Source organism: Pholis gunnellus (assembly GCF_910591455.1).
Source record: "Pholis gunnellus genome assembly, chromosome: 23".
Classification (NCBI taxonomy): Eukaryota; Metazoa; Chordata; class Actinopteri; order Perciformes; family Pholidae; genus Pholis; species Pholis gunnellus.
The window spans coordinates 11,830,333-11,892,561 of NC_136550.1; the positions used below are offsets into that span (position 1 = coordinate 11,830,333).

At 46.5% G+C, this 62,229-nt stretch overlaps 2 protein-coding genes across 4 annotated transcripts; both read left to right on the forward strand.

Annotated features, from left to right (window-relative positions):
• Nucleotides 1-25,253: 25,253 nt before the first annotated feature.
• Nucleotides 25,254-27,832, forward strand: tmem256 (transmembrane protein 256). Its single transcript, XM_079184346.1, has 4 exons — nucleotides 25,254-25,383; nucleotides 26,158-26,195; nucleotides 26,707-26,787; nucleotides 27,273-27,832. Exons 1-4 carry the CDS (start codon nucleotides 25,302-25,304, stop codon nucleotides 27,414-27,416), a joined length of 345 nt encoding a protein of 114 aa, XP_079040472.1. The 5' UTR covers nucleotides 25,254-25,301; the 3' UTR covers nucleotides 27,417-27,832.
• A 7,089-nt stretch (nucleotides 27,833-34,921) lies between these two features.
• On the forward strand, nucleotides 34,922-50,961 carry tmem102 (transmembrane protein 102). Of its 3 annotated transcripts, none has more exons than XM_079184870.1 (6): nucleotides 34,922-35,173; nucleotides 36,396-36,607; nucleotides 44,952-45,290; nucleotides 46,073-46,266; nucleotides 46,390-46,602; nucleotides 46,777-50,961. In XM_079184870.1, the coding sequence occupies exons 2-6, from the start codon at nucleotides 36,406-36,408 to the stop codon at nucleotides 47,374-47,376; spliced, it is 1,548 nt and encodes a 515-aa protein (XP_079040996.1). In that variant the 5' UTR covers nucleotides 34,922-35,173; nucleotides 36,396-36,405; the 3' UTR covers nucleotides 47,377-50,961. The 3 variants fall into 3 exon arrangements, with proteins under 3 accessions (XP_079040996.1, XP_079040997.1, XP_079040995.1); XM_079184871.1 differs by having other exon boundaries at nucleotides 35,171-35,294; XM_079184869.1 differs by having other exon boundaries at nucleotides 35,171-36,607.
• The last annotated feature ends 11,268 nt before the right edge of the window (nucleotides 50,962-62,229 follow it).

A 62,229-nucleotide genomic window follows, 5' to 3' on the forward strand; every position in this document is an offset into this window, starting at 1 on the left:
AGCTGAACGGAGCTTTATGATGATGACTGACTGCGAGTCATAATTTACCACCACTTCACTGCTTCCAGGTTGAGGATAATGGAGGGGATTAAGGTGCAGCAGGTGGAAGGGGAGGGTTTTTTAAGGAATCGTGTGTCAGGAAATGTTCACACACGGTACTCCATAGCTCACATCTGAAATGAGGTCATATCTGTGATAAGCGCTTTATTATGCATCTTCCAGCAGTGTAACAGAACAAAGACTCAACATGTACGGTGTCTTGGAGGACATTTCTTTCTTTACAGAGAACATTTCTTTCTATCTATGTGGATTTTCCAGGGATGCATAAACAACATTGTTGCCGGCATTAAAATGGTTGTAATGTGCTCTCAAACTATATTACTCATATTACAATTTTTAAATGATGAGGCAGGTACTATAAGCAGCAGGGATCAGGACTCCAGACTAATGGCGTCCCGTCTTCCCCGGGGCGATAACAAATGATTATTATCCCTGATAATGCTTCATTGTGAACAACAAATCTGTGTTGAAATCGGGAGTTGGGGAGCTAGTTAACGTTAGCTGTTAGCACAGTCCTGCTTGGCTAAATAACACAGCGAACATACAGGGGTTTATATATATATATATATGCTTTGGTGTAGAGTATTGTACTAAAAGGCCGGATGTAAAGACGATGATGATTAGTGCCAACGTCCTAGCAAATAATAATTGTAAATAGGATTCTTTACACAGTATAAGATGATGCACATAGACATGCTGAGTGAAGGGCTGACAGGTATGCTAAGCTCTGTAGATAAAGTTAGGATGGTGTTTAATTCCCCCACACAGCCCCGTATCATAGCGTTATCACTGACCTTGACATGTGGAACCCTTGGGAATCATTTGACTGTACTGTGTAAAAACCACAATGTTTAACTTGTTCTCTGCTCAGCTCTGACTCTAAATCCCTGTCGGTCATGACTGACCTTGAAGTCTGGCTTTGACGAGAGTAAATGTAATAGCATTATAACTGTTGTACAGAAAAGACTAGTGATAGAGAGGGCACTTGGCGGATCAGATTACTCCCTGAAACATATTTACCCTCGTGCTGCAGTGACAGCTACAGTGAAATGTGCCCGAGACGAGTACACCTGCATGTGCGTGACCATGGGAGCCACTTAGGCATCCAGCAGTCGGCAGTCCAACACAATGTGGTCAAACAACAATGGGGACTCTCCTCCACGAAGCCACAGTCTCTCAATCTAATGTCAAATGTCAAAACATTAGCAGCAGGTGAGAAAAGCCACTGCTGTGCGTCATTATCATAATATTCTCAAAGAACACACACATTTTGACGTTTTTTCTCCTGCCTCCGTGGTAACATCCTCATTACACATCCAAAAAGATGGATAGTGAAGCCCACGGCAGACCCCGTGAGTTGTATCTCTCAGGTCACACATGGCAATACCATCTTCTGCAGAATCCTTTCCCTCCAGCCTTAGCAACAGTGGTCCACCACATGAGCAGAAAGGAATCCATTCACCACCCCCTGGGCATGCTCAGCTCCTCTTAGCCCTGCAGGCGTTCTGTCCCTTTGAATCTTCACTGTCTTTTGCCTCTTTTCTTATTTGCAGAAGGCCACGAGGGACGGCACTATCTCTGTGTGCTTTTATTACTTTTGTAAGAGCTGTCCTTACAGAAAGAACAGAAGTACCGCTTGTCAAGGTTACAAGGAATATCAAGCACTACAAACATGCAAAAATGGTGAAGCCACAAAAACACCATCTATACGGGCCTTTCTCACGTCTTACACCCTCTGTTGGCCTAAGGTGGAAGCCTGGGGTGTGTCATTCCATACACATTTCATCTGCAAATGAGGAGCAAATGAGGAGCTTCCACTCATCCCGCCCCACACAGGCACTTGTGGAGCCACTAGCGTAGTGCAGCAGCGATATCGCTGACTGGCCTTCCTCCCAATTGGTACCTGCCAAAGGTGGTGATGAAGCACCAGGAGCGAACCCAGCTCACTACGGTGGTGGGTATTTCCCCCATGCCACACAGGCGCGTGAGCTTTATTGTGAGCTTTATTGTGACAAATCTCTCATCGCTACACTCTTAACAGAACATATTTCTCCTCTATATGCATTCCCCTCTGCAGTTATATTTAAAGAGACTTCCAGACACATAGCTTCTGGCTCAGCTAAAGTCCACTACGGCCCTAGCAGGAGACCTCAAGGTACGAATGGATCACCACCCACCTACCCTGAGCCTTCATCAGACCACAGGTTACACAAGTTCCTGGTTCGGTTCCGTTTAGCACACCTAAAATCTACGTTGGGCAAGGATGACCACTCGACGGGCTGCCAAGGGTGTGGCGCACCACGGAGCGTGGATAAAACGTTACAGACGTAAGGGTGAAGACTTCAGTGTAGAGGGAGCGTAGCACGGAAAGGAAGCCAGTCAGGAGATTCAGGGAGACACCTGGAAGAAGGAAGGTGTGGTAATAATAGGAGGAATGGGGGGGGGAGGGGCTAAATAGAACAAAGGAAGTTGGGGTAAAGCATGACAATAGGGCGGAACTTGTGAAGGGGTTCCAAGCAATGTAAACAGGAAAAAGAGTAAAGAGGCAGGAAAGGTTGTTATAATGGCCCCCGTCCATAATGATCTCTGAGAGCCTCCTAATTGGGCAAATCTCTGAGCAGGCACCCAGCACCCTGCTCTGGAGGACAGGTCAGACCGAGAGCAAGAGAGAGAGAGAGACGGAAGGAAGGGGGGAAACATTTACAGACACAAGGGGGGTGCCATGAAAAGGTTGAGCTATGTGAGTCTAATGAATTGAGGGGTTTGTACAAGAGCAGCATTGACCTCCAACTCCCTGCTTGCCTTTTAGTCCTCTGTTGACGCTCTCCAGCGTTCGCTGCCCCCCGTCGCAGATCTATGAGCAGCTGAATCGACTGAAAATTTTGTAAAATAAATCCATTTGGCCTCTGATGAGGACACGACCGAGGCTTTGGGTGGCCCAGGGACCGGGTAGGATCAGTGTGGCCAATGAGAGAACGGCCCCGGGAGAAGAGTGCTCTATGAGGACGTCTTCTTCAGAGGACTAATTTATGAGCGCCCTGATCAATGGGTTAATTAAGTGGAGAGTGGAGAAAATGGAGAGGGCAGGGGGCTGGCTAGAGTGGGCAGTGGCAAAGAAGAAAAGGGCAAATGGGCGGAGGTTAGGAGGGGGATCACAAGAGAGGGAGACAGATTTTGGCAGGATGCAGATCCAACTGTGGGGGTCCATTCCCTTGCATGCTTAACTAAATTGACAATAATTCTCTGATTAACTACATGATTTGTAGTTACTGATGATCGTGAGATATCGGCTCACCTACTTGAATTAATACCACTCCCCCCACCCCCCCCCTCATCAGATTTGTCAAAGTGGTGCAACATAAGAAAGCGTCTTTCAGAGAGACCTTTGGAAAAATCAATTCAGATATTCACAAACAAATCTCGAAAGGAAGAAAATACGTCCACCGTACTTACATAATACGCTTGCAGCTGTTCTGGCTCCCAGAATGTAAAGCACATTCTCCAGTGAGAGGGCTAGGGCTCATCCTTTGAAATGTGTTTATTCCCCACAAAAGCAGAGGGAGAGGGAGAGAGAGAGAGGGAGAGAAGCAGTGGAAGAAAGACGGCCAGAGAATCCTGCTGACTTGCAGCCTTCTCAATCGCCGCCCCCTTCCCCTTCTTATTTCCAAGTCTCTGGAGTTTAAACCCAAATGGAAAGAGATTGTTTCATGTAGGCACCGGGGGAGCGCTGGTTGCTTTCTTCCCAGGTCTTCATCTTTGCAGAAAGAAAACCCCACCCGACCACATTCCGCCATCCAAAAGCGATACATGTTAGCATATATCCCGGCAAAGCGATCTCGCCACTCATTAGCAGTTAGCACTAGCACGTGATCAAGGTTCCTGGCGATTTTAAAAGGCGTTCTTCCTCTAATGGTACACTGTTCTTTACATTCCACCTATACATTACTCTCTCTTTCACATTTAGAGTCCACGATTCCTATACTTGTATTTCTCATCTTCTATATTCCTAGTGGGATCACTCTTGCCTCCTAAAATCCTAAATGTGTTCCCACAAAATCCCCTTCCCCTCTTTCTTACACCTTCGGTAAATTCCAGAGAGAAGGGACATATGAAGGGCACTGCACAGGCAAGATGAGTCATTTCCACCAGGATACTGTAGCCTGAGGGTAGCAGATAAGTGCACTCAATAAAGCCTGGTACGAGTCAGACCACTGACATTTATGTCCCTGGTGCTGTGAGCCGCTACCTGTGCCAGTAGAGTCCACAAAAAGCTGCTCATACAGGGTGTTTGTTGCAGGAGTGATCCACACAGATTGGAATTTAGCCCCACTTTCCTGCTACTATTTGTCAGCAGAAGAATGGCTTCAGCCTTGAGAGACAGTGTGAAGAGCCCCAGATGAATGATTCAACCGACGCGCATTGTTTTCTATGAAGGATGGAGGATGCACATGCTGCATCCTTAAATATTAAGAGAGAACAAAAAAAGAAAGCGCCCTAAGTTAAAAACAAATCAAGGGAGAAAGGCGTGCCCCGGGTTTTTTTCAGACGTTTGCTCTTTAGTGTGTGCACAAAGGCAAGACCGTTGTGTGTGCGTGTGTGTGTGTGCACACGTGTGTGAGTCCCTGATCATCCTGAGGGTTCGTGTTTTCTTTGCTGATTGTGACAATAACAGCGATGATCATCGCCTCCTCGGCATCAGCGAGCGCGAAAGTGTAACGCTGCTATTCTGGTGCTCATTCATCACTGTCGCGCCTCTGCTTTTGTACCTAACCGACACACACACACACACACACACATACACACATACACACAACTAAAACCAGGAACTCGGAAAGGGCTGTCAAGGAAGAGACATCCTAATTCACTACGTGGGCCTATTCTTTTCATTAGCGCCCGCCGTCACGACAGCCAAACCCCCGGCAGCCTAACAATGCATCAACTGCAGCTAGACGGCATACAGATGTACTCGAAACGCTCCATTTGTTTAGAGGTGATGGGGTCGGGGCTCAATTCTCGCTAGTGAGGTCGAAAGAGGTGGCGTACAAGCGTGCACGCTTGCCTGCACCCCAACGCATCCACTCCTTAACAATAAATGTCACGGCAGTGGAGGAGGTAGTGGATATGTTTGCTGGAAACAGCTCACCCAGAGCTCCCGCGGGGCAGCGCTCGTAACAGCGGCAGTGAACCCCTGGGACATCGCCACATACATCTCCACAGCCTCAAGAGTCGCCATTAGCCGGCCCGCTCTGGTCACGCCTCGGAAAACCCAACTACCCACCGTCACTTATGCAAACAGACCGACATCAAATGGATAAAGGCCGGGGCCCTGTGCTACGGGACGGCCACCGACTAAGCCTCCGCGGAGGCTCGTTATGTTCCACTGAAGCACCGACACACGCCAGCACTACAGGGGGAATATGTGTGTTTCATAACAACCCTCATCATTATACTGTGCAGCCGCGGCGATAACACTTCGGCATGTTGGACCAACAACCGCCGCTACTGCCGCTGCCTGCCTTGCCAGCATTGCCATTCAACTGGTCTTTCTCTAGCTAGTTGTTAGGGCTCCGGCTGACAGCTCATACTAATATGTGCGGTGGTGTGTCAGCCAATACTAATGTGTGTGCAACAGCAGGGGGAAGAAGTAGCATATAGCAGATGTTAAAGAGTGCAAAATAGAGATGGTGGTGTTGTAATGTTGTGGCATCCCTCTCCCTCCCTCCCTCCCTCCCTCCCTCCCTCCCGTACAGCATGCTCCTTCACAGCTTGCTTCTCTGGAACACCCTCCTGTTTGCTCTCCAGGTTGCTACCTCCGCTTGTGACATCCGCGCTCACTTGACTTTCAGAGCACATTCTCCCCTCCTCCTCCTCCCTCTGTGTGTGTGTGTGTGTGTGTGTGGGGGGGGGGGGGCAGAGGGCAGCTATAGAGCGGCCGGCCCGGCTGCCTGTCTCACGGACCCATTGACCCGCAGCTTGTTTGCGATGCTGAGGGTTTACTGTGGCTACTCCTGACCTTGAGATGCTGTCAATACCATAACTCACTCAATTTCTCCGCGTCCCCATCGATGGCCCCCATGTAACAAAGATGTGCTGTGTGTGTGTGTGTGTGTGTGTGTGTGTGTGAGAGAGACAGCACGAGACTGTAATGAATAACACGGTGGGAGGGGAGGAGGAGGAGGGACCAAAAAAAGGATATTTCATAAACACTAATCGCCAAATGTTGCAGTAAGATGTGTGTATTAAATCCCTGGACTATAAAAAGGATTGCAAAGGGGTATTATGTTAAGGACAGAAACAAAGCACACAGGTACAATTCCCGTTGGTTGCACCAGAGAAACACAGGGAGGGATCAGCTGCACTGCTCAGGGCAACATGGATTCCCAACGTCAGTCAATCTGATTGGCCAGAAAGCAGGATGTATTTAATCCCGTCTGTTGCTGACTGTTGCCGTTGATTCCATCAAATCTGTATCATACCTCCTATTCAGGACCCGAAGCCGCAACACGCAGGCATGAAATCCCATTGCAGCCTCGCACCTCAATTGTGAAGGGAATTATTCTGTTCAAGAAATCACTCAACAGTGATTTACATTTTTCTTTGCAGGTTTTTCTATTGTGTGTGTGTGTGTGTGGGAGGGTGTTGGGGGGATGGAGCTGTATCCAACCGACTGGAGAGGGGAGCTAGCAGTTGGGAGCAGCTCTGGGTGGTTCCTCACTGTCTCTGTCTTCCTTTTGGCTTTTATCTCTTTAAAGAAAAGAGGAGTAAATGTTCATTGATCTAGGCCGGTGGTCAGCCTGGTTCTATAGCGGGACGTGGGAGGAGTGCCGATGTGAAGGGGTGCTGTTAGCAGGAGACTCAAGATGCAAACACCCAGCGTTTCTTTTTTCTTTCTCTTTTTGATAAAAAATGTATCAGAGAGCGTTCAACCTTGATCTAACCTTAATGAGCCCACAGGGGACAGCGCGGCGCCGCTCGCTTCAGGTTGACGGACGACATGTGGGTCTGAAGACGAACGGGGGAGACGGAGGAAGGAACGTTTGGAGGGAGCGTGTGAGGGGAAGACACGAGAGCCAGAAGCAAACTAAATAGCAGAAAATGCTGCAATACGAAGAAAAAAAAGAAGATAAGTGAAAGCAGGGAGAAAGAGCGAGGGAGGGACGGCGCTGAGACGAGCAATGACTTCAACCCCTCGTCCCCAGAGAGCAGGGATCTCATTCAACGGGCTCAGACAAAGGAGAGACGGGCCACTGTGGGGGGACTGTGGGAGACCGACACACTGAGCAGGAAGATGGAGGTCCTTTCCACAGAGAGCCACCTTCAACAATATCATCTTTTACTTTTACTCTTTCAACAAGCTGCCAGGATTCACGACCACGCACACACGGACTGCATCGTATTAGCTTATTAAGATGCTATGATACGATATCTGTCTGCTTAGGTTTGCTCATTTTACAATGGAATAAAATATTTGGGCATAACGATTTCATGTCAAGACACAGTTTACTGGGCTTTATCGTTTCGGGGAGGGGGGGGGGGGGGGGCTGCATCCAGCAATTTGGACATTGCAGCAGTCGATATGGTGATGTCAGTTGTTTTTTATTAACTTTGTAGCTTTAATACCCACTGACAAATGCAGGAGCACACACACACACACACACATACAAGCCGGTGGAAGCAAAACAAAAGCTTCAGGTTTAAAATCTTTGCGGGGTTCATCCTTTCCAAAAAAAAGGCTGCCATAGCAACCACACAAACTCCTTTCTCAAAGAGAAAAAAACAAAAAAACACTGCCAGGCTCCCTTTGAACCGAATGAATGAGTCGGCCGCAAATGGAGGAAGAAGAGAAACAAATGAATACACGAACGAGGAATGAAGGCAATAAAGGAGTCGTGCAGAGCGTCTATATGGTCTCACAGAAGCATGCGGTCTTTGGCCGAGGGGGGGTCAAGTCAAATTCAAGTCAATGGAGTAGAGAGCGGTAGCACACGCATGATAACAAACACATGGGGGGGTTACATGGGGAGGCTGGTGCTCCTATTGAGAGCAGCTTGTCGTCAATTACCGGGGCTTTGCTTTATTCAAAAGAAGAGCATCCATCGTAGAGCTACTTCATTTAATCAGCTTCGTTTTGTACTTTTATTCGTAACACAGATGTGGTCACAGCAACAAGTACGTGTCACAGATTCTGCCAAAACATCTGATAGGCTCGTGCTCGCCGTTGGGGAAATAAAGCCGCCCTGAAAACACGTCTCTCCACCTTCAAAGCAGTGACTGGCACACATAGCTTCCCCTCTTCAGCTCCTCATAACAGAAGCGAGATGTGAACCAGGGCGCCAATTTCCTGACTAATTCATTTGGAGTTTGCTAAAACAAACATTTCATTTCACCGGCATTTATCGGACGAGTCTCCAGCTCTCCAGTCGGTTTATTTATTTTACAAAGATGACATCTCTCATCTAACATTAGCAGCAACCGCCGTCATCTCCGCAGTCAGAAAACATCCTAACGCGCCGGGGGAACCTGCAGTAAAAACAAATAGTGAGGGATGAAATTAGCAGTAAACAGACAGGGCTTTTAAAAAGTGTGATTGTGATGGCTATTTCCACCCACCCCTGTCACAACACTAGCCTGCATCTGTTGACTGCTTAGCGACCCGCGCTAGGAGCCATCAATCTACCCGGCGACGCGCTCTAAACGCTTCGGCCCCGTCTGCCTCCGGCTTTGCTGCACCTTGCCCAGGATGGATGGCACCGAGCAGTGTTCTCAGGGGGGTCTTGAGACGAGCAAACGCGGGATGCTCACACGCGTGAAGTAGTGTGTGCAGGCCTCCCTGACCAGGCCACCTAGTCTTTGTCTTTTGTGCGACGCGTGTTGTAAATCAGCCACCGAACCCAAAACGAATTAGAACACACCACATTGCACTGCTGCAGAAATGCATTACGATGCCCACCCACCATTCAGTCTGTGTGGTTCATATTTCTCTCTCTCACACACACAAATGCCTGCAATCACTCCTCACAATGCATTAGCGTGTCACCTTTATCCCCCTTAAATATCCACCACGGGTCTTCAAAGTTTCCAGCCAGCCGCCATCGAGATAAATAACAACACCTCTGCTGTGACAACATCTATTTAACACAAGGACTGTCCCCCCCCCCCCCCCCCCCCCCCCCCTTGCCTCCATTAAAAAGCGTTCTCCCCGCAGAGGAGACGTCCGTATCTGCTATATAGGGCAGACTAGCTGCCTAAAGCCGAGGAGAGGAGCCTGGGCTGAGCCGAGCGGAGCTGCCTTCTTCTTCTCATCGCCGCAGATAAGAACAGAGGTCTTCTTGTCCCCGCTGAATTCTATCATCTCACAGGCCCTGCCGAGCCGAGCGCCCCACAACACCCGCCACAGCATATAAATGCACCCCATTCTTTGTGCTATGTGTGTGTGTGTGTGTGTGTGCATCTATATATGTGTGTGTGTGTGTGTGGAGGGGAGCATTTAGGGGGATATGTTCTCATCGCCTTGGTGTTTCCTGGGTCTTCTGAGTATAAAGACCCCATGAAGATATGCTATGAAGGATGGTTTAACTTTTGAAGAGGAACCTTTGTGTGTGTGTGTGTGTGTGTGTGTGTGTGTGTGTGTGTGTGTGTGTGTGTGTGTGTGTGTGTTAGCAACACAGGCCGGTTGGCTTGCAGAATTCCCCTTCCACTTCCAATTCATTCCCACGACCATTCCAGACAATGCACAGTCCCAGAAGTGCACAATGACCGGGCCATATGTGCTGCGACTGATCCGGGCATTGCTGCAATTATAAAATAAGCTTCACATTGTGCACGTTACGAGGACAGAGGAAGGAGCTCGGCCCGACTGAATGGCAGCCTCTGTTTCTCTCATTCCACCCAGAGGAAGCTCCGAGTCCAAGTCCTCGGTAATGGGGGAGATGGGATACGTCTTCACCGTCGTGAAGGAGCAGCTCGTCTGCACGGAGCACGACTCTCAGTCACAAACAGGTTCGACGTGGACAGACGAGCAGATCGCAGACACATCCGTACAACATGCAAATACAAGAAGAGCTGCAGAATCCAACCAAATTGACCCAAAAACACGCTCAAGTGCAAGATGAAGTCATTCACTGCTGATGTGTTTTGGACAACTCGTTGTTTTTTTTTCCAGTGGCCTGTTGACAACATGTATCTCCATTCATTTTTCAAAAATCTGCTTCTTTTTTTAATCCTATGTTGGGTTAGGCAACAGATAGTTAAAGATAGCAAATGTTTGTTTTGAAAAATCCTCCTTTTAGCCCCGTTTTTCTCATTCTGATCCCTCATTTCTTCATTTTTTTTCCATTTTTCTTCCATTATGTGTCAAAAACACCTTTCGAGCACACACACACACACACACACACACACACACACACACACACACAAATGCTCTCGTATAATGCACATTAGGACAGATTTAATCAACGTGTTTTGGTGTGTAACCGGGATTTTTCAGTCAGAATAACCTACCTGTTAATTTGTGATCCACGGTGCTGGTGTTGTGGTGCCAGATTCCCACTGACGATTCCTCCTTCTTCTTCTCCTCCTCCTCTTCACTAAACCTTCCTCCAGCAGTGGTAAATGTCAAGCGAGCAGAAAATACTTGTTCCTTGCAAAAAAAAAACAAAAAAATAAAAAATAAAAAAAACACCACCTTTAAAAACACCACCCCCACCCGCCCCCCGACGGCACTCTCTCGTTCAATCCAAGCGGGCCAGCAGGTGTGACTGCATGGCGGGAGACACCGACAGAGGAGACTGGACGTGAAGGATGGAGCTGTCCTCCCGTATTAAACACCACACACAGCGGGAGAGCGTCACAGCACTACTCCCCATCCGAGCAGGCGGGCTCGGCTCGGTCCCCGTCTTCTCCAGCACGGAAAGGTATTAATGCATTTCTCGGCAAAACAGTCCGGTTTGCCTTGAGGGAGAATGTCTTTTATTTTAGTCGAGGCCTTAATACGACAAAAAAAACTAAAATAAGACCCAAAATAACTTGTGTCCGCGGGGTCTCTGCAGCTTTGACAGCCGGGAAGCGTCACCTGTGCAGACCGAATGGTCGCGGCTTCTCGGTTTTTTTTCTAGGACGTCGTCGATAAATCCTCAATAAATCCCCTCAACGAGACCTCCGGTAACGCGGAGCGCCGGCTCGAGTCACGGTGCAAGTCTCCGTAAACGGCGGACATTGACTGCGCGGTCCTCCGGTAGCCTCGCGTGGAAAAGATGCTACTGCCTCTGCTGCCGCTGCTGCCGTGTGGATGCCCCGTGACCGCCTTGGCTAGCCGTCGCACGCGCGCGCGCTCACGTGCGCACGCTCGTTCCCTTGCGTGTGACGCGCGCCGCAGTGTCCTCCCCAGCAAGCCGGTCGCCCTGGCAACGCTTTCCTCTGACCTCAATATGTTCGCTTCTCTGCTAAAATGATACGCGTCGCGTTTTCACCTCCGTCCTCGTCGCGATGACAGCGCGCGCTCCAGCTCGCTCAGCGGTGAAAACAGGTATTCGGGGTGTCGTAGGGTCGCTCTCCATCTTCTAATGCGTAGCGATGTGAAGAGTTAGTGCTGAGGAGGAGTTTCATTTCGGCATCCCTTCTCTCTGCTCCTCTCCTCCGCTGGCCGGACAGATCTGCATCAGCATGACGTCAGAAGACGTTAAAGGGATACTAGCCCTATCCCCCCCCCCCCCCCCCCCCCCCCCCCACACACACACACACATCCTCCTCTCATCCTTTCCTCCATCCCGCATCTCTCCTTCACCTCTATCCCTTCACTGTTCACCCTTAAGCATCCCTCCATCGGTGTTTAGCTCGGTCGCTCTCCTCCATCTCTCCGTCCAACATGGTTTACCCCTTTAAAGCAGAGAACATGTAATTCTCCATTTCTGCCGGCTAATCCCTATAGGAGGCTAAACATGTTGGATAAATATCACAGCAGTATTTTGAGGGCCAAATGAGGTATTAAATGAGCTTTATAGTGATACCACAGGAGATAAAACATGATATAATATACAATAATATCAGGATATGCACTCACTAATCAGCACTACAGGTCCCCTTTGGAATACTACTAATACTACTGTAATTACTGATTTTTTTGGGGCGTGAGTTGTTGACTTCACTACTTTGTAGGTTTATTTATTTTATGTTTTACTTTAAGGGATAATAACCATCTAACATGCAGCATAGCTGAGTCCCTGATCTCATCAATGCAGATGGTAATGGCTGTGTGGTGGCAGCACCTGCTCCTCTGGAGGCAGCACAGCCACATGTCTGTCTTATTACCAGGGTCGCAGCCAAACGTCTGCCTCAGTCACTCTCCCTCTGCAGAATCATGTATTCCTTAGTTGGTGGGCTGCTGCCTGCCAGGAATTCAAAGCTCACAGGATAAAAGCCTACCACCCCCCCCCCCCCCCCCCCCCCCCAAAAAAAAAAAACACACTTTGAATTATGCTCCATCTTTGTTTGTTTTCATCCAGCTATCTGCAGTCAGTATAACGAGTGCCACCCCCAGTCGCATCCAGATTATGCCCACGTGCTCTCAGGCATGCATCCAGATCTCATTGTAGAGAAGATTTACCGCTTTACATCCATGTGCCAGTGTTCATTCGCTTCCTCGTATGAACCCCAGGCAGGGAAACTGCTGCTCCTCCACTCGTGTGGGGAGCCGGCCCGTCGTCAATCAGCCAAAACATCGTGTCAGCCCCGTCGTGCTCTTTACCTCCGGACACATCCAGCTACCTGAGGGACACCGACCGAGGCGGAGAGCGAGAGAGGAGAGAGATCGCTTTGGGGGCCTGCGATCTCGGCTAGCAAGACAAGTTGTCTACCGTAGAGGATGTACACCCCCCCCGGTGATATCATCAGGCCAAGGTGAGCAGGTAAGGGGCCTGTGTGTGTCTTCATGTACCGGGGAGACGTTGATGTCCTACACTTGATAGACCCTTGCCAAGCACCAGAGGTAATGGCCCACCAGGGAGACCTGACAGCTGAGCCCAAACCGAGACGTGCACACACACACACACACACACACCTCAGTGCCTGTTTCACACAGCTCCTTGTGGGTTGTCACTGATGGACTACAATGATACACGGCAGCAAACACGTGTAAGGCAACGCAAGCAGTCCCTTTTTGCTCTCCCTCAACACAGAGGAAACACACACGTCCACTCCCAGTCGTGATGTTGTGTTAGTCAGTTTGCCACTGTGGAGCCCCAGGGAGGAGCTGCAGGTCTGTAGAGCATCCCTCTGCAGAGTTTATGTATGTTCTTATGTGCCTCCAGAAGCCCATTATGGGCTGTACTTGATTGGTGCAGCTCTACTCATAAGTGGCCAGTCAAAAGGCCCTTTGATGTGGCCCCAGGGTCCTAGGCCCCCCGCAGACTCAGCCTCTCTTTTTCCTATCTTGAAGCTTTCAAACAGCTACGGGATTGTTTTCCTTTGGAAAGGGAAAGTGCTAAGACTTACAGGTGCATACTCAAATGAGCATAAATGCGTACATTGTACACATTAATGGTAACATATACAAGCATGTACATACACATGTCCGTCCAGCTGTAAGCCGTTATCACACATATCCACATGGATTTAATATTCCATTAACAACAGGCTGCCACAACCGCTGCATCCTGCGATATTACAATGAAATATTTTTTCGCGCTCGGGGGTGTTTGCAATAATATGTCATCGCAATCCCATAAAGCCATTAACCTTTCTGTCTAAAGCACCCAGAGTGCGCAGAAGGCTCATTTTCTCTCCGCCTAATTTACTTTTCCTGCAAGCTGACCTATCGAGCATGCCCACAAAAAACCCGACTGTTTGCAGACCGCGAGAGCCCGCGCTGTCACCGAGATCGAAACAGAATATCAGAGAGAAACGATTGCATTGATTGTCTATTGATTGCTAATTTTAGGTTTCGTTGACACTCACCTGTGCACATGGGCACTTTATACGTTGCTATTCCTCAGTGGGGGGGAGGCTCGCAAGAGATGTGATTCCAAATATAGCTAAGAACGAAGTGCAGCTCGTGGGTACCGGGAGCTTTTAATTCACAAAGCTGTTTTGGGGAGAAAGAGACTGGGCTTTAGCACAGTTGGATGCTTGCTTGCCAGGAGAGGCAGAGGAACTCCACAAATGCTCTTTTAATGAAATGTGCTCAGTCTCTTCCTGTTCCTGCAGCAGTGACTGTCGTTCAGCTGCTTCACACTCACCCTGTACGACACTGGGAGTTCAGAATCTCACCCCGTACTCCCCTCATGCGCCCCTTATCTGGTCCTCCGGGTTCTCACCCTTGCACCTTTAAACCTCTCCCGCATCCCACCCCGTCTGAGTTCCTTGCACCGATTTACCCTTCTTCACTTTCAACTTCATCACTGGTAATCTTTCTTGACTTCCCTGTAGCTTCACATTTATTCTCCTTTCTCTTTCTCTCGCCCCTCTCTCTCTCCCGTCCTGCCCACCACGAGGCATCTGCCTCCGGGTCTGTATCCGGCGCACTTCCAACATCACTTTTTCCCCTGTTTTTCCCCGCTCTTTACCTCCAGGCGTCCTGTTCTGTCTCTCTCATACTCACTTATCCACTGTGGGGTTGGATTTGATGTTTGAGCCTTATGTTTTTTTCATGTGAATAACTTATTGGAACATTGTTCCATGCGGGGCGGAGAAGCAGCTACTGAGCGTGTGGCCTTCGAGTCAGGCATGAGACGGAATGATGCCTTAAGCGTTATGTAGTTCAATGGAGCGTTAATGGCACTTAGCAGTAAACATAGCAGTTGTCAGTCACCCTGAGGTGTGACCCTTGCTGTAATGTGATAATGAAACCCTGGTTTATTACCAAACGACAGAATAACACATTAGTGCTCTCCAGATGATCACATATCCCACTTGGTCCCAGCGCGGGAAAGTCTCGCATCAGCGCTGCTGATGTCGTTCTGTTTCTGCAGTCAGATGAACATGTGCAGGCACATTGACTGATTTCGTCGAGGGCCATCAATGCCGCTATCAATACTAGCGGAGAGACAAAGTTAGCGCCTATAGCTGGTGAACATAGAGGAGCGATGAAGCGAGCAGGAGTCAATGGAAACCAAAACAGAGCAGGACATTCATCAAGTGGAGAGAGACACGGCTCCAAATGAACCCAGCTGCTAAACTCATTAATAAATTCAAGGTTAAATGAGGTAAATTTATCTCTAAGAGACGCACATACTGTAGTAGACCCACGTTGTCTTTACAGGGGAGGATGAGAGATCTTCAGGGGGAGATAGCACGTCAACAGTATGTGCCACATAGAAGTGGTAAACATCATCTCAATGCTGCGAACATGAGGATTCATTTGAGTGTTGTGTTATTCCAATCACAAATCTGTCACAAACATAGTGTTTTGTTTGGATTTATTTTTTGTATCGCACATAACTTGTTGCAGCAATTTTTGGGTTGATATAATCATTAAACGCAGATTTGGGGCTGAATTCAATATTTTTTTTATTACTCGAAAATTGGTCAAAAAAACGACCGTGAGCATAAAGTGGGCAGGTGAAAGGTCAAGGGACTAATACGGCCATGCCAGTTTTTCCTTCGCCCAAAAATGTTGCCGAACTTTGGAGCGTCATTTAGCCTCTTTCCCAACAAGCTAGCATGAGTTGGTTGACACAGACGAATGCTTTCGTTCTAGGTCGTCTAGTCTAGCTTTAAAACTGCTGCACGCTACGACCTCTCGAGAACAGGAACGCCGGTGATCAAGCAGGTCTCAGTACAGCACGCACTAATCACAGGTCGAACCAAATACGCCGTACTCCTCGCCCGTCTCCAGCTCATCTCTATGCAACATCACCCACTGTACTCCCAGTGGTTTACACCCCCCCCCCCCTCCACCTTCTCGCCTTTCTCTATTTTGACATCCACACGCCATGTCACAGTAATCCCGTTCTTTCACCTCCAGCCGGCATGTGAACCAGTTTTCCTTACCGCGCTCCCGACCTGTCTTCCGTTTCCCATGCTCACTCAGAGCTCCTCCACCTCGCATGGTTACCACTGCTCTCCTCCCTCCCTGCTTTCTCATATCTCCGCTCCCCAGCAAGCCTCCAGCCCCTTGGGGTCGGGGATCGTTTCCTTCTCCTCTGATCTGCAGCAGCGGGAAGCCTGTCAGATTAATGCTAAACTTGCATTGGTTCCCACCGTAAGACGCTAGCCCACCCCCCCCCCTATTTGTCTATATAACTCAACATCCCCCTACCACATACAAGTACACGTTCACGCTCCATTGTCTAGAGTGGCATCTGCTTTTAATGGCGCCCATCTGAGCGCTGGCGTGGTCCCTGCGTCGAGACACCGGCCAGTGCTAATCGCAGAGACACATGTCCCGTTGATGCTGGCTGCCACAGCGAGCTGCAAAGAAAGACACCAGCACAGTGTGACTTTGCATTTTTCATTACTTCCTCTGCCCCAGAAACTTTTGGTTCATGGCCTTGTGATCATATATGCACACATAGTCATTATCAACAGTAATAGGTTCATAAGCCCTGACTGTACTTGGGCCTGTGTGTGTGTGTGTGTGTGTGTGTGTGTGTGTGTGAGAGTGTGTACAGTGGGGGAACCATGCTGAGAGAGGAGCTCAGGACTGATGTGTTATTCATGTGCAGGGGAAACTCACATCAAGGGAAAATGTGCTTATTTTAATTAAGGATGGAGGAGGCCTCCTCTTCTTGTGACGGCCGACAGCAAATGTTATGCTCACACATTCACACACACGTCCTGTGGATTCCATTTGTGCCGTATAAAGTTGGACTCATCGCTCCTATCATAGGCTTAATCTGACATTGTTCTCACTTTAGGCCTTTAGATGGAAACAAAAATGATTTCCCTCTATTCTTACGAGGACATTTGAGCATTGCTCACACACTTAAAAAGGGAATGCTGATGAGCTGCCAGGCCATCTTTTTAATATAGCCCCGTCTCAAATAACAATAACAATCGATAGCAAAATCCAATCATAATCTGAAGCCCTTTATGTGATTTATGATTTTTGTTACAATCCAGAAAAAAAGAACAACTACGGCGAGTACAGCAGATCACATTTAAACCAGGAAGTAAAACAGGAAGGATAACCCAAAACAACACAAATAAAACTTGCAATAAAGCGACATCATCCGTAAAAAGCTTCCACTTTGCATCACGCTCTGTCACTGTATAACACACACAGAAGCACCAGCACCAACACGAGTGCGTGCCGGTTCATTTCTCCAGCCTACTTGAGTGTCTGTGTGTGTTTCTGTGCGCATTGCACATTATGAATAATAAGCTGAACGAGACATCATTTTCCAGGCTATTGGGCAGACTAATCCCAGCCTCACATTTTGCTGACTGTAATTGTTTTGGATACATTTGATTCACCCACTGCTCACATTCCTTTTGTTTCTGTTGCAGCTTGCTGCCTTGTGAGCAAAGCGTTCGGAAACGGAGAGACGGAACGCGGCGCAGAGGTAAATCAACATAATGAAAGCAGGAAGTGGCTCCCCTGGGAAGAGTATCCGAATGACAGACATCTCAACGACTCCATCACGAGCAACGCCGTTGTTCCAGATGGACGACGTTCGGCTTAAAGCAACAATTTGCTCGCGATGTGTAGAACACTTGAACTTTTCAGCATTATTAGATTAGATGATTAGATGGAACCTAAGTAGTCCCCATGGGGGAACTGGGCTTTGTTGCAGCATCAGAGAGGAGGATCTACATAACAATTAAACAAATACAAAGTGGTGCAGATAATACTACATGCAATTTGTACAACAGAGCATAGTGGCTCAAAGATTCCTTTGTGGATTTGCAATGGACATAGAGGGATGGAGCAGTAGCTATTAAAAGGATGTCGATGTAAGGAAAAGGAAAAGTAGAGGCATAGCAGGAGAGGCACGCCTGACCGGAGTGAAACATGTATAGTGGAAGTGGGTAAAGCCGCACAAATTCATATATTGTTATATAACAATTGCTCAAATGAGTATGTGAAAGAAAATGGTCACCTGACAGCACCGTTTCTCTCAGTTTAATGGAGTGTTTTCGTCTCTTTCAGCTCATTATTTAGTTTTTAAGGCCAATTAAGGCCATGTATTGTATTAATATAATAACTTTATTTGGTGATAATATGTCTGAGTTGTGTTTTCAGCCGGTTCTGATGCCCCCAAGTGGCCATGCAGCTTCATTGTTCATGGGACCAAAGTGACTTGGATGCTGGATAATCATCAGACCTCTCTGCCAACAGTTTCCATGTGGACTCTCGGTCGGTGAGGGATGTGCATAGTCAGAGTAACGCCGTGAAGAATCCCTACACTTGAACTTGTTTTCATGGTGTGCTGAAAATAGTAGAGTACTTTTGTAATTCAGAACAGTAACAAGCACGAATCCTTCATCTGACACAGTGAGTTTGTCTTGAGTTGACAGTGCGGATTATCCGGAGTAGCCAGGTGCAGCGGAAGAAACTCATTTTGTCCAATGCCATATTTCAATGCTGAGAGCATCACAAATTCCATTCACCTCCATTGCATTGGGGCGGAGGCAAATTAAACCAAACGCATCTGCATGGAGAGATACCACTGCAGCTAAGAAGCAAAGAAATAAAAGTCTGTTTAAATTGGTTTACAAGAGGAAAGGGGAGCCTTGAAAGGTTCTTTTGCTTTTATATTTGCTGGAGGCAAACAAAATATCAACAAAATAGTAAATGGAGGAGAAACACTCAACATAATGTTTGCAGGATCTGTAGCAACATTCTTCAACAGATACAAATCTGACAATTGCTCAACAATTGTATCTTGAAATTGTCAATATCTGCCTCCGCAGGTACACAGAATAATAACATTTTCTTCTGTTTTAATGAGATATTCTTCAAGCTAGCACTTGTATGTCCTCAATAATAAGTGCAGCTCTGTCAAAGTGTTTGTCTGTCTTTCCTGCCAAACTTGGCAAAAAGGTAATTATGTCTTCTTTGCAATTATAGATAACAGCTATAAGAGAAATACCCTTACTGTGAAAGCTGCATACAGATTAACTGTATAGTTAAGGCAGACAGTGGATGCTCCCATTTTAAGGAAAGTATTTAGAAAATGAAGAAAGAAACAGAAATTATTCCTCCAATGTGAAACAGTGGATGGATGGAGGCGTAGCAGAGCGACATTTGTTTTCTTGCCAATACGCTGGTTTAGCAGACCCGCCACTCACCAATGGAGCTGATTCACTCATGAATGGAGATATTCCATTGTGAACATGTTCAATACTTACCTTTGAGATAGTACCAATAAAAAAAACGTCTCCTCTTTGGCTCAATTTACTGCTTCCAATCTCCAACTTCTCTGCAGGTACTTGACTAATGAGTCCAGGATTATAACGAAAGCTGCGAAGCTTTTCTTTTCTTTTCCTCTTCGCTTCTCCAAAGAAAGAAAATTCCGCTTTTACCTGTAGAAGCTCTGATAGTGCCATCTACATTTTTCACCGCTAATGCCGGTTGTCCACTGGGTCGCTGGACTATGGAAGCCCATTTCCACCCCTCCCACCCACACTTAACTTAACCCACCTTCTCGCTTCTTGTATTAGTTATTATATCACGTAACTTTCAGTGACATTATTATACCAATCAATTATCAATAACGGTCACTTGATTTACTACGTCACTTGGTGTCCTACGTCACTTGCTCTGAACAAAAGCAAAAACATCGACCTTCAAACTATCCGTGGTTTGCAGAAACATGCAGTGCCAATATGTCTTCCTGCTGACTGCACTGTTAAAGCCTTATAATGTTAAACATACTCACAAATACATCCATCCCTCCCCCTCCTACTCCCAGCCTTGAATTTAGCTCCAGGCGTCTGCGTGTCAATCAATGCGAAATTCAGGTTTTGTTGTAGAAAAGGAAGCATTCAGAAGGGGACTCATTAGAGGTGTGAAAACAGACTGGAAGACGGGAGGAATAAGAAAGGTATAGTGAATGAGATGGATGACCTAGGATGAAGCCCCGATGTGACTGGAAAACATGTTGTGTGACAGCTTTGATTAAGATGCTTGCGGGCTAATCCGCTGCCTCTACGTATCTTACTCTCTGACTCTCACACGAGCATAAACTAGCAGGTGGACCAATGGTGGAATGCATCGAGGACAATGTGAAAGGAAGCAATCAAAAACAGGATGTGATGTTTGTTCATGACCCGAGCCAAGGACGGACAATCTCAGCCACCAAATCAAAATCAACACTAATCTGTGGCAGCCCCACAGTTACATTTTGGTGGATATTTTATTTACTGAAAGTAATATTCTTTTTTTCTATTTAAAGCTACTGTGAGGAACTTTCATTGTGTGTTGCTTTGGCGGTCCCTGTGGACAAAAGCGGTAGTGATTCCAAGCACCAGATTCCCTTTAGAAAAAGTCTTATTTTACTGCAGCGGGCTCTGACAGTCTGCCCCGTAAAGTCCTGGTTCTGGTTCTCCCGTGCCTCCCTCTCCTCCAACAGGCCTAGCAATACGGCCTGGACCTCCAGCAGCGTGGTGTCGGTGTTGGCACCCAGCGGAGACCGGCAGAGCAGGAGGAGGAGCTGCTGAGCCCTCCACCTTCTGCCGGACCTTCCAAATGCAGGTTGAAGGCGGGCTGGTCGCCGGAGGCTCGTCCGAGCTGAAGACGTTTCTACAAGACCTGCATTTTTTTGTCATATTTTGTCAGAATTGGACCGAGTGGCACAGATGCCAAGCCTTAAGTATAACTGGAAAGAAATCGGCAATCTTCTCGCTGACGGTCTTGTTTGCTTATGTAGGTCATAAAGAGGCATCAGGATTACATTGAGACTGTTTCATGAACAGTTAAAGGTTCATTGTAGTACTTTTAAATACATGTCTGGAAGAACCAGAGCGGGAAAACAAAAAGTGAAGCTGCCAGCGCTGAGATTAGCAAACTGCTGACGAACTCTTCTGCTCCGTTTCTAAAACTCTTCTGCTCAGTGTCTGCCCCATAGGAGCTGGATCCAGGGTCAAAGCCATCTATAAGAGGTTTGACAAGCGCCCCAAGTCCTTGCAACAGATGGACTATGAGCGGGAAGAGGGACTTCTAAAAAACAAGGAATCTTCTCCACAAGTTGCGTCCTTGAGTTAAAATAGACTACAGTGTGTGCGTTCAGGGTCATAAAAGAACCCGTGTGGCTCACTGATGTGTTTTTCAACACTGACGGAGCTCAACTGCACAGAGGAATAAGATACATCAGGATTTCGGCTACACAGCCAATACTTGTACCTCAAAGCCCGGGATTGTGTGATAACCAGGAGGGCTGGTACCAAACGTGATTAAACAGAACTAGATTTGACAGGAGAATAAATGAAAGCATTCATTTTGGATTCCATTATGCGCTCAGTGCAGAGGCAGAAAACGCATTCATTCCCAGCGATGGAGCCAACTTTGCCTCGCCGTAACCGACTTTCTCCAGCTCGAATTTCTTTTGGCCTAATTGCCGCCAGTGGCTAAATCCTACACATTTGCATCGATCTCCTTTGAAGAGAGATGCAGATGAGCTTAACGAGTGTGCTAATTATGCTCGCTCAGCGTGGGGAGCCGGCTGAAACCGCAACTTTGTGTGTGTGTGTGTGTGTGTGTGTGTGTGTGTATGCATATTTGAGATTAAATGCTCGTGCATGCTCGAGTTTGTTTTTGTACGCATGCAAAAATGCTGGGTACAAACAACCTGACATCCAGCAGAGAGAGAGAGAGACTTAGTTTCAATATCATTCAGTGGATTAATGAGTCCAATGTGCTTTCATTGTGTTGTGCGGAGCTGCACGTGCAGAAACAACCTGCCACGCTAGCAACAAAAGAAGAAGAAAATGGAACTGCTTTGCTGAAAACATCCACAAAACAATATTTTTCATTGCAGACATGAGAATGGAGACAAATACTATTGTGTGTGTGTGTGTATGTGTGTGTGTGTGTGTGTGTGTATGAGTGTGTGTGCACCTGGGGCTGTCTTAGTCCAGTGTATGTGCCGCTCTGCCAGTCAGTGTAATGGCAATGACTGGTGTTGTCTCCCCTAGCACACAATAGCCTGGACGCCCAGACAAAATGTCACTCGACAGGCCCGTCTCCTCCATCGCTCTCTCTCTCTCGCTCTCTCTCTCTCTCTCAACCTCCCTCCCTCTCCCCCTCATTCTTCCCTTCTTCGCTGAAAGGGAGAGCCGGAGCATGAAAAGCCGTGACACAGGGGCACAATACGTACGTTTGCGACTAAACATCTCGGGAGACATGAAAGTGCCCTAACGGATAGATAATTGGCTCCTCAAAGCAAGCCGGAGACAGTGAGGGGCTGCAACCCGTCAAAACACATCAAGGTAAATTGAGAATTTCAGAAATGTTGGGTTCTTTTTTTAAAAATCCGACGGAGGACGGGAGCAAGCCGGCCAGCGGGCAAAGCTTTCGGCACACGAGGATATTTCATAACTGGCAGGACGGAGCCGGCCTGTTTTTTATTTTGGCTGTTCCCCCCCCGTCGCATTTGCACTCCGAGACATTAGAGCATGTGACAGTGGGGGAGACGGATGACACTTCTGACATTCCCAACAGTATGACCATGCATGGTTCCCATTGCAGAACACATCACTCAGAGTCTATCACGGTCCTTTAAATAAGGACAACTGTGAGGCCTCGCCGAGGTGTTCCCATCGGTCTTGTTACCTGCTAACGACAAACAAAGCACAATGTTTGTTTTTATGCCGACTAGACCGGCTGCTTCCACTTTACCTGCCATGCATTAAAATTCCCTTATAGAACAAAGACGCACTGCCACCAGATATACCTTAACAACATAGTTAACAAGAATTGGAAATTGGATTTTGAAAACAACCCTGGGCGGTAGGCCTACATTAAGCTGAAAGAAAAGTGAGATACACTTGTTTTAAAATGTGGACATGGATTCCTCGGAAGGTATCTTTCTCTGTCATCCTCACACCCCTCCATTGTCATCCTCACCACAAAGAAAAGGTGGCACCAGGATGAAATACAGCAGCTGTCATGTAAACGTGCAGGTTGCTAGACAAGCCACCGGTTCCAATTTGGAAGGAGGCGCTCGCTCGATACCCTCGTTTTAAAGCGAGTAATGTTCTGCTTGTCGGCCGCTTGACTGTTTTTCGCCAGAGCCGAATGTTTTCCTCGGACGGCAGCTCGATCGCAACAAGACAAGCCCGGGAGGGGGGGGGGGGGGTCAAACAATCTCAGGGGATCGCACACATACATGCACAGGCCTCTATTCAAACACACCAAGGTTTGTGGACGGGTGAAGGAGTCGCCGGAGAGGAGAGGCGAGGCGGGTGGGCTGGCTGGCTGAAGTGAGATGGATGTTGACTCTTGGAAGGAACCTCGCGGCACACGGCTGCTGGGACTTGGGAGATAATTTGCTGCTTGTTCGTGACAACAAGCTGTAAAGCCATACTTCATTGTTGCCCTTGCTGTCCCATCTGCCATCGGCCAGAATGAAAATGACCTGTGTGTGTGTGTGTGTGTGTGTGCAAGTGGATTTCGATTGGAGTGTGTGCACAGTAAGCAAGCGTCCTTTTGCACACAACCCAACATGCGGAAAGGGCTCCCCAGACATCATGCCAAGGGAAAGTCCACGCGCACGCAAACACAAGCACCCACTGGCCACAGGTTTGGTTCGGGAGTTGATGATGAGGGCCTGCGACTCACGGGGCTTATTTTTAATTAGCTACATGGTCATCAAGATGTGTTAATTGTATGCATTGTGTTAACGCTGTGTCAAAGTCAGCTAAGGACGAGACTCGACGGAAACTGTGGTCTAGCGGCTCTCCGGTAATGCAGTGTGACCCTGAGTAATTTCAATATGATAATTGGAAGAAGTCCCCCACGCCCCCGCCACACACACACACACACACACACACACACGCACACACGCACGCACGCACGCACACACGCCAACTCTGGACAAACTTTGGCAGATTAGAAAGCGATACAGCACCCCCTTTTGGTGGGCTCTCTGCAGGGATCAGTGTGTTTTCATCAAAGGGGTTACATCAACATGAGTCCCCAACACCTCTGCAGAGAAAATCCCCAGTGTTTAAATTGCAGTGATGGCCAAATTGCAAAGTGCTGGACACTAATGCACCGTTCGCACCGCTGAGCCTATCATTCAGTGTTATGTGGCAATTTGGTGCATGCGCCGATGCTGAAAAAAAGCGGCGCATTAAAGACCCGTTCTAACGCCACGAACCCCTCTGTGGAGAGATATTAATTATTCATACAAAAGCAGCACAAGAGTACAATTCAGCCCTGCCATGAATAATGCATTTCAGATGTGAAACCTTAAACAAAGCAAAGGTAAAAACAAATAAAGATAAAATAAACTGTCGGATTTTCTTTTTCCATTTGAGAACTAGAGGTGACTGAATAACACTGAGTATGAGCCTTTTTTTCTGCTCTCCAAGATTGGCCGTGATGGCACCTGATTCAACACACAAAAACAGAATTAAATCATTATTATTTATTTTGTACTTGTATCCTGGTTGCACAGTGCATCCCTGCAATATCAAATGAAAGCATTGAAAGTCAGAAGTGACCAGTGGGTCGAGACATGATAAAGGCCACATAGCCTAAGTACGAAGCCTGAGGTATCACTAGACTGCTGAAGTGTCATGTCAGGTCTATTTGGTAGAGTTATGACGTTTGCCCGTGGGCTGAAACTGTAGCATGGCATACGCCATTTTGGTTCAAGCCTCCACACACGGATAACGGATGTGCCTGGCAGCCAGGAACCTTTGGCTCGAGCGCAGCCGCGTCTCTATGTGATGCTGCCTTCACGGACTCACCGGAATGTTGTAATTAGCACAACATGCGAATGACTCACCAAAAAAGTTGTGGGTAAACTCAAATATTCTTTGTAGGCCGTCTGATACATGAATTTCTTTTTTTACTTGCTGTTTGCAGATACATAATTTGGAAATGAAATAAACAATTGAGCCATGGAAACGTCCGTGAGCAAAATAATAGACTTACAAATTACACAATTGAGGTACATACAGAGAGAGAGAGAGAGAGAGAGAGAGAGAGAGAGAGAGAGAGAGAGAGAGAGAGAGGAGAGAGGGCAAGGACCATGTTCCGTAATCCCTGATTTCAGAGGAAGGAATTTATCAGACGACAGTGAAGGCACCATTTCCGTCAGTCTTCCGCTTGTCGAATACACACGCGCCTGCGAAACATGACTGCGTCTGTTGTTGTCCGAAGGTTGGCGGCTCTGTCGGGGGCTTCTGCAGTGGCAGCAGGGGCATACGGGGCTCACGGTAGGAAGTCTACGTTAGCTTACAGTCCACGCTCATTCACGAGTCTCTAAGTGTCGTTACACAGTCCGGAAAACACTGCCAAGCCAGCGCTTACCACTCCAGCCCCCGTCCCCAAAAATGCCAATTCTAGATTGTCTTCTGTACCGACGCAGCTGCGTGACGCGAAAAGAACAGACACCGGCTGTGTTTATGTGTCTCGGGCTGATGATTCATTCGGCATCCAAAAGACACACCAAGCAGCGCGTTGTTTTAGTCAAATATACAATTGTGCAATCAAGGTGACCCGCTCCCACTGTGGGACGTGGTTCGTGTCAAGGACAACACATCAAGTCACGGACCCTCCTTTAATAAGATGTCGCTTTACGGACTTCCATCTGATCATATTTTGTTTGTTAGATATTAATATCAGAATTCTATAGCTGTCAACTGAAGCTGAGAAGATGACTGGTCATAATAGTCCCTCCTATGATCACTTCTATGGTGAATTAAATAGTCCAAATTAAATACCGGTATTCGACATTTTTCTGGAACTCCTGCAAGGACCCCTGGGGGTCCCTGGACCCCGTGTTGAGAACCACTGGTATAAACTGACGCAAAGCTTCAAGCCCTTAAGGGCTTCGTGAGCCATTAAGAATAATTAACAAAATAGCGCGTGGGGAACAGAAGGGAACCTTAGAGGGAAGTCGGTTGTTCGTCATTACAGTTATCATTAAGTGTCATATTTAATTCATATCACATATATGGTCATTTTCTGCTCCATGTGTCTCTCTTTAGGTTTCAAAAACAGCGACCCTGATGACTACCAGAGAGTGGTATGTGTGTAGCAGGCCTACTGTGATGCATAACTGTGATATCACATTATTTTGTTCTTCAAACTTCAGAGATCATGATCTTGATTATGCAGTTTTGCTTTTAGTTTGGTGCTCAATTAAAAATGTTTTTTTACTCAAGTGCCTGTAAGTTTTTCCAAACATGATAATGTGGAAACTTTCTGACCGTGAAAGACATTGAAAAGGGTTTTAAAAAATCTCTTTAAGAATAGACACATCTTTAGTCGTACAAGAGACTTTTACACTATAACAACTTTAAGGGTAACTTCTGTATCTTCAACCTGGACCCTATTTTCACATGTTGTGTCAAAATAAGTTGTCCCCATTAGTCACTTTGACAGAAAAACAGGGAAATAAGGTTGTAAAAATACCTAAGTTACCCTTTAAATACTGCCTTGTAGTCCATTTACACTGTACAGCAGTAGCCCTGGACTAGCCTTTCCAGGCAGAATGCTTCTGAACGCTCTGTGTCTCTGTGTGTTTGCCTCTCCAGCTGTTTGAAACCGCCAACAAGTACCATTTCTACCACAGCCTGGCCCTGCTGGGTGCTGCCCACTCTGGCAAACCCGCTGTGGTGAGTATGGGAGCCTTTAATACCACAAAGGGGACTTGAGCGTCCCCTTTTAAAATGGAACGAGTGTGACGGTGTAATTCTGCCATTACCCGTCTGACCCGACTCCCCAGCTAACAGCTGGCAAAGGAGCAGTGAAGTCGTTGTTTTCTTGTGTGTCCTGGCTTCATCACATTATGACTCATGGAATCCCCAGCACACGCCAAGTATGTGCAGTGTAAAGGTTATCTTAAGCACAAGAGATGGGATTGAAAATCAACAAAGTGAAAAGGAGACGCACGCCAGATTAGCTGTGATCCATGTGGGGGGGCCAAACCAATCAGGATCCGGTGGCTGTCACATTGACTCCAGGCTCGGTGTTTCCTGTGGGACATCAGATACTTCCCTTCTCCAATTGAGAATGAGCTATTCTTATAACGACCACTACTTCTGTCTAATAGTGTTTAGGTTAAGTTTGACGAGTCTCACATCTGTCTCCCTCGATACAGGCTGGTACGCTCCTGATAGCGGGCATGGGGATGTTCTGTGGCTCCCTGTACCACCAGGCCATGACGGGGGACCCTGGTCTTCGCAAGGTGGCGCCCATGGGGGGCATGGCTATGATCGCCGGCTGGCTGGCCCTGATTCTCTGAGCCGCGACAGTTCGAGTCCCTTCCACGGGGGGGGGGGGGGGGCCACCACGTGACACAAAAAACTGTCAGGCTGTTAATGGACGAACTGGAGAGCTTGTGAGAGTTATGTCACCCGGCTAAGCCACGCCCTGTCCCGGGTGGTGGGTGTCAGCGGGAGATAAGAGTCACAACAGGATTATCACTCTCCTGCCATTGCGGTCTGTTTCTGATTGGTGTCACTGCGTTAACACGGACAGGCAAGAGCATGACGTAACATTTTGAATGTCATGTCTACTGGGAATGAAACAGTAGTGTATCTTGTCGTTTCTTTGTTTTTACCATATTGTAGTAAGTGCATTTATATAGCATAGGTATTGCAAATACAGTGAAGATGAAGAAATAAATGTGAAGTATTTAAAAATGAAATAAATATTGTTTTCCTACATGTTCTTGGGTTTGCACATTTGTCCACACTAGTGCAGTCCCCACTAAGGTTCATACAGACACAGACTCCTTCTATTTTAGTTCGATGGATGAGTTTCATTCATAGTCCCCAGAAGGTGAACCCCACTAACGTCTGCTTTCAGTCAGTGCCACCACAAGGTTGATTTAAGACTAAATACTTGCAAAACTTTGCTTTTAGTGCTTGTTAGCGCGCCAATACTCTAAAATGGTGACCGTGGTAAGCGTAGACCTGCTCAGCATGCTGAGGTTAACGTTTGATGCAGACTTAGCCAGCTGCCCTGACTGGCCAAGTTCAGGTCTGTTTTGTGTTCCTCCTGGAACAGGCTCCATACACACATTTACTCGTAAGCTGCTCAAACTAAGGTAGACATGTTGTCATACAGACATGAACAACTCCAAGCTTCATTGTATTTATTAGGTCATTTAGATTTTAAAGTGTTGCAAAATCCAAGCAGTTCGTAAACGGTTAAAAAACGAGAGGATGTTTCCAAAAGCAAAACAGAAACATGGGACTTTCACTTTTCTCTATATGAGCTCACGTCGCCGCTGTTGGATCCCTGTGTTACGATCCCTACATGAGGGTTATTAAAAGTTCCGACAGCTTTGATTCTGCTGCAGAGAGGGAAGTTCGTCCCAAAGCTTGCTGCTGTTTTTCACACCCTACAGGCCTAGACCTTCAAGAAGGATGCTTCACTCAGCTGTGAGTGGCAGGGTTTGGGGACCGGGTGAGAACTGGGCCTTAAAAAAAAGTATGTTCTACCTATTTTTTACATTTATATATATATATGTATATCATTGTTCATTTCAGTTCTTTCCCTTGCAGTTAGCATATGCAGACAGACAAAGGTTTGTACTACCCACACAGTCCTCTGCAGGCCCCCTCCAGTGCTGGTTTTGGGTACATGCATACATCAAAGCCTCCCAGCTGGGTTTACAGCTGTTGCAATACCGAAATGCAAACTAATCCCAAGTGACTCAGGCCAATGCGAGTGGAACACGGCTCCTCAGTGTGTGGTTTTCAGCAGACGGCGGATTCAGCACCTATAGCAGCCAATGTTAAATCATCTCTCTCGCAGTGCTGAATGTCTTCACAGCCACAAGCGATTGATCCTCTTAAGTGTCAGGACACAAAGGAGTTCATTACCCATGGCCTCTCTTTAGCCGGGGCCGAGTTCCAACCACTCCGCATTCAAATTGAAAGTGAAATCCATTGAAACACTCATTTGCCTCCCTGACTGTATAGGCCCACCAATGGGGACCTTTAGAAAATAGCTGTATAAATCTTCGGGTCAATTGCTCGGCACATGAGCCGAGGCTCTGCGCAGAAGAGAAGGCGCTATTGACTGAACACATTGCCAATGTGCTCTTGATCACGACTCATAAAACCCTCGTTAGAATTAAACAGCTAATGGGAAGCATTCTGCTATTCCAGGACCAAGCAATCGGGCAGCAAAGAAAGCTCCGACTCCCCAGTCACATATGTCTGACTCACAACTGTTAGGTTTATGGGAGACACATGACTGCAAGTTACAGGGCGCACAGCCTATTTTAAAGTGCCAACGTCAACTTTTCGGCTACGCGTTAAATACTTGAGGGTGAAAATCATGTGATTCAGCGACACATTCTTATTTTAGGGCTATATATTTCTCTCCTGCAGCTGACAGTCAGTGGATCATGTTGCTGTTAAAATCCAGCCGGATCACGATGTTCCGCATTTAATGTGTGATCACACGAGAGGAGGAGAAATAGAAAGTGAGACACTTGCGTCTGCATTAGTCTCCTTTACAGTAACTTTCAAAGCTATTCAGCCCTCTGTGTAGCGCTTATCTTAGCATCGCTTCTTTTCTACTCAGTTTACAGAGTAAAGTAGATTCAACGTGGCTGTTGTTGAACAAGACCCTCTAATTTCAAAGTGAGAAAATATCTCTACAAATATATATATGTGTTTCACCCTCTCTAAATGAGCAATTAGTATGTTGCTACATTCATTTTACCATCTATCCTCGGGATAGCCGTGCTAATCTATTGGGGGGAATGTAACATAATTAAGTTCAGCAATGAAGTTCAGTATAGTGTGACAAAACAATCCCAACTCAAGATCCACTTACTCACATTTTTTGAGCTGCAACCTCAAAAAAAAACATGGACTTCACAAGTAAATCCTCATCAAAACAGCTACCGAGCTCGCAATTAAAAAGAATAACCAAAATCAACAGCAATAATTCAACATTTGACTTGTGTTGCGTTATGTGCTGGACTGTTTGTTTTTTCGAGCAGTTGCCAGACAGCCATCACAGACCTCCGGAAGTTAATAAGCCAAGAAATAGTCTAAAGCCAGATTGTCATGTTGCAAATGATTGATTTGATTGTATTCTACGGGACATTCTGTGACTTGGAAACCCCTCACTTGTGCTTTTCGATCGGCTCCTCGCCGAGTTGCTTGGAGTGCAGACACGGCAGACATTTTTCACTTGCCGATGTAGGAAAAACACAGGTGTTACTAATAACATTAACGATGGCTCTGTGTTAGTGGCCCACCATGACAGAATGAGAGTGAGCCATGCATGAACAGCAGAGGCCGCTTTCCTTACTGTGATATATTTTTAAAAAAGGCCTATTGGCTGCACCTGTGATGATTTAGATGCGTGTCGTATTAAAAAAACGAACACACATCAGATCCCGTCTGATTCCATGTTGTTTGTAGGCACTGCATGAGCCACACATCATGAAGCGGGATGGTCTGCAGAAGCAAACCCACTGGCAAGAGAGTCCGTCTGGGGCTTTGCCTCCGCATCCGTCTGCACTGTAGTGAGCGTCAAGAGAAAGAAGGAGCTCAGATACTATTGTTAATTATACCCCCGGGGACTTCGCCTGCACTTCACAAGCGTTCCTATCCTTTATTTCTCTTACACTGCACACAGATTTAATTACATCAGCCTCTTCCTTTGGGGGGAACCGGCTCCTAGTTCCATTGATTTCTTGGTCGGAGTCTGTTTTGGTTGAAGATGAAGAGGGCGGTTGTGTGAGAATCATCAGTCATGAATGACTAGGGTGATAGAGCGCGTTTAGGAGCCAACTGTGGAAAGGCGTGCTGCTCCAGATCCTCAAGACCTGGAATGAAACACGTGACCTGGCCATCTTACATCATCACCTACAGCTTCCTCCCTCTTATTCACACGGACCAGGGACACACAAATATCTACCCACGGACACACACACACACACACAGGCAATATACTAAAGTGCTTGCTGTATAATAGACACCACAGCAGCGCCAAATCCTCTCCCAGGCATCAATCAGGCGGCGGCACCTCGCAACAGTGAAGCAGAATGTCTGTAATGGCCGTCCCGGTTTTTCAAAGCCACTTAAACGGTGGTCAGCGCTGGCCAACCCTCAGATGGATTATTCCCTCACTTCAACTGAGGCCCCATCACCAGCTCCCTCCCCGTCTCACGGCTTCATACTCAATCATTTCACTTCAATCTGCGGCACAGCGGTGACAGCCACACATCAGAGGAGCTCAGGGAAGAACGCCAGGGAGCTGCCATTGTTACCGTATCACCAGAACCACTACCAGCAGCAGCAATGTGATGTCTGGGTGGCATTGTTCAGCCAGCTGGGTGGTAGATGGCGGTAGTGGTTGGTGTTATGGTGTTTTTCTAACTTTGAGAATTCATCAATGTGTGAGTTTCATAAGTCAGAATGAGACATGTAGCACATCTCTTTACCGATATGTCATGTTTTATTATACATGTACCATTGGGCTGCAAATAGCAACCATTTTATTACTGATCACCTTGTGTTTGTTACGTTTTTTGTCCGATTAACAGTCCATGCTACGTACTAATTCTACACAAGATGTACAATACTTGCTTAACTGTTTATACTTAATTGATTTATGTGTGACATTGGTTGTCAATAAAACTGCTACTTTGGAATGTTTCTACCACTTAAAACTTCACAAAAAGACATCATCAGAATACTATTTTTGTTTCCCCCAGAAGGTTTGGGGGCGCTGTTTCACCACCTCACGGACAACCTGAGAGGCAAAACAACAACATTTTGTTGATTTGTAAGTCCGATCTAAATTGTGTTCTTTCCTCATGATTTAGCAACAGCTGGAAAACGTTTCAGGCGATGGTTGTTGTTGTGAGGATCATTTCTAACTGTTTGTTGTTGTGAGACAGTATATTGTGTTGAGAGGGAGAAATTAAAACCCAGCTGGAAGAAACGCTTTCAGCCCTGTTTGGAACATGGGGGTGGTGGTGCAATTCAGCCTTTTGTGGCTGAAATAAGTATTACAACGACACAAACCCGACAAAAACTGTGAAAACAGATGGAAAAAATAACGTTTTGCCAAAAGTAACCTTATTTTCCACTGAGCAAAACCTGTATTCACGTGTTCTATAGTCATAAGCACAGGAGAGAAAACAACTGAGACCAGACTTAGAAAATGAATCACCAGAAATGTTTCTCCCTCTTCCCTCTCAGGGCCTCCATACCACCTCTCACAATTTATTTAATTGTTTTCCAGGTGTGAGCAGCTCCGCTGTTTCCTTGGTGCATTGCAGTGTGGCACAATAGTGCGCATCAACGGCCCACTCAGAAATCAGATGCATGCTTGGGTTATGCTTTATGAAAACCTGCTTGGAATCAACATATAGTATGGATTTACGACATGGCATAAAAGTCTACAGCCATGCTAGCTAGTAAGATAGAAAGAATAAAGAATTTACTATTTGGCATTGATAAGATATGATATAACATAATCCTTTATTAGTCCCACAGTGGGGAGGATTGCAGCAGCAGACTGGATAAGAGACATCAGTTCAAAACAAAACAAGAAAAATAAAAACAGAACAAGTAGAATAAAAAGTCAAACAGTAAAAGTATAATACATGAGTAAATCGCAAACAACAAAGCGTCAACTTGTTGCTCGGCTAAAAGACATTGTGGTTGTAGTGTTGTTGTATATGTCTTGTTTTTATGGACATTTATTTATAATATTTTGGAAATATATACAATAAGTCAGTGAAAACCTCAATTACCCTGGTAAAGGCATATAGTTCAACATGTCTTTCTTGCTTCCTGTTTGTGCATCGGGGTACCTCCTCTCTTAATTTTTATATTCTTTTATCACTTTTCCTTCACCCATTTCGCTGAACAAGCACTGACGTGGAGTCCGAGATTGAATCCTCGTATATCAGACCATCACTTGACCGGACACATTTCCATCACATGCCGGCAATTTTAGCCTCATTTTACTTGCAAATGGGGACGATTTTTATGATAGCACCGATTCTAGACAGGGTTACACTACCGTTCAAAAGTTTGGGGTCACTTAGAAATGTCCTTATTTCTCAAAGAAAAGCACTGTTTCTTTCAATGAAGATAACATTAAATTAATCAGAAATACACTCTATACATTGTTAATGTGGTTAATGACTATTCTAGGTGGAAACGTCTGGTTTTAATGAAATATCTACATAGGAGTATCTGGAGCATCACATTTGTAGGTTGGATTATACTCTCAACATGGCCAGAAAGAGAGAACTTTCATGTGAAACTCGCCGTCTATTCTTGTTCTTAGAAATGAAGCTATTCCATGCGAGAAATTGCGAAGAAACTGAAAATTGACACGAAATTGTCTGGGTGAGCCCAAACTTTTGAACGGTAGTGTATATACGGAGGAATGTCAATGGTTTTCCATTTCTGCACTTTTCGGTCAAAAGAGGGCAAAGAAAGAGTCTGAGCGAGAGAGAGAGAGAGAGAGAGAGAGAGAGAGAGAGAGAGAGAGAGAGAGAGAGAGAGAGAGAGAGAGAGATTGCACTCATTTCTTTAGTGTCTGGCAGTGAAGGCCAGGGTTGTCTCTTACCTCTCATTTAGCAGAGGGGTAGTGTCACTCCCTGAACTTGCTCATTAAGTGCTGTTTGGTAAAGCATTACTTTGATAGATGTTTCACGTATACCACAAAATAGGCCGATGAATCAGACACAGCGTGGCGACACACACACACACACACACACACACACACACACACACACACACACACACACACACACACACACACACACACATACAGCTCTTTCCTCAGAGAGCGAGGTGGCAGTGTGTGAGTATTAATGATCCATCGTCAGGCTAAGAGAGAGGTCTGACAGGTTATTTTGGACACTATCAATCCAAAGAAGTTCAGCAGTGAGGCAGGAAATGAATAACTTGGAGTGTAATGGAGGCTTATGCGCATCATTTAAACAGCAATTGGTTTAGAGGGGAACAATTGTCAGTGGACACAAGAACAACGAAACGTTTCATTTCAAGAAGTTTCAACTTTATGTTATTCGGCATTGGAATGATGAAAAATGCAAATAGAGGTAATACATCTTTTTAGAAGATAAGATTTTGACCAATGTCTGTTAAGTTAACAAAAATGTTATGATAAAATGCCCAAATACTGCTTTAAAATGGGGCCTTCTATGTTGCACACATATGTATGAGGTCAACTATAGATTTAGTTGGAAATGAGTTACTTCATAAACATTAGGAGACAGAGATCAGGGTAGTCTGCATTGTGGAACAAATAAGGTTAAACTCAGTTTTGGGAGATTTTCTATGTTATACTGAAACCCCCCCACAAATATAACCAAAAGTAATATAAATATATATATACATACATCAGGTTACTTGTATTTGTACCCGTAGGTAGGTTTTGTGTGCATTCTCAAAGTTAGAAGTTGCTATTCTTAACTTAACTAACATTGCATAACCTAACCTCATAATTGCATAATCAATTTAAAATGTTACCCTAGGAGGAGATGGAAAAATGGAAAAATGCAATCCACTGTAACCCATCTCCATCTAAGCATTATTAAAAGATAGGGGCGGGAATCAGCACCCATTTCCACAAGCAGCACCCTGCCGGTCTGGTGCAAGGACACACCGCTGCCGTGCTGCTGGACCTCCAAAGGACTGCTCGTATGCTCCCGCATCAAAACACTGGCTGTGTACTCGCGCACTACGAACCTGCAGCACCGCCTTATCTCCTGTGCGAGTGCACGGACACAGTCTGAATCATAACCTGACCTCTCAAATCCGTTTGTAGTTTTGTAATGTGGGGCGTGCGTGCCACACATACTACTAATCCCTGGATCCTCAGAGAAGGACCATGATTTGTGGGACGGTGTTGACGGGGGGAAGGTGGCGTCTGGGACCTGTTGGAAATGACAGCTGAAGAAGGCGGACTGAAGCACAGGGATCACAGCAACAGTAAACGTAGCAGATAGCGAAGAAACTCCCTCGCATCACTGTGTAAACGGTGTGTGTACGTCTGCCATATTTGACAGCTTTAGCCCCGGTGGCTAGTGATTGTACTGTGATACGCGGCTCGCGAGCTAACGACACCCGAGCCGAGGGCATGTGGGTGCATGCGCGTGCGTGTGTGTAGTTATAGATTTGGGTGTGAACGTGCGTTGGTGTTCGTGGCGTGCGTGTGCGTTTGTATGCGCGGATGTGTGCCGCTGTGCTTATGTTCGCCGTCGCCCACCTGGCACGATAGCTAGCATGCTAATTTGATAAAGCTAGTTGGCTAATAAGAGAAATTAGCTGACTGTGGGCGAGGTACCACACCAGCTTTACGACTGCGAGTCAAATGTTCTGCTAATACCGTGTTACAGCAGTCACGTGAATCTATACATAACAGTAAAAGCTCATTTGATATCTGTCAGGAATGATCTAATTAGCTAATGTTATGTCAGACAGCAGGCTGGCTAATTTGCTCGGCTATTAGCTTAGAAGCTAGGAGCAGGGGAGCTCGCTAATTAAACTAGTTCATGTTGTCATCCCACTGGGCTCAGCTGTGTTTACAAGTGTTTGCCTTGTTACTTTTCGGCTTCACCATTTTACCCAAATATTTAAACGTGTTGACAAAGAAGCACTCGATACACTACGACTAACGTAATGCCATTCCACCTGACCCTAACCCACGGGCACATGCACGTTGTGTTCAACAACCTGTAGGGTTGTTTCTTAGAGGTTTTACTGTGAGTTACAAAACCGTTAACGCAAAAGTTTCACATTTAAAAAACACTATTTACATGAGATACCGAGCATCAGGTTGACTTACTGAATAACTAACAGCAGCACTTTTAATGCTATTAAAATGTAATGTTAGTCCCTGATGTCATGTGTTCCTCCAGAATGGCCCTTTTTAAAGTCTCATGATTCACTCAAGGCTGTTGAAAACAATGCAAGCATTATATAGCAATGAAAACACGAAGGCTCAGGAACAAAATCAGTCTAAACATACAGTAAACTGTCTGAAAACAAGTCAAATATAGGCCTGTGTTCCCTTCTCAGGTGCTAAATAATACCCTCAAAACCAAACGGTTGTTATTGGCACTGTGACAGCATAATCCATCCCTCCAGCGTACCCATCTGGACTGAGTTAGCCGTGAAAATAAGGCTGTTGTGAGATAAAAATGTATCGGTATATGATATAGACTAACAACCATGTCTCTGTACACACCCTCTCCCCACAGGGTTGTAGCGATGGAGTCCCTGATGAGTGCGGTGGCACCGCGCTCCCCGGCCCCAGCCAAGAAGCTGTCGGAGGTGGACTTCCGGTCGGGGGCCACCATGGAGCAGCTGTCAGCCCAGGTGTCTGAGCTGGTAGTACTGGAACAGGGAGACTTCGGAGACCAGACCGCCTTAGAGGTTCACACCGCCAAGGACTTTATCTTCAACATGCTGGGTATGTCTGCTAGCAAAGCACACTGGATAGTGCATCTTTATGTCATTATTATTATTATTATAATATTCACCCAGGATAGTGTCCCTGAGAGCAATGAGTAATCATTCCCAGGACCGCCCTGCTCAACACGGTCTCACCTGGAAGCTGCCCAGTAGTAGTGTGTCAGGAGGCTTCTGCAGTATACTGAAAAGAATGAAATGTGTGAAACTGTTGTGCTTTATGCAAATCGATGCCAAGGGGCAGGTGGAAGCAGAAGGTCTAGTGTCGATGCGTCCGGCTTTCTCTGGAGGCGCCCTCACAGCCTGCTCTGTATGTCATTCTTAAAGCGATAGTTTTGGATTTGATAGACCGTCGGGTCAACGGCTGGTCGGACAAAGCAGAAGATATCTTTATTTCTGAGACTCTACTCTTAAACTGCAACCTGTAGCATCTTAGTGGTGGTTTGTGATTTGTTACTTTCTTGTCTGTAGAAATTTGACAAAATTTGATTCAAGGCGAGAAGGACAAAGCTGCAGGATCTCATTTCAACGGGATGGGAGTCATGGGACTCGGCTCTCCTTGGCAGACGCGTGTCATGACTCGGGTCGTGAGACAGCATGTGTGACAAACTTGATCAACGTGATAGACTCAGTCTGCGGTGAAATGGTGCATGGGAATCTTCCATTTAATCCCCCAGCAGACACATTATTACATGTTTTTCAAGTCTTACTTGCAATTTGTATTTGTGGATGCAATAATTTAAAAGTTCCACATTTGGCATTTCTCAAATGCAAATTTGATTAGAAGTGACATGAATGCGCATTTCCGCTGAGCGCTGCTCTACTCCCTCTCTCATCTACGCGTGCTGACTGTCATGCAGAACTCCCGAGAGACGGGTTTGCTAAGTGAGACACGAAGCCGTCCCAGACGTTTGGTTTCGCGTTGTCAGTTGAAGTGTGTTTGTTCGCCCAATAGGTGGCACTCTCCCCCCTCCCTGCTGTCATCCTTGTCCTCTCATATCTCATATCAGTCTGTCCGTGTACACTGGAAACAAAAACCCATCTGACCCCGCGTCCTGAAAGTAGTACCGCACCGGTTGACAGATGGCTCCTGCACATTTCAGAAGAGTCTCCTCAAACCGGCTGCTTCACCCCGGGAGTGTTAAATCTCGTTCAGTCCTGTTTTTTTTCCTCATTGCATTGTATCACCACATACTGTACAGGCAGTTTTTTTTTTTTACTAAACTAGCTGTTTTTCAGTCTTCCCCTTTGCTCAGATTTCCGTTTTGATGATTGTGGTGCAAAGCCCTCTGCTTTCCTCTCTGTCTGCGCCCACGCTCTCCTGGTGGAAGGTCTCCCGGTAACTTTGTATTTCAGCTTTGAGGCTGCTTTCTGCGGCACCATCGCACATGGTTTGCTGGTGTCTTCATACCCCGTGCCTCACGGCCCGCTGTGACAGCTCTGACTGTGAAAAGAAGATGAAAAAAATGGGATGGTTTTGGTGGGGTTGTAGGAGGTACTTATCACCACTATTTTAGCCACATAAAAAAAAAATCAATATCATTTTAAGTGTACGGAATATTTAGAACTGAAGCCGTTATATCCATCTGTGCTCTCCAGACTCCATCGACCAAAACCATCCTTTTAGCTTGTAGAACGTGGGGGTTTGCTGGTCCACTCCTGCCTCCATCGGTGAGTTTGTTTGTGTTATTGTGTGACTCAAGTGAATCTGAAGTGCCGACCGCCATCTACTATAGGAGGCTATGGATAAGTGCCTCACACAGCCCTGCTTCAAGAAAATCCAAACTCTCCCTCTTAAGTACACAGTGCATTCGGAGCCGTATGCCTCTCAAGGCCCCGCGGAGGATGAAAGGCAGCACTGAAGAGCAAATATCATCCCTTTGATGGAGGGGCCTTGTTGTAGCATGCCCGGGCCTGCTGGAGGAGGCTCGTCGTACAGTAGCAGCAAAGGTATGTGTGCCTGGATGCTGAACACCAGTGGCCGGGGCTGTTTTTGCCACTTTTTTTTAATAAAGTTTGAGCTGCAGAGGGATCCCCCCGCTGTGCTTTGCACTCCATCAGGGGAAAGGAAAGAGAAGAGAGATTAAACTTGCACACTCACAAGTACACCCAGTGAATTTCTTCACAGTCTGACAGATCCAAGAAGAGGCTCTTATTTACCCTGCGTTTGAGTAAACACTGCGGTTTGCCTCCAGGCAAGCGCGGTGGGGGCTACTGTATCCGTCTTTTAGAAAAACAAAAGTCTGATCAAGGCAGAAATAAATCCCCGGCGAAGCAGAAGATCTGTTGCTCGGCAAACACGCCCCAAGCCCGACTTTTCAGATCTCAAAGTTTGTAAGCCAGAGAGTTCAGTTCAGAGTTCATCTCCCCCCTGATGCCAATGGAAATGGATACTTTGGATCTTGGCACAGATTTTGACATTTCTATCCGTGAGACAATAAAATGAACCTGTTGTACGTTGAGTTTTTTGAAGAGTGTAGTCTTTCTGTTTCTGCGGTGCACCAGATCTTCACTCTTTTTTTCCGACAGTGAGCTCAGCGTCTTGCCTTTCTGTGGGCCTTCTTACATCAGCCCCCTTTGTTTTCCGCTATTCTTCACACTCAAGCCACTTAGCTCGGTGCACATTTGGGCTTGAACAGTGATGAAGTGGGGGCGGTTAGACAGAGAAGGCTGATCCAGCACCTGAGTTGGTTTCTTTTAAAGTCGGGAGAGGCACCAGTTAAAAGTTCCCCCTGAGCCGTGATGAAAACGAAGCACGTCACATGAATCAGTCCCGCTACAATCTCAACATTTCTCTTTCGGTTGGGGCTCAACAAGACTTTGCAGTTGTTCCAAACTTTCCCTATTGTTTCACTTTGAATAAAATGCCATAATTACAAGCTCACCAAAAACCCCTTACTATTCCATTAACCTTTTAGTTATTTAAATATCCCCTCCAGACATGTTTAACATGTATGTAAATGACTGTTTTTAATAATAATTTCTATCTGATGTATTCTTTGCACATGCATCATTCTGTGCAGTGAAGCTCAAACGTTCTTCTGTAGGAACATTTTTAAGGGAACTTTCAGATATATTAGCCACTAACCTGTGCCATACACACCAGTCGGCCCCAGTGGAGCTTTCTTTGTGAACAGCCTTTAATATCGGGTGCTTTCTCAGACACTTAATGTTTCCTCCCAAACTTTATAAGCACTCTAAGGCTGCACAAACATTCATGAGAAGTGATGCATATTTTAACCTGGTTAAATTTTAACCAGCAGACTGGCTACATATTCTTTATTCCCTTTGGGAGAGCAGCTCACTAAGCCAGGCTAGCTGCAGCCCATTAACACTGCTGTGACCCCCCTCGCCCCCTCTTTACAGGGCCCGGGCTCTGATGCTCAGAGTTCAGTTGTAGTTTTTTATTTTTAGCTCGGGATCTGTGGCCCGCGTGGCTGCTTTGGCTCACTCATCCTCCGCTGATGCCATTTTGGATTCAAAAGTCTTCATCTGGCAGCCCGGCCGGATCCGTGGCTCTGCAACAGCACATGACTGATATGTTTCTGTTTCACTTCGTCATCAGAGCGGACGCACCAGTGCCAGGCACAGAGATGAGCTGCGTCTTCCCTGCCTTAAATGACGGCCATTGTTCCTCTCTGACTCACCTTTCTTGGCATTCCATCTTAATTGTTGGACAGCTGGCGCCATCGGTGAAACCTCTCCTACATACGGCTCCGTAACAAATCAACCAACAAGAGTCTGTCATGTAAACACAGGAGAGCGTCCTGTGAATGAGCGCGGCCACGTCACATCATCCATTAATAATCTTCTTTCACGCCGTCTAATTAAATGGGACTTACAGAATTCGGCGTGTTCAGGAAGCGGTGTTTTGACGTCGCACGACGTGTTATCATATTGCGCTGCTCGTTTTAATAACCAGGGCCGACTTTGTGACTTTTGCTCTTTTCCTAATCGCACTCCTGAGGCAAAGAGGGAGCTGCTGGTCTGTAGCTGTCGACTGATAACCGTATCTTATGTGCAGGCTGAGTTGCTGGTGGGGGGAAAAAAAACAAGTTAGAATGTTTGCCACACATCCTCGGCACTTTAAGTATTCCTTTAAAAAGGTTTCCTGTATGTAGCTCCATACAGGAAAGAACTGAAATCATTTAAGTGAAGCTTTTGGAAACCTTGAAATGCTCTGTGGAGTTTAAGAGGTGTTTGTCTTTTATCTTGAGCGTTATAATAGTGTATGTAATACTATTTTAATTGATCATCTGTCTTTCCCCTCCTTACAGTTTCACTTCCACACTTGTTGTACACGCAAGCTAATTAAGACACAACCCTTTGCAATAAGCGTCCCACCATTTGAATTAGTGTTTCAAAGCAGCAACAACACAGTGAAGTGCTCTCTATACAACCCTGCTGTCTTTAGTACTTAAAGTATACCTTTTTAATCTACTCATACAGGCCTCTGTATGAAGATGTATTTACACATTATTACAGATATTACAGTGCAGTAATTAATGCAATATGAAACAGAAAAAATTACCTAAAAAATAGTCCAATAAGGGCGGCGGACGGTTTTGATCTCGCCCACTGCTCGGGATCAGTTGTGCTTGACTCCCCAAGTGACTCGGCCCGCCCCCGCCGCCCTGAGATGTAAAAGTGAACCTGCAGTGACACTTTCTTCTTTCCGTGATAACTTCCCGTCATTTAGGGGAACGTGTATCACAGGACAGCTGGCATCAAAGCAGCAGTGAGGCGCTGTGAGACCCTGACAGCTTCCTGCGTCCTCTCTCCCTGCAGGTGGTTTAGACACGCAATGTCTCTCATCCCTCTGAGCCCTGTCTGTAGTATTAAACACACACCTGGCTCAGTGGTTTGAGACCCCCCCCACACACATCAGATTAAATTGGAACTTCTCCATTCCTCTTCTCTAAGAAGCCTATTTTGAAACTAATCTCCTGCCTTGATATGAATTCATAAACAGCGAGTGGGCGTTATGGCTCTCCTTTCAGCAGCCGGCTCGTCTGGGATTAATCCTGCTATTAGCGCGCGAGGTGATTCTGTAAGACGTGGCGGTTGAACAGCGGCGATAACATCCGCTTGAGACTATATTAGTCAGGAGTCATTTGAAACAAATTCAATTGCTCCTTCTGCCGGGATGAGGCTGCTCCTAACATCGTCGTTACGGGACGCTCTGCTGCTGAGTGAAAGTTGTATTGTCCGAAAAAGCAGAGAGGTTCAGGAACTACTCCACCGACGTGCCCTCTTTTGCCAATCTTGTATCTGTCTGTCAAAATACGATTGTCGGGAAATGATTAGCTTAGCTTAGCATTGTGACTAAAAGCCGGGGAAAAGGGGGCACGGCTGGAGTCTCCACTGGTCACCTTGCAGCCATGTGGTGATGACGGGAAGACACTACTCCTGGATGAGGCACGGCCCAGCGCTTCCCTTTTTGTTTTTGTGAATTAATCAGACGATGTATAAGTCGTTTACCAGTGAGCTTTAAAGGTGCTGGGAGTCAGATGTCCTTCCTTTAGACAGAGCCAGGCTCACGGTCTCCCCCTGTAACTATAGTATTCATGCTAAGCTACTGACTACAGCCTTCTCCAGTAACGGCACATAGAAGTCATCAGCTTATTTAGAGGAATCCCATTTTCCAGAGAAGAGCTACTGAGCTATTTCTGGAGTCTATCAAACTAGCAGAACTGCTGTTGCTCTGCTCGGGCTGGGATTGAGACAAGGACGCCTTTCCCCCATGATGCCGCTGTTCTCTCGCTCTCTCTGCTTCAGGGGGATTCCTCAGCACGGCATTGTCTCTTCATACCTTGAGGGGTAAAGTATAGTCCATAGTAGTATTTTAGAGTACTAGTCCAGCATTACTTTCATCTCTTTGGAGTGAACTCTGCAGGTCTCTGTGGTGTTTGTTTAAGGTAATCATAGTTATCTCCCAGGATCAAAGTTATGAGGATTTATTGATGTTAAACCCCCCCGCCCCCCCCCCCGCCCCCGCCTCATCTGCTGGAGCAGGTCACTTCAAAGACTCGAGCAACAGCATGATGGCGCCTTGATCGCAGCACGCGCGCCTTTCTTAACTTTGGGAAGTTTGGTTCATGATTTTCCCGTTGACGGATGTTCCTCCTCCTCGCAGTCACTCCGACGCAACAAGGTCATTCAGACATGTGAATTAGCTTCAGGGCGTACAGCAGTATGTGAAAGCATGCGGGCAGGCAGGTGAGGAGTTGGGCTTTACCCTGAGACTGATGGAGTAACCAATAGCCATCAAATAGTCCTTTCACACACACGGAATTAGGTCTAGTCTGAAAATAGCTCTTATCGTAAAACTTTCCCTCTAATGGAAATCTACATTCAAAGACATTTCTTATAGGATTAAGTTTAATCCGTGGCTGTGAAAGCAGCCTAGACGGTCTCCATTCCAGCTCTATTCTCAGCCCGTGTGTCTACAGGCGTATGTGCTGGAGTGTGTTCGTGCCTGGCTGGCGGATGCCCAGTGAAGCAGCATTTGAGAGTTTGGATTAAAAAAAACCCAGATTGTGCTCCTTGGAACAACCTCCAACTTCCCTTAGCCAGTGTTGGAGATTGACGCGGGCTCGCTAATTGATACAGTTTCTTCCCCTCTTTAACAGAAGCCCCCTTTGCTGGAGAGATGAGATGCTCTTTCTTCTCTTCTCCTCCTCCTCCTCCTCGCCTATTTGACCCTATTTATCATGTGGCCGATGAAACGGGACTAACCGGAGAAGTCGTGGCTTCCAACTTGTTGCCCTTCGGCTGCCGTCTGATCCGTCCCTCCCTCCGACGCTGTCTTGTCCCCTCTTCTGCTCTTTGATCTGCCCAGTCTTCATATATACTGCTGAGAAGCATCATTACATTTAAAGTAACTAAAGGTATTACATTCATCTAGCAGTATTTCTCTCTGGTCTGTAGTGAAGTATAAAGTGGAATGAAAGGAAAAGAGTCAAGTGCAAGTACCTCATCACCTTCCATAGCGCACAATAAATTCATTTTCGACATTTTCGCCGAGGATCCTGAGGAACGTTAGCACTCTGGATAAAGTGCGATGGGAAACACTGCAGGAGTCTAGCCAGGTGATGAATGGAGCTCGTAGAGGGAGACGGTCTGCTGAGACACACGGGGAAATCGAAAGTCGGCTGTCACATTCTTTATCTTTCATTTTTCTGCCTCTCTCTGACTGCTCCCACAGTGGTCGCGTCAAACGAAGCACTTTCATTGTGCTCCTTGTCAAAGCGAAGCACCAGAGATTTGACTTTGACTCCCACTTTCATCGCTCGTTCGTTTTCACTCCCAGGGTTTCTCAACACACCTGCTCGTTTTACTCTGCCTTCTTGATATGAGGTGAGATATGATCGGGGGGGGAGGCTGCCCCTGCGACGGGCCTGTCCATGCTGCACCTTTGACCCCGTAGTAGCTGGCAGTTACAGTAGCTCGAGATCAGCACAGGTTTGGTCCTTAGGATGAGGCTTTTTCTTAGCTGCCCCCTTTTTCAGCTTGCAAAAAGTAATTGACTTGACTCCAGTACTGCGGATCCCTCGGGCCCCGAGCCTGGGAAGTTTACAACGCAGCTAAGTGGCCGTAAAGGGATTTGAAGGCTCGAGTTCCTCTCCTGTAAGGAGAACGAGGAGTGCTCTTTTAGCAATATAATAAGACGCTCATTGTTCGTATTTCTTGCTCCATCGCTGTGTTCCCAGGTCTCAGCAATGAAAGAAACAGACTACAGAAAGACGAGCCTGGTTTTAATAAACAGAACGTATCCTTTTTAATTGTTTACCCTTTGCCTCCTTCCTGCCGATCGTCAGCAGGAGAAGTCCCTCAGGCCAATCATGGTGCAGAGGCACAGTGTTCACAGAGAGTGCATGGCGTGTGGAAGCCGAAGCGAAGGCCCGGCTGAGCACAAATGTAGCTGAACCACTGATATTAGCATTAGTGTCTAGCCCAGTGGTGACTGAGGGGGCTCTTCATTTCACGCTCCTTCATGTGTCAGTATACGCGGCAGCCCGGAGTCATAAATAAATGCAGTGCCTCTCCTAATAAACCGAGCTGGGTATTTCGCAGGCTCGCTCAGTTGCGGGACCTGCTGTTCTCCGTCCCGGCGTGTTCATCCGAGGCCGGGTGTGCAATGCGCGTCCGTTCATCTGGATATGAAATGCGTCTTAATGTGCGCACGCATCCGTGAGCGAGAGAGAGAGAGAACACTTCTCAAAACCTTTTCCGCTCATCGCTCCTCGCATCAGGAAACGCATTTCCACACATACCAGTGGCTCTGAATGTGAATTGTGCTGAGTGTGATTCATTTTTGGGTTTTTGTCCCCCAACCCTTCCAGGCTTAGTCCAGAGGGTCGACCAGCGCCTACCGGTGGCCAACGAGTACCTGCTGCTGTCCGGCGGGGCCAGGGAGGGGGTCCTGGACCTCAACCCCGAGGAGCTGGGCGACTACGCCAAAGGGGCCGACTTCGACCTGGACTTCACCCTGCTGGTGCCGGCCCTCAAGCTCCACGACCGCAACCAGCCCGTCACCCTGGACATGAGGCACTCCCCGCCCTGCCACTCGTGGCTCAGCCTGCGCCTCTGCGACTCCAACGTCATGTCCCGCTGGAGTGTCTGCTGCCAGGAGGAGAATGGGTTCCCCATCGAGGAAGACGAGGAGGAAGAGGGAGAAATGAGTGAGTGCAATGAGCATGATGAAAAGAGGGAGCACAGTAAGAACAGCAAAGGAGGATAGGTAAACTACCATAAAAGAAATATAAAGATGAAGAGAGCACAAGGTGATGAAGGTGCCTGTAGCAGCGGAGAGAGTGGAAGGAAAGGGAGCTGATTGAATTTTGTTTGTGTTTCACTGCGATCATTTGATGCACGATGCTGCGATGCGTATTTGCTCGGCGAGCTGCAGCCGAGGCCCCGCTTTTCGTAAAAACCTCCTCGGATCGGCGGAACGAGAAATGCCTCCCCAGGAAATGCACGCTGAAACAGTTATGAGCGCAACTTCACAATCGACAGGTCAGGCCTGCGCGGCGTCTTCCCGATTACACCGCGACATCGAATCGACCGCACGCTCGTGTGCGCCAGAGCTCCCAAGACGAGAAAAAGTAATGGCATTTATTGATGTGATTGGCTTTAATTTTCAGCAGTTTGGAGAATAGTTTTGCAACATTATCCGGTCGTATGGTAACATTTCCCTTTAGGATCTTATGTGACAGTATTTGTGGTGGCAGGATGGGGTGATTTAGTCCGGATTAGGGGACCTTTCTTTGCTTTTGGCAGTAAACTGCACACGACAGGGACTGAAAAGTCTTCTTTAGGGCTGCAAACAACATTCAGTATGCTGGTTTTTGTCCAACCAACAGCCTCAAAGTACCAAGTTATTTGATGAGCCAGACCCTGGTGTGCTGGTCAGTTTGGAGTGACTCAGCACTCATCCCTCCCCTCCCCTCTCTCCCTTGCTCAGGTAAAGGCTCCATCCCCTCCCTGGACTCTCCTCATTCTCTGGATGGATGCTACTTCTCTCCCTCCCTGGTGACGGACTGGTTTTGGGGGGTGGTGAGCAAAGCGGTGGAGGAGCTGAGGCGCAGCCCCCAGAGAGGCATCCCCACCCCGGACCGACTGGAGAGGAACGGACCCCTCACCACCATCATCCTCCAGGTACAGATTGCTGAAAAACGGAAGACGACGGAATGCTTGTGTCTGAGTCGATTTGTTTCCCTGTGGAGTTTTTCTTGTTAACAAAAAAAAAAACAAGTTGTGTTCGCCGTCGTCTCCCTGCAGGCGGGCTCCAGCCGGGTGCTGTACGACCTGCTGCCAGTGGTGTCGTTTCGGGGCTGGCCTGCTGTGGCCCAAGGCTGGCTGACCGCCAACCACTTCTGGGATGGTAAAATCACAGAGGAGGAAGCCATATCTGGCTTCTATCTGCTGCCCTGCTGCTCCCCGCTGGGCGGCCGGCCCGACAGGGAGTGGAGGCTGGCGTTCTCACGCAGCGAGGTGAGGCCGTTGTAAACGTCATGTTTGGCGCCGCCTTGTATTCGGTTTAAATCATCTTCTTTTTCGTCCCACTGCCTTTGTCTTTGTCTCTCAGATATCCATGATGAGTTTACCACTGTGTCTTTATTCCTGTTCCTGTCTAATTCATCGGTCCTCTGTCTCTGTTATTACCAGGTTCAGTTGAAGAAGTGCATCCCTTACCCCATGGCCCAGGCTTTCCAAGCAGCCAGAGCCGTGTTGACTCGTATCCTGGCCCGTCCCCGTGCGGGCCTCAGCCTGTATCACCTGCGTACCCTTCTCTTCTGGGCCTGCGATCGGCTTCCTGCCACCTATCTGTCCTGCCCTGACCCGGACACCCCTGGCCGCCTCCTCCTAGGTCTCCTGGACGACCTGTCTCATTGCATCCTGGGCAAAAACTGCCCAAACTACTTCCTGCCCCAGTGCAACATGCTGGAGCACCTCACGGACGGCCAGGCGCTGCTTCTCGCCAGGAAGCTCGCCCACGTGCGCTCCGATCCCAGCGAGCACCTCCGGGCGGCTCTGGACCAGGCCCAGCAGGCGGGCCAGCTGAAGAAGGAGCTCACGGCGAGCACCAACGGCCACGGCTCCCCCGGGCACCACCTGGCCAACGGCATCATCTCCCCCTCCGAGGACAAGCTGGCGCAGCGGCTGCAGCAGCTGGTAACCGAGAACCCTGGGAAATCCATCTCCGTCTTCCTCAACCCCGATGATGTCACCAGGCCGCACTTCCGCATCGACGACAAGTTCTACTGATGCGGACGTGCTGCGGAGGAGACGCCACACCAGAGGGGTCGGGGGACCGGGAGGGAACACACTCCTCCTGTTCACCGCTCTGAGGCCGGACAGATTGAACGGAGCCTTGCTGCTTGACTGACTCTTTTAAACCAAAAAAAAACACACACACGTCCTCCTACTGAGAGATCACGCAGACGTCGCACAACAGACATGATGTCGCCGAGCGAGCTGGCCTTAATGAGACTTATCAGCTGGTGCTACAAAGACAAGGGCCGACTTTAGTCGTGTGAAATAAGTCCAGTGGAGCTCAGCACAGTGTGTGTGTGTGTGTGTGTGTGTGTGTGTGTGCGCCTAAGGGTTTTAACATTTTACCTTTCTTAAAGACGGAGAGAGAAAAAGCTCCTTGATTGCTGCATTTCTCTCCTGTTGTTTTGGATCAGAGTCGGAGAGGAAATCAAGGTGTGGCTGATGTAACTGAATGTAATGTTGTGAGGAGAACTGCCGAGTCTCTTTCCTCTGGAAACTACATTTTCGCCCTTGTTTTGTTTTTACGCCCACGCCTCGATTCATGGCATCTCTTCTTTCATTTCAAACAAATCTTTCTCAGGTATTCATGACACTGATCTTTTTTGAATGTGTATGATTTCGTTTTTTAGGTCTTAAACTATATTTCAATGCCGCTTACATTTCATTGGGTAGTGGAATGTACCAAAGAGCTGCGTCTGAGTGGTCTTGCATATCTCTAAACATCGAGTCTTGGTCCAGCTTGATGAGTCTTCTGAGTTGTGGCCTGAATGTTCACTTCACTTTTGAAGGCCTGGTCACAGCAGCATTTCAAACAGCAACTACTCCCACTGGGATCAGCACGATGTGTGGATGCTGACGTTATTAGCTTATAACGCTGTTAGCTTATTAGCAGTGTTGCACCATCCCATTTTATTTAAACAAGCCCCACGAAAGAGGTTTGCAAACAAGTCTCTATTGTTCTGTTGGTGGTCGACCTAGCATTAGCATCGACTTCTGTGTTGAACGAAACGAGAGCAAAGCTCGGTTCAGAGAAATGGAAAGAAGCTCGTCGTGAGCGCGTCCCGGTTGGGTTAGCGTGTTAGCGGTTAGCTCGCCAAGTAACCAGCCCTGCAAGTAATCACTCCCAGAGCTGCAACAATCGGTTGCACTCATTTATTATTTGGAAGTGCCAACTATTGTAATAATGGGTAATCGTTCCAAACTTCTTTCACCAAAAAATGCCAAATATGATCTGATTCCTCCTCCCTCAGTCACTAATGTTCTAGAGCCACATGTGTTGTGAGCTGCTTTCTGTTGTGACCAGGCCTCGAAAAAGACTGAAAAGGGTGGTGATGTGATGTTAAACAGTATATATATATATATATAAAATACGATGTATTTCCTGTATTGTACGAAGATGTGAGATTTGTTACAATATTTGAGAAATTCTTAAAGCTTTTTTTGATTTTAGTTTTCCTACCTGAGCAGACTTTTGTGTTTGGGGTGTTAAGATAGACCCTTTTATGAGACATTTAGGACTTATAACCCTGTGTTTGGAGATGTGAGAATCAAATATAAGAGTGTGTTGATTGAACAAAAAGAATAGAATATCTTCAGAGTCGGGACCTCGGCTGTTTATCCACCACAGTCACGACTAAGTCGAGCTACTTAACTGTCAAAATGTCCCACACGGGGCCCAGCACATCTTGTTGCACATCATGTACTCGTGTCTATTCACTTTTCATGTTTTGCGTGTCTCTCGTTAGACTCTTTTGGAATCCGGTTTTGACTGGAGTGGTTCTGATAATTGTCCCCCGTCTCCTCTGCTTCGTTGGTCTTTTTTAATGAGCTCTGAGCGCGTATATGCGTGTTCGCCGAGAGACGCGCAGCAGGACGCGGAGACAAACACCCAGACGCCGCCCGTTTGAATTATCCCCTCAGCGGGTGCGTGTTAGTCGCTGGGCCCTATCGTCTCTCACCAGACGGGAGTCATCCACAGGGGGATGGAGGGAGGGAGACAGGCCCTCCTCTGGTCCTTTGAAGAGGGGAGATGGGCCTTGCGGGGCCTGGACAGCTGCCTCTTTCTGTTGCTGTCTTTCACTGCCTATTTTCTGGGTTTTTTTCCACCACTTTCTGTCATTCTCCCGCTCTCTTTCATTTTCTCTCACTCTCGCGGCTCCAGTCTTACTCCCTCTTCCTCCCTTCCTAGCGTTCACATTTCTCCTGAGAGGGTTGGCATCTTTCTTTCTCACACTTCTGGAGATCCAGAGCAACAAACGGCTCCTCCAACCTCATGTTTACACTCTTTACACTGATTCGATTAGGAGCTGGGCAGAGACGACAAGTGCAGCCAGACGGGCAGTAATGTTCCCCCGTCCACTTCCACTGGTTTGGTGGGTCCCAACGTACATTTGGCTGCAAGATCTGCAAACAGACTGATCTGAAACACCGAAACGCTGCTCCCCATGTTGGTGCATTGGAGGATAAAACTCTACAAAGCACATGATTGGTTACAGTTTGCCTAAATGTCGAGGTGGTGGTGGTTAATCGTGGTGATTGTATAGCTGCTGGTGGATCGTTTCTCCTTCAGAAAGGTGGATGGATATTTCTTACATCTGCGCTTACTACTGAATGATTAATATTTAGTTTGTTTCAGCATCTGTCTGTACTGGTGTGTGTGTGACTGTGTGTGTGTGTGACTGTGTGTGTGTGTGACTGTGTGAGACTTGAACCTGAGGAAAACCAAAGCGTGTTGTTGCGGTTGTTGTTGCAGAATGTATCAGCGGGTCGTGTGTTCGTGTCAGTTTGTGTTCTCAGCACTTTCTTTTGTAAGACGGGCTCAACAGTTAGTCGCCCCAAATTGTAGAAGTTTCCGCATGGTCCTAAAGAAAGTCACAGCATTTATCTATCGGGAAACACGAGTGAATGTGAAGGTTCTTCCTCATTGCCTCTGTGATGTTTGACGTAGAGTGCTGGAAGTGTAAAACGTGTCTCACTTTGTACCTTAATGGGCCGAGTTAGAGATTACTAGACACTGGTAACAATCAATGTTTTTCCTCAGTGGTGCACATGAAATAAAAAATTGCGTATTTTACGATAGTGTCACTTTTCTAGATATGCAACGGAGCCCCGGTGGAAAGGCCTACTGTAATTCTAGGAACATCTGCTGTGCAGGGATTGCATGGGACACGGATGACACTGCTACTCTATTTATAATCGTCACTGTTTATTGTGTGCTGGAACTCCTGATGATTCTGCTTCAGATTCAGTCGACCTCTGTGAATAAATAGACTAAATACGATGAATGTATCGACCGTATCTCCGCTCCCGGCTCGAGGACGCCTCCGATCTAATTTCTCACCGTTATCTGCACCGACGTACTCGAGTGCCGAGACAAGAGTCCGTACTGAGTCACTCCACAGTTTGAGAAGTTGAATTTCATAGATCTATTAATACTTGAGTTGTTTTTGATCATTTTTTTAAAGTGCTAATTATTTCCTCTGTATCATGATCTCATGCCTGATTTGCTGTATTTATGACTGTTGTTTTCTGGGCGTTTCTATTGATCAAGCTTTAGCATGAAATAAATCACTACATTTCAAATCACAGCGTATTCGTTGTTAGTGGTACATATTTAATCATGCCGTAGCGTTTTAGAGAGGAGGTGTCCACAGTTTCAGCTCATCTGAGCTGCAGCACACGTTGAGTCCAACAGAGGGCGCTCTAAGACTGTTTGTACTGAGAGGGTTCACCCGGTCTGTTCTGCTCTGTCACACTGTTAGTGAGAGGATGCTGTCAGTATAAATACTGACTTAGCCAATGTTAGTGCAGGACCTGCTTTTACTCTTGGCAATATTTACTGTTTGTTCTTTTTTTCTCTTAACGGAGGGTCAGAACTTACATGCTTTTGCTTAAGAGTCCTGCTGATGATCTATGCACCTTACAGGACACCGTACTACATCATTACTATGTATAGCTGACATTTCATGCAACATATTTAGGGCGTGGATCGTCGATATCGCTTCTCCCTTATGGAACAATCCAGGGCAGGTCCAGTCTTTCTTGTGATTTATATTGCTCCTTTATATTCTATGAAATAAAGGCATGTTGAAATAGCATACTCATTATTTATGGAGCTACAGTACTGACGATCCTTAAATGTATTGCTCTAAACTCAAAAATGTCATTTAAAAAAAATAGTGTCGTTATTGGAAGAGCCTTGAATGGATCTGCACACTGCAGTAATTAAAGTGCCCAAAACGGTTCCTTGAAAAATAATTTCTGTCATAAAGTGGTAATCAAAAGCTGAAGCTGTGCATTTGCCGAGGACATTGCGTGTCCAGGCGGTCCCGGACATTTAGAACTATTTAGCCATTGTCTGTCATTATGTGATGCTGGTGCAGATGTTTTTTTGGTCCAAACACACATCATATCATTTCTTTTTTTTTTTTTTAAATAATACCCCAAAACCACACCCACGCACTGACGGCAGCAATCTGTTGATGTCTTTTAAGCAGATTATGAAGCGAGGAATTTGCCGGATTGTGCGAGTTACAGATGTTTCTGTCCAACGCTGTGACCTCAGGAGCGAGTGAGACGATTAAACATTGACCAGTTCACCGGTACCGCAAACTCAAACACCTCAACTAAGATTGCATTGCCATGAAATTCGACTCAGAAGGAGGAACTGTAACTCTGGAGATCCCTTAAAGAGGCCATAATCCATGCTTTTAAATCCCCCCCCCCTCCTGCTTAATGGAGGTTCATAGTGAGTTCCAGCTCATTGTTTAGCTGTCTGGCCCACAAATCCACTGTTTTTAGTTTTGGCCGGTCGCAGCAGCTGAAGCTCTAAAAACCCACCTGTTCAGTACCAAACAGCAGACACAGTGGAGCATTTAGCAGCTTCAAAGCAGGATAGTAACAAGAGAGTGAATATTAAGCTCCCGTTGGCCAGGTGGCCCGACACACGACTCTGAATGATTGATGGTGTCGCTCCATCACTTCTGGATGTGTAAATTATCAACTTTTGCTAACACCTCAAAAGCTTTTTTTCACCGCTGCTCCCAAGTGGCCCAAAAACAACACGTAACTGCTTCTTCTTTTTATGAACAAACACCTAACTAGCCTCACGCCGCAGCTAGCATGGCTGTCGAGTCTTCATCTTATTTTCATAGTCACGTGTTTTAAACATCATGACAACATTTAGAAAATCTCCTTTTCTCATGAACAGAGGCATAGACCTTCAACTAAGAGAAGGTATTCATGCTTTAATTGGGAAACAAACATCTCAAATTGATTGAAGAAAGCATACATTTATTTCCATTCAAATGTATTTTTACTGGTACCTCCATCGCATTCATGTGTCTCCATCCTTCATGTTAGATGTGTCCACATCGGTGTCCCTTGCCAGTAATTGTGTCCAAATCTCTCTCGTAAATAGGCCACTGTAACCTCAGCCCTCGGGCAGCCTTGACAGTGTGTGTGTGTGTGTGTCGCTGTGAATGAGGCCAGGCTGTAACTCCATAGCACCGGGCTGTCTGTCACTGAGAAACTGGGGCTGAACGGGGACATGTGTTCACCTGACACACACACACACAGCAGTAACAGTAGTGAGCCATCCTAGTTACATCCCATGAAGAGGGGTGTGTGTGTGTGTGTGTGTGTGTGTGTGTGTGTGTGTGTGTGTGTGTGTGTGTGTGTGTGTGTGTGTGTGAGTGTGTGTGAGTGTGTGTGTGTGTGTGTGTACACGTGCGTGCAAGACCCAAACCCTCTAATCCCTGGTAGTTTCTGGTGACTGGTCAGTGCAGCACATCCAATCCATCTTTCATCTCTGTCCCCGTTTCCGCCTGCCCAGGACAAACCTCCACACACACTATTGTTTAATGTTCACACCCTCTCTGCCTTCCTCACCATCATACCCTCTGTGTGTGTGTGTGTGTGTTAAACTTGTACCCGTGCCAGTCTGCATTAATCTCCATTACTGGATCACGTGTTAAGAGTTTGGAGGAGGGAGGAAGAGAGGACGACCAGGAGAGAGGAGCTCTGCATGGTTTTCATGCCGATCACACGTCGCGGGTGGCTCCCCATCCTTTTACCCTTGTGCAGCTTCAGCTGGTCCTTTATGGCCGAGATGCAAAAAACCCCACACGTTGTTCATGGCTGATTGTAAATTTCACATCATTAAGCTGAGAGTTCTCCGTTCGGCTTGACTGACGCACGTGGAAGAACACTGTAAAATCCACGTTTAATGCGCTCTTTTGACCGCGCGCTGCTGTTTTATTAGCTACTATGTATTCTCCAGGAGTTTCCATCACGTGACGTCCTGATGTCTTACTACAGTCTCTAGCTGCAGTGTTTTCTGCTGTCGTTCATAAGAGTATTTAGATTCACATCATCAAGATATTGGTCAAAAAGTCTTTAAGTTACGCTATGTTCTCCTTTTCCTATCAACTGACCCAGTAAAGGTCCAGTGTGTAGCATTTCAAAGGATCTATAAATGGAATATAATGTTCATAATTATGTTTTCGTTGGTGTGTACTCACCTGAAAACTAAGAATCGTTGGTTAGCTTAGAATGAGCCCTTCGTATCCACACAGGGAGCTGGTGGAGTCCGCCATGTTGCACCGCCATGTTTTTCTACGGTAGCCCAGAGCGGACAAACCAAACGCCGGCTCTAGAGAGAAACTGAAGTGTCTTTACGTTACCTGAAGGCCACCGTATCTGTCCGACGTGCTGGTGGGGGGGGGGTGAGTGGAGGGGTATTCAATTGGTTGCAATCTGCAACCTCACCGCGTTTTCACATAAGAAAAAAAATAAAAAGCTCCCACTGACTTGACACAGAAATGCATATATATATATATACATATACAGTATATATATGTATATATATATATATATATATTTATTATTATTTTTGCGAATGACAAGATCGATACCACTCTCATGGCTATCTGTTAAATATAAAGCTGGCGCAGCAGACGGCTAGCTTAGCTTAGCATAAAGACTAGAAACAGGGAAACACATCATATATTGTCTGATAAATTGGTCAAAAAAGACAAAAAGTGAAACCGACCTTTGCAATTTTTAGGGGGATTATGTCTGGTACTCTTTCTTGGCTGGGGCGCAGTGACTTTGCCGAACTCTCGCTGCTGGTTGGCTCTAACCTCGTGGTGGCAACAAGACTCCAGAAGGCCACTGTAACAGCTTAAGTCCAGCAGAGCCCGGTATTGTGTTTCTGGAATTGTGACTACAGGGGATCGGCCTATCCTGAGTCTGATTATGGCGTTCTAGACTAACCCTAACCCCTTTACATTAATCTAGAAGGTGACATTGTGTTCTCGAGACCATCTTCATCCCGCAGTGATTGCAATGATTGTGAGAGGCTATCCCTGTCACTTGCAGAATGGACTGATGATGAAACATTTTGGGGCAGGAATGGCTGCAGCTCCAGGTTCTATCAAAGGTCAGCTCTGCTTTGAATCCTATCGGACACCTGGGGCCTCGGCCAATGTTGTGACACGTCGGAGCTGCAGCTCTCATTTATCAGCGGGTCACAATTTCATCTATTGTGTGTGTTAAGCTCAAACTAATCTCCTTCATTGTGCGAGGTATGAATGCCTCACACAGATGAGGGGCCCCATATCTTTGGCTCTAACCTGGAGCAGAGATGCCAAAATGATTTTTGCGCTCATTGATTTTGACAGCGTGTAGTCGATACTGTTGACTTTGTGGCCGAGCCAGAAAAACAAAATCCTCCAGCCTCAAGTTCTCTCACCTCCAGACTCCAGATGAAAACACACAGAGAGTCTTTGGCTGAGTACGTCCTCCTCCGGGCTGGTCTTGACATAAGCACTTCTTTTTCTCTTAGGGGTGGTCATTAGTTTGGGCATGTCATCAAGTTTGCTCTGATTGGAAGATCTGCTGCATCCGTGTATAGTGTGTGTGTGTGTGTGTGTGTGTGTGTGTGTGTGTGTGAGGTTTCATTTCAAATGAGTATCTGCGGAATTAATCTTTGTCACATCTTTCATTATATTGTACAAGCCTCTTCCTCTCTTCTCCTCTTTTGTCCCCGCCTCTCTCTTTGTGTGTGTGTGTGTGTGTGTGTGTGTGCAGACGGCGGTCAGTGACGTCACTGTTGATTGTAATGCTGGCAGTCATGTCTGTCATTGGACACAATTACCTTTATTGATCAACATCTCTACCTCCTCTCCTCTCCTTCGCTCTGCTCCTTTCAACTTTGCAGACGTTGCTGTTGGCAGTAGATGCAGTGAGTGTGTGTGTGTGTGTGTGTGTGTGTGTGTGTGTGTGTGTGTGTGTGTGCATATTAGAGAGAGACAGAAAGAAAGGAGATAAAGACGGAGTTGTTATATTATTCATACTTCCTTTTTCTACATACTTTAATAATTGTGGCTAATTCATGTCAGATGAAGGGTTCAGGATTCTTCTGGGGACACAAGGACAAATGTCCTGCTGGTTTTGTGTGTGTGTGTGTGTGTGTGTGTGTGTGTGTCACTTCTTCAGCCACACACCAGTTTTAAAATAACTTCCAGTGTTTAAAAAGACTTATACAATAGAGATACAGTATAATTGCTCACTCCTTTTCCTTGCACAAAGATTACTGACAAATATGCTGCTAACAGATGGCACGCATTAATGTGCCCCACACAAAGCACAGACGTGGACGTTTTACCAATGTCACATTCTAGAGGATTTGTTCAACGGAGATTTTTAAGCATATTTAGGCCTTTTAGTCCACGCGGGCTTCAAAGTTGAGGGTCAAAGTTCACTCTTGACAGTGGAACTGTAGTTGAGTTCAGTTGTTCTGCAGCTTTGTATTGTAACTTTCTCTCTCTTCTCTCTTAGGCCAGCGAGAGAAAGAAACTGGATCTAAATTGTGTTTCTCTCCTGTTTAGACTTAAGTTCAGGATCTTGGTCAGGATCATTTGTGTTTGTTGGTGCAATCCTCATCTTGGCCACCAGATGTTGAAGTGCACCACTGCCCCATGTCCTAAATAGGACTCATCAATCATTCATGCTTTCTTTCAGATGAGTTGTAATCTACCTAACTTGCTGACTCACCTGAAAGAAAACATTAATGCTTTTAAGAATCCAATATCAAGGTGAAAATAAATGTTTGCTATTTATTAGGAGAGTAATAAATAGCAAACATGCTGTTAGTTAAGTGCAAAATGTCCTTGAAATCAAACATACGGGCCACATTTTCTACTGCAGAACATCCAACACTGTAGTAAAAATAGCCATAAATATATATATATATATATAATGTGGGTATAGATTGATAAAACTTTGCATATAGGTTAATAAATAAATATTGTGGTTTCTTACCTGCAGACAGCACAACATCTGATTTCAAAACCTGAATCACCGATATCAATATCAACAGCTTTTATTATTCTAACCAGCTCATGCAATATGTAGGGGAGAGGAAAGGTGTCAATGTATGACCTGAATACTTATAATAGACTGCTGATAAAATATTAGCGAAACATTCGGCATTTGTACTTTTGCAACAAACAAACAAAAAGCGCATGCAGATAAACAGAAGAGCAAAGGAGGAGTCTTTAACATGCAGACCTCCAACATGGCCGCCAGAGGGAACGTTACGCACCCGAAAACCTTCGTGAGGCCCCTGTTAATGATTACACCTTTATTTTAAGAAGTTTATGCAAATGATGGACCTGTTATGGTTTCAATCACCATTTTCTTTATGGTGTGGTCTCACCCGAATGACAGACCACCTGCGACAGCCCCCCCCCTCTCTCTCGCTCATTCCCGTCTCCATCCCTCATTAGCCCTTTCGTCTGTGCTGACTTATCCCGCCATTTTATTATTCTCCAGAGGCGGCCGGTGCTGACGCAGCGCTGAGGAGTTGTCTTGCGCTGTCTACTCCCCCCCCCCCCGCCCCCCCCCTCTCTCTCTCTTCCGCAGCCCAGGAGAAAAGGAAGCGAGGGCGGAAGAAGAAGGCGGACAGGGAGGGAAGCTAACATCCTTGAGGGGCCTCGGAGGAAGAGCAAAAGCAGGCCAACGAAGGCACGTGTGTGACGGAGCGGCGGACGGGACACGTTCAACTTCCAAGAGAAACAGATTAGACAGAAGGGACAGATGGAAAAAAAGGAGACATATTACGGATCCACCAGAGATTTTTGGCCTAAGCTCTGGCACACATTTGCGATCTAAAATAACTCAATCTTCCTTCGCTCGCTAATCTCTCACTCTAAGTCTCTTTTTTTTCCCCTCCCATCGTGTTCTCCGTCTCCTCAAAACATACAGTTCAAAGACCTCCCTGCTCCTCCCTTCCTGTTCCCACATTAATTAAATCCGTGTGTAATTACTATCGTCGAGAAGGGAATCTGAGGCAAAGCGAGGAAAATTGGTCACGGCCTCGGTATCTTTGAAGTGAAATTACTTGAGCAAAAGTTTGACTGCCAGAAATGTGAAGACGCGCTGTGTAGCGGCATGCAGGGAAAAGGTGTGTGTGTGTGTGTGTGTGTGTGTGTGTGTGTGGGGGGGGGCTTTAAATGGAAGATTTGAACTGAGCTCACACCTGTTGTCGGCTCATCCTGGCATCTGAACCCACTGTGAGGACACGGAGGGCTAGAAAATGAGATTGGGAGGGCTGAGAGAGTAATGTGTTCCCCCCCCACAGAGATCAATAAAGACTGCGTGATGATGATGTTTCTGTAGCAGAATATTAAAGCTGCTTGTCCTCATTTTATGACCTTCCTGCAAGTATTTCCCCTTAGCGCCGTCTTAGTTTATTGATGAAAACGGTTTGTAATTATTCATCAGCCGCTGCAGGGACTCGAGGGCTGTTGCGTTTAAAAGAAAAAGGGAAAGTAGTGGTAGTGAACAGTGACACGCTGTAGTGTTCCATCATCACTGCAGTCACAGGTCAGATCTTTGACCCTGTCGCTGAGCTCTCTGACAGCAGCGGGGGTGGCTGCTCTCGTGTGCTTTATCGCACAATATCAGCCGAATACAAACAGAAGCATTTGCTGCGCGGACTCACTCGTTTTCTATGATGCTCCTGGTCTGGATTCATGTTGTCATTTTTGGGGGATTTATTATAGCATGAGAGAAATATGCACCCCATTCACAAAGATGCTATTGGTTGCATTGTGGGAAATGTAGGCTCCAGTGTTTTTAGAGCTGGATCCACACTATGAACTAAGTAACACCGTCCCGACCCACAGCTTCACTAACACTGTTTGCACTGTTAGCGATGTTAGCACCGTTAGCTTCGAGTCGCTGGTTCGGCCATCGCCATGTTGAGAGCCGTTTGGAGGAAATCCCTAAATCACGGATATGCCCTGAAGTTTAAATTCAGCAGCTTAAAAGCATCTAAAATCCCATCATATCAAAGCCAACTTTCGGTGCTTACATGTCTTTGTTTCAGTCATCACAACCCTCAGACTGAACTACCAACCTGTGAGCTGACAGTCATCAGCGTTGCCTGTAGGCTAACCTGCTGCCATCATCTTTTCTTCTTTGTGTGATTATCCTCCCTCTCCCTCTATATGGACCAATCAGGCCAGGGGAGGACGGAGACATGAATAATTCTGCAACAGAGCTGTATTTATTATTGCACGTAGTTCAATAGGATCTGTGTGTGTGTGTGTGTGTGTGTGTGTATCCTCTCCTCCATCCATCCCTTTCTCCTCTGTTACTCCTGCTCTCCACACACGTGGGAGCTCACTGACATGAATAGAAATAAGTGTCACATCAGTGTGAAAAATTGTTTGTATTAATGCCCTGAAATTTACATGTGCATATATCGGTAGACACTGAACAGACACACACACACACACACACACACACACACACACACACACACACACACACACACACACACACACACACACACACACACACACACACAGTATTGTATTATATGCTTCTCCTGCAGAGCTTCTATTTGGGCTTAAATAAATATATTTTTAAAATAATTCAAAAAGCCATGTAATCCATTTCTGCACACAGGTTTAGGGGGAGAGGGTGGGAGGATGAAGTGAAGTAGGAAAGGAGGTGAAAATAGTCTCCGGAGAGATAATGGAAACGATAGATGAAGGGAGTGGAGAAGAAGAAGAATGTGGAGGTATGAAATGGAGTAATACGCTGAATCTAATATTGCTCTTTATGTGTGATTGTATGTTATTAAAACACGGCAGATAGTGATAGTGCATGTGCGTATACGTGTGTGTGTGTTTTGTCTGTGGGCAATCCATCATTTTACACACCGTACTGTAAAATACAAAACAATCCCAGCACACAGAAATTGCAGTACACAAAGATCCCATTACTGTTACACACACACACGGACACACACACACGGACACACACACCTCTGCTGTATGTTTCTTACACACTGACATGAACATGTGAGGCACTTTTGCGTCTACATGTACAGTATGCAAGTGTACAGACCAATAGGAATACTGCAGAGCCTTTCCCCTTGCAGCTTCCAATTACACTAAAGAACTGTAAAGTAACTGTAAACTGTAAACTCATATTTTGAAAATAAAAGAGGTAAAGCATCAAGAAATTATTTAATTAATAGGGTAACTTAACCTTAACATTTAACCATAATATGTAATGGAATAATTATTTTCAAAATATTTGTATTATTTTTCTTTATTTACGGTTAATTGATGAGGGAAGATGGGAATAAAGTATCTAAATCTTGGATGACAAAAAATAAAGAGTCCGTCCCTGCTCCTCCCTACCGAACACATTTTCAAAAACGTAATAAAAAAAGAAAAGAAATCCATATCCTCGATATAGAAAGGAAGATATATCCCTCACATTGAATGTGGATGAATATTTGATGGCACACACTCTTTTAGACAGACAGACTAGACAAGAATTATATATCCATGAACATACATGTACAGTAACTTAAGTATTGAGAAACAATTTACAAACCAGGTTTTCTTCTTCTTACACAGAGGGCTTTGTTTGTGTTTCTCTTACTTTTTTTCAATGAACAGATTTTCTGTGAAGTCTCTGCCACGAGAGACCTCATTTGAAAAAATCGGACTCAACTTTTTTTTAAACTGATCTACTAAATAATTTGGATTTTCTTTCTTTCTTTTTTGTGAAAAATGGTAAAGACCTTCGTAAACAATCTGTAACGTCTACATATTCATGATCCTCCTTAACCCAAAGTCACATTTGAAATGAACCCATCCCCCTTGTCATTGGGAAACCTCCGTCATGGCACCATGTCTTAATAATAAAAAGAATTCTCGAACAAATTTGAGCGCACGTGAACTGCGTAAGGTCCGGCACCGGAGCGTGACTCCGGCTCCGAGGCACCCAGTGATGTGTACAGTAACAGTCAGCTGAAGCTGAAGGGTTGACATGAGGGGACTGTCACACGGCTCTATCTGCATATATAAAATGTGCTCCTTCGTCGCAGCCGCTTATTCCTCCTGTCCATCAATGTCTGCATGTGACGGAGGAGCCGAGCCACGGATCGGTGCCTCGTGGATGGAAGTGTGTGTGTGTGTGTGTGTGGGGGGGGAGACGGGGGAAGGACAGCGGGAGTGAAAGTCAGACTGGAAAAAGGAGCGAGTGCTGGGATAAACACAGGGAGCAATTCACGTCTTTCACACCGCGGGATGAGTCATCTCGCTCGGCACTGCGCTGGGAATGAAACAGAATGGGGTGGGACACTAGCAGACGGGGGGGCAGGGGGTGTAGAGTGTGTGAGTGAGTGAGCGCGAGAAAGCGTCTCACGCTCACTGAGGAAGAAAACAAAGTACATGATGTCTACTTCAGATTCTGTCAATGAAAGTGTGAGGATGGAAGAGTGCCAGCCACAGACAGGAGGGAGCTACAGAGTGCATGCAGACAGAGTGCATGGAGTTACTGGAGGGGATGTCTGTGAACAAGTCAAGCCAATTTCATTTATAGAGCCCAATATCACAGATCTTATCTTAGGGGGCTTTGCCATCTGCATATCACACCCTGTGTTCTTTTCATGCCTCGCAGCAGATAACAAAAACAAAACTAAACCGCTTTGTGTGGAAAAAAAATGGAAGAAACCTCAGGAAGAACTGAGGAAGGTCAAAAAAAAATTACAATAAAGACAATCAATATGAGAAAACGGTACACAGAATGTGAAAATAAATCAAAAAGATGGATCGAGGGTGTCAAGTAGCTTCCAGGTGTCGCAAAACAGTGAGAGCCTGAGCCACACAACCTTCTCTTCACTAAGAACCGTGGAGAGACGGACCAGAGGGGGCTGGATGTCCTGGAGGATAGAGAGATGGACCAGAGGGGGCTGGATGTCCTGGAGGATGGAGAGATGAACCAGAGGAGGCTGGATGTCCTGGAGGATGGAGAGATGAACCAGAGGAGGCTGGATGTCCTGGAGGATGGAGAGATGAACCAGAGGAGGATGGATGTCCTGGAGGATGGAGAGATGGACCAGAGGAGGCTGGATGTCCTGGAGGATGGAGAGATGAACCAGAGGAGGCTGGATGTCCTGGAGGATGGAGAGATGAACCAGAGGAGGATGGATGTCCTGGAGGATGGAGAGATGGACCAGAGGAGGCTGGATGTCCTGGAGGATGGAGAGATGAACCAGAGGAGGCTGGATGTCCTGGAGGATGGAGAGATGGACCAGAGGGGGCTGGATGTCCTGGAGACGGACCAGAGGGGGCTGGATGTCCTGGAGGATGGAGATCCAAACGTGTGGAATGGCAGGAGAGCCAGGAGTGTGTACACACAACATCTGATGCCTACCTGTCCGTCCTGAAAGAGGGATCCCTACCACATCCTTCATTTGTTTTTCTTCTTCTGTGGTCTTAACATCCAAAATAAATTATATCTCTATCCCTG

Coding starts and splice junctions, on each gene's coding strand:
- tmem256 (XM_079184346.1), top strand. CDS start 25,302: ATGACTGCGTCTGTTGTTGTCCGAAGGTTGGCGGCTCTGTCGGGGGCT. Junction 25,384..26,157: donor AGGGGCATACGGGGCTCACG/GTAGGAAGTCTA, acceptor GTCTCTCTTTAG/GTTTCAAAAACAGCGACCCT. Junction 26,196..26,706: donor CTGATGACTACCAGAGAGTG/GTATGTGTGTAG, acceptor TTGCCTCTCCAG/CTGTTTGAAACCGCCAACAA.
- tmem102 (XM_079184869.1), top strand. CDS start 36,367: ATGTCTCTGTACACACCCTCTCCCCACAGGGTTGTAGCGATGGAGTCC. Junction 45,291..46,072: donor GGAGGAAGAGGGAGAAATGA/GTGAGTGCAATG, acceptor TCCCTTGCTCAG/GTAAAGGCTCCATCCCCTCC. Junction 46,603..46,776: donor TGGCGTTCTCACGCAGCGAG/GTGAGGCCGTTG, acceptor TGTTATTACCAG/GTTCAGTTGAAGAAGTGCAT.